Below are 65,494 nucleotides of genomic sequence, written 5' to 3'. Positions count from 1 at the left end.
CCTATTTGTGATCATCTTATTGTTTGACTCAAAGAGTAGCTCATCGGACCCCCCACCCCCAAGATGCTCCTAATTTCACATAAGAGTAAGCGCATGATAGGAGTTCTTTTCTACTAACTCCCAGGATTTCCCTATCCCAGTATGGAAATCTATTCCAACCCTTCAGTGGCAGTGTGATGAATGAAAAAGAATAGAATGCTATGTGACACAGACTCTCCTGCATTGTATCAAAAGCCGCAAATCCCATTCTCAGTTTTTTTTTCCTCTTGTGAATGAATCATAAATGAATCACGCGGGTAAGCAGTCAAATGTTGTACTACTAATTGTCGTATCGCCAAGCTCAGTCTGAACGAGGAGAGTTACTGAGTTTGTACACGTAAAGATATACCGTATGTAATGAGTTCCATATACATATATTGTGTGTGTTACTGTCTGGGTCATGCAGCTAACTTGGGAATCAAAAAGTGATAAACCTGGTGTCCACCCCAAAGTTCAGAGCAGACTTTTTTGACACGCCGTATTTTATTTTTATAGACTTGTTCGTATTATTCTATTGTACTCTACGTACCAATATTATTAGCCCTGAATAAGTAAGGTCTGATTGCACCGATTAATCTCCTTTTATGGGATTAATATATCCTTCCGTGGAAGAATGGAGTTCTTTTCAATGCAGCAAATAGCTTGTGGAAATCTCCAATTGGAGTCAGGAACACGTTAGTGAAACAGGTTGGTATTTGGAATGCAAACTCGTTCCAACACCGTGTTCCACTGACGTCATAGCTAGAGACTGGCTGACAGCGAGGAAGTGCCAAGCTGTCCTTTCCTCGGTCCCGGGATCCCCTGAGTCACGCAGTGTTTTTTTAATCTCCAGTCTACACGATACATTCATTTGATGGAAAGTCATTTATTAAAACGTTTGTGTTTTTCCCCTCACCTGATTTGAATGTTCAGTTATTAACTCTCCAATATGTCATCATACAAATAAAACACTAGGCTGCAGTTTGTGACAAAAATAGCAGGGAACAGGGGTGTTAAACATAAATTATATCGTCCTCTTCATCGGACTAGAATATGCCTCATTTAGGTGAACCGGAGTGTCTTATGATTTCTTTAAAATTCAAATGAACTTATGTTTTTCAGGACCACTTCAGCTCTTCGGGGGTGGCGCTTGATAATAGACTTGTGCATTTGGATTGGTACAAATTGCAAGTTTACCGAATTTTGGAAAACAAAGCCACAAAAACGAAGCCAGAACCCCCACATCTTCTTGTTCTGCATCTTCTCTCTTTTGTCTTCTATCTTCGTTCACATCTCCATGGACATAATCTGGCCTGAAATTCCGGTGACGCCCTCTCCCTAGATCCTCCACTGGATGAAAGAATGAAGGCAGAAGAGAGAAGATGAAAGAGAGAAGCGGGAAGAGAGAAGATAGAAGATGAAGAACAAGAAAATGCGGAAGTGGAAAAAGAAGTGGTCAGCAGAGACGGTAGGGAACCTTATGAGAATGTTAGCGTGAGTAAATGTGGGTGAATGTAGGCACCGGTAAACAAATTTCGTTCTCGAATTAAAAACGCTGCCTGATTTTCTTCCAAAACGAATGGGCAGGGAGAGCAATTCGTTGCCTGAAAATGAACGAGCTAAAAACGAACCAAAAACTTTGAATAATTTTTGTCTCACTCTCACATGTCCACTTGATCATTCTTTAAGACACTGAGCAGAAACTGCAAACTCACCTTCCAACCTCTGCTTTAATGAATACACACTTCTAACTTACTATGAACCTCTTAGATAATGCTGCTGCTCGGTGAGCTGGGGAGATCTCTGACCTGCCGAACTGGTCCTTTTACACTATGGAGGAACCCTGGCACAGCCTCCATAGCATGAGATAAAAGGCGCCCCACACCTTTAAAACACAGAGTGCAAAAGTGAGGTCAGCAGCGGATGAAGGGGTGGTGTCCTGGGCCACATTTTAGGCAGTACCCAAGGTAAATACATCACTGGTGGGCTCCAGCCCAGTGCTCAGAGCGCATGAGTTGGTTAAAATGGCTTCTCTCTTTTTTTATCTTTAGATCCTATTGACCTACTGCTCCAACCACTGACTGCCCGTGTCAAATTTTTATGATACCCAGGACAACAGCAAAGATCACACTGGCTAAAGGACCGCCCTGGAAAGTGCTGCTTGAGTTAAGAAGACATTGCTGTCTCACCTATACTCAAGCATGGTTACCCAGAATGCTTGTCCAATGTATCATAGATAAGGTTTGGGACTAGTTGAGTTAATATTGCTCTATGATAATCATAAACTCAATAATGTACAATGAAAATATTGCACGTGGTTTAGTACATCAAATACATTAAAATAGCAGAAACTATATCATTATTAGTACCTAGCTCCTTGACCCTAGGGATACTTTATTGTGAGTTATACATTTGAGCAGCAAAAAAAACCCTCCACTTGCTCCCTATTACCTTTAGAATTAAATTTAAAATCCTGGTACTCATATATAAGGCCATCCAAAACACTGCCCCCCAATTATACTCCCCCCATAACACTGCTCCTCCATACATTTCTGCCCTCATGAGCAAATACTCTCCTACTCGATCCCTACGTTCCTCCCATGGGCTAAGGCTCTCCTCCTCACTCATCACCTCTTCCTTTTACCGTCTACAAGATTTCATGTGAGCTGCCCCATATCTCTGGAATCTACTCCCAAGCAACCTTCAGCATTCACCCTCCCTCCCGACATTCAAGAAACATCTAAAAACCCACTTCTTCAGAGAAGCCGCGCCATCTTAGCTGCTAGAACTTCCCTGTCACTGATAACAACCACCGCACTACCTCTCACCCTTTCTCTGTGCCTTATGTTTGTCACCCCATTCCCTCCAGATTGTAAGCTTGCGAGCCGAGCTCTCTTTCCACCTAATGTATCGGTTTATCTTAGTCTGTCAATTCTCGTCTTGTCATATCCCTGAATATATGTATTGTATTAAGCTCTGCGTAAATTGTTGGTGCTATATAAATAAAAGATAATAACAATAATAATAATAATAATATAGACTTTGTTTAACAGAATTACTGCATTGCAGTGTGTTCTATCTACATGGCTTTTCTTTCCGGGTTCATTCTTGTTTCAAACTTCCAGTCCACGCTGATGCATTCTAAATTTAGAAGGAAAATCTGCCGGAGACCACACTCTCGCCGACATTTGGCCTCTTTATCAGAACCCATGCGAAAGGAAGAGTAAAATAAGAAAGTCTCCTATACAAATCGTCCTTTGGAAGCCTTAACATTCACAACATATAATGTATAGATTCTATAATGTTAGAGAAGTTGAAGCAGATCTGTCACTTCCCCCAACTGTTGCATTCTGTACATTAAATAAACGTTTATGTAATGTTTCTAGATTAAAGTAAGCAATATATATATATATTTTAATCTACCCTTTTGCAAATATTGTGGGATCAACTACTGTTTAATTACTGCCTTTGTTTTATTGGGTCAACATAGAAAAAGTTGTTCAAAAACTCATTGGTCTTTTTTCCGAATGGAATATGGCAAATTTCCATTTGTTTTGTTACGGGGAAGACAAGGGGAGATAATGTACGTACAGAAAACTAAGTGAAATGCTGCTTCTGCCACGTATTTGCATCCTTGCGTCTAAATGAAATATATCCAAAAACCAATTATAATAATCACAAAACACAAGTTTTAGGTAGTTTTCGTAAATTTAATGGAGCTAAAAGCTATGTTCCCCTTCACCACGAGTTGCGCAATTCCTTTGGGAGGAACGCAGTCATAAGAGAGACCTTCCCCTCCGGCGACGGGTTCTTGGGGTGTCCTGACACACGAGAACATCTGTCTGCTTAGTGGGTCCTGGCTCAACTCAGCCCCCATCTGTTTGGATCACCCGCAAAAATGTGAATGGAAACAGCAGGGAATGTATTTAGAAATTAAATTGCGTAATCCAATATTTTTCTTCCAAACTCTCATAAATAGATATCAGGAGTGATGTAATACGGCTTGGTAGAGCTCGGGACACACTTCTAACCATGCCCCATAGGGCAAAAGTGACCCACTTTGGACATTAAATGTTGGGTGGTATAGGACTGTTTTGATGAGCTTCTGTTGTGTCAGATCTACAGTACTGCTGGGTGCAGCCCACTGAGAAGACAATCCCGGCTGTAACAGCATGCCCCAGAACTCCATCTCATTCAATGTAAATCGCTAGAGTGAGAGGAGACCGATGCGCCCCGCTGTGTGCATTATGATGAGGATTCATTTTATTCATCAATTTCCACCATTTCTACCATAATCAGGCGTGAGATGAGTGTAAAGCCCCCGTGCGGAATTATCAGACGTATAGAGAATATATAACAGCAGCAACAGAACTAAACAACGATATTGCAGGTTCACACATCGCGTGGGGCTGGTGACATATTTTTATTTTACGTCACACAACCCGTATAGCATAACTCGGCCATCCCTGCATGTACGAGCCACCTACTCTGGGGCAACTGAATGGGAGGGTATAATACACTCTCTGGGGCAGTTAAACTTGCTGGCATGGGGTAAATTACCCCCTGGGGTAGTCCAGTTAGTGTTAGGGGGCACGTCCTGATATATTGTCCAGGGGGGGGGGTTATGAAGCGCTCCCCGCTCCAGACACTGGGAATGTATTGGGGACTCCCTGCTCCAGCCCCCCCCCCAACTTGCTGCCACTCACTGGGCGGAGGGAACCAAGGAATGCGCACAGGGGGGTTACATGTCCAGAGGGGAAAAATCCCCAGCGGGTAATACGGTGCTCTCCAGCTGCCCTCAGTCCACCCCACCCACTGTCCTCTGCGGTCTCCCCTCCCAATGCCAGACAAGGCCGCCGCAGCGCACGGAATGCGACCCGCTCCTCCCCGGTGAGCCCTTCTCTATTTTGGTGCCTCCCGCCCTCCTTCCCCCCTCAGTGCCGAGCCCATGACGTAATGGTTTATGTTAATTATTAGCATGTGGGAAGCCTGGGCTGGCGCTTCGCTGCCTCAGAGTCTGTGCGAGTGAGGGGGGCAGATGCTGCGACTCAACATGGCAAATCCCTGGAAGGGAGCGCAACAGCTCATATAGCTCCGGCAACCAGCGGCGGGGCGCGGGGGGCTCTGACAGGGGCCAGGTAGGGGCTACTTCTGTGTGGCGGGTAATTGAGGGGGCGCTCTGAGGCGGACTGCAGGACCCCAGCTTGAAGCCGGGGGGACAACTGGGCTGCGCTGTGTGTCCTGTCTGTCTGTCTGTCTGTACTGGCTTCGCTTCCCTACTGGAATGCAGACAGCTGCCTCATCCCTTACAGTGCATGAGTGTGTATAATGTTATATATATATATATATATATCATGTTAGAATATAATGTTATATATATATATATATATATATATCATGCTAGAATATAGTGTTTTATATAATCTTGTGTTATATGTTATATGTATATTATGTTAGAATATGTTGTATGTGTCATGTTAGAATATAATGTAATATATATATATATTGTGTTAGAATCGTATATATTTATATATGTTATGTTAGAATGTAATGTTTTATATATAATAAAAAAATATATGTATGCTATGTTTTTTATATATATATATATAATGCATAAGGATATATCTCTGAGAATACATAGATGTGTGTATGTATATATATATATAATGTATATATAGTGTGTGTGTATGTATGTATATATATAATGTGTATATATAGTGTGTGTGTGTGTGTATATTGTACATTGTGTACCGCACACTGTACGTGTTGCTTTCATTCTTCCTATGTGAAAGGTTTACATTGATTCATTCAGGGCTGTTCATGTTTTAGTATCAGCCACAGGAAGTGAACTTTTCCTTTGCAGGCGTTTAGGGGCGTTTAAACCGATCTGATCTGCATTAATAAATAGCACGGATTTCGAGTGACCTCAGCACCCGCCGCTTTATTAACTCATGCAGCGGCCCCCCAAATGAATCTGGTGTTGGCATTCAGCCAGCCCCTTGCATAGAGGTAATTCCCCAATAGATTGAAGTTGCCCCCTGTAAATCAGAAGGATATGGGGGGGACTGACCTTGTAATCTTGATTTATGTGTATTCTGTTCAGGAGGATCTGATTCTGTGTGATGCGGGTGCAGTCAGGTCTTCCACCTGCAAAAACACAGAGTTAAATCAGATTTCATCACTGCACCAAAAAGGAAGAAAAATAAGTTTCCCCCCCCCTGCTGTGTTACATTAATACACGGTTGCCCATCCACTCGCGCTTTCTCCCTGTATCCTTCGCCGTATGACTTGCAGTTGCTGCTTTGGTCCCTCTGCTTAATTAATAGGAATTGGGTGTTTATGTAGAGAGAATCCAGAATAGAATAATATCTCTGGTTTTGGTAAGGGTTGCATCGCGTTGTCACAGGGTTTCTGATGAAGTGTGTGTTACAGCAGTGTTTTATTTTTGCAGTTGTGAGCATTGCCTTGGAATGCGGGTGTGGAGGGTAAGAGAACAACCCAAGGGACCGGAGATCTGGAAAGGAGCCGTTCTGAATAATACCAGCGATCCTGCGAGAAGAGTATGCTCGCTCGGGGCGGAACTCGCTACATCACAATAATCCGTGCTGCTGTCATCTAGATTGAACGTTTGCTGACCGCAAAAATCTTCTTCCACCGAGACCGCTCTCTATCGTCAGTCTCCAAACTTTTTCAACGGATCCTGAAAACCTCCCCATAATCATGATGTTTCGCGATCAAGTGGGAATGCTTTCTGGATGGTTTAAAGGCTGGAATGAATGCGAACAGACTGTTGCTCTACTTTCTCTCCTCAAAAGGGTTAGCACAACCCAGGCTAGATTCCTTCAAATCTGCCTCGAGCATTCCTTAGTAGATTGTACAGAGCTGCACATGCTTGAAGGGGAAGCAAATAATCCAGGTAGGAGTTGTATAAATATATATGTTATTTTTCAGGAACTGCTTACATGCTGGGTTGTGTGCAGATTTTATTCCACAGGTGCAATTTAATGTTACAGAATGTTATATCTCAGATCCGCAGCCAGCATCTGTGCAGCCGGTGCAGAACACAGCGTCCACAAGGCTCCATTTACTGGCTGAGAATTGTGAGAGTTGGTGTCTATCAGCAGAAGGTCTAAAACTTTGTCCATCGGCATTTATACTTGTTGCGTTTCTCGCTCTTCTGGATCTTGTTTATTTTTTAATGTTTTGTTTTATAAAGAAATACATAATTGTGATGGAACTGCCCATTGGGAGAGACAATAGATTAGAACTTGGTATTGTGGCAAGTTTGTTTTCGTTGCTAGATGTTACTTACATCAGATTCCTGTGGGGGATTTCAAATCATTGTTCAGCTGACCACACGTAAGAATGAGAAGCAAGAAAAAAAAGAAGCACCCAGCATCATCACCATCCTCCTGCCAACTGGTATCTTTTATTGTTTGTGCAAAGCCTTCACTACTATCAGAATCCATTCACCATTTCAGCAACTGTTGTATGAATGATCCACTTCTCTCTCTCTCTCCTTCATGCAGTTCCCTGCAAAATAAGTCAGTCATATCACGTAAAGTCTGGGTGTTCTGAACATTTTTTGGCAGCGCGGCCGGTTTGTTTCAGGGAACATACAGCATCAACATATTATTAGCGCGCTGGGCTTTTTATAACATGAGCCCTGAACTATGGAATGCTTTAACCATTTCAGGTTTGGATAGGATACTCCGAGCTACCATAGGAAAAAAAAAAAAAAAAAAGGATCTCTTTTTTTTTTTTTTTTCCCATCATTGTTCAGAGAGCATAACATCCTTTGCATATTTTTTAATAATTATTTAGAGTTTCATTTCTTGCTGTCCTTTTAAAAGTCTTAATAGATCATATAATGTATAGAAGCTACATCTATAACAGCATAACATCAATAACATGTGGATGGTGCTTTTATTTTATGAGCATTGCTGTTATATTTGGAATGTACAGGTGTATGTGTTATAGCCCCAAATAACATACATAATGCATACCGTATGTGCATAGAGCGGCCAGTGTGGGGAGGAATAAGCTGTCACTTGCATTGTGACTGGTGGAATTGTTTAGGCCTGATTGCAGCAGGATATAGAACTGAGCCCCAGTGTTTGCTCTAAGAAAGGAACGCAGTCTCTGCTTCCAGCTGTTCTGTATTAGAGTACAGAGCCTGTGAGATTTGGCACCGGTCTTTGCTGCCATTAGATAAAACCAGGCGGCTTTAGGCCTGGGCTATACCTAAAATATGTGTTTATAAAGCCAATAAAATGTAAGGTTTTACGGCAAAACACTGCTATAAAAACTGCATTCGGCTGAGTGTTCTTTGTCAGAGTGCAGAAGGATTGCTGAGTATTATGTTATGAAGTTTAATTATGACTTCGGCATATGTGTTCTACTTTACTTTGATGCACGGCTGACCTGTTGGTCCCTACAGACAGCATAAAAAAACTACAAAAATCAACCTTTTAACTATTACTATTAATATGTAAGTTCTCTTGAAGAAGTTTGTGTCGCTGTACATTTAAGTGGCCTTAAAAATGACCTTAAACTTTTGAAGTAAAGCGTGTTCTTTGGGCTAATGTACTTTCACTTAAGCTTCATAGGCCCAGGTGAAGTCTAGAAGACTGGAGGGAGATCCGGTGGTCTTGGGCAAATGGGCTGGGAAATATTTGCCTCCAGTACAGGGGCAGCACTAAGATATTGGTGGTATTGCCAACTTACGTGATAAGTGGTCCCTGTATTCATACCCCTTTTTAGTTCTCTGGACTGTTTTCACCTGCAAGTATGAAATGTCCAACCAGTCACCGACCGCGCAAGAAAGCAGTATTGTTTTTTTGGGGAGTCCTTTTCACGTTGTGCTGCCATTCATGTAAAATCATAATGACCCCTTCGCCGTCTGTCCCAGTGACACACTATAGGGTACTTTTTAAACTCAAAGTTCACTTTTTTGGTGCAAAAAGTTATTGTGGCAAAAGCAACAATGGACCATCCGGTCTTAATTTCTCAGCAGGTAGTTAGACATAGACCCATATTTCTCTCCCTCTGCAAAAGACCAGCAAAAAGGCTGTTCTCTGGGTGTTTATCTAAAGAAGAGAATCTCTGATGTCTTCAAGGGGATATTATCGGCAAACGGTCATCCCAACGCCTCACCAAAAAGTCAAGTCTTCTGTGGGCCCGGCTCCTTTACAGCATTTTCACTACTAGTTGAGGTCCCTAAACAGTTTTATACGGCACCTGTGTTGAAGTAGCTCATCTCTCTCGCTCCTTACAGCCTCTTGACTAAAAGTTCACGGATATTTATTATTTTATAATTTATTGTTTTATATAGCGCCATCAAATTCCTTATCGCTGTACAATGGGTAGAGAAGACATAACAAGTAGTATGTAACATAACAAATTGACTAACAGAGACAACAGGAGGGCCCTGCTCAGAAGAGCTTACAGTCTAGAGGGATATATCATCCTTGCATTATATGTGAGGGACCCGCCGGTTACCCCTCAGTAATGTCATCCCTACACGCAGCCCCTGCCGGGTCAGGATGTGCTTTGGCATCACGGGTGGTCGCTGCTTGCATACGCCGCTGCGCTCGCAGTGCATACGCCGCTGGGAACTGGTTTTTCTCCTGAGGCTTTCTGCACGGAAATGGGGGAATTTTCTCCTCGCTCCTACCCTGACACCTTTACTAAAACATAACTTTACAAACTGTATATGAAGAATAACTTTGCCAGCTCTTTCAAGATAAATAAACCTCCGTCTTGTTAATAACTTGTCTTAAGTCATTTAACGTTTTAGATACTTTAATGAAATGAGCAACTTATTTAAACTGGTCTTTATTCTATGTAATTACTGACACAGAACCGCCTGCCGATGGAGGTTGTCATATTTAATCATTGTTACGGGCCTCAGAGTTATGATTCTGTGTATATGTTGGAGTGTATAAGAGACACGAGCACTATTCTGGTGTTGAGGGTTAATAGTTTACCAGCTCTATGCACTTCCAGCTGCCAATGTGTTCAGGGTCTTATTTAAATTTTTAGGCTCTTTAAGAGAAAAACCGTTTAGGGAACCCACCTTTAACACGAGCTATGGATTTAGTTTTATGCCAGTTAAAAAGCACGACATGTTCTTTGTTTAAAGAAGATGATAGTGATGTGACACTGTCTATCTTCGTCGCACTTTCATCATCTATTGATGGGTCCTCTTTAAATCACAGGAGCCCCAAAGAGCTGCTTTTTCTGTTTCATATAGCAGCGCAAACTCTTTGGACTTGTTAGTGGACCTGGGTTCTACCCATATATACATGTGTAATGGAGGTGTGTGTGTGTGTGTGTGTGTGTGTGTGTGTATATATATATATATATATTTTTTTTTTATATATATTATGTCTGGGGTGCAGAACCATGCTGTCTTGGCAGCCGTATTTGTAAATTCGGTAAGCGTTCATCCGTATATAGGCCTGTACAACTTATTAGTATAATATTAACTCAAGTTTTCTGACTTGCCATGTACCGGGGTTGCATAGCCCTGACTGGGGGTTATTTTTAAAAAGAAATTCTGGCACAGAAATTCAATAGTGGTTGCTAAGGTAACAAGACCAATAGAGTGGTCCAGTCAGCTGGCCTAGGTTTAGTTCCCTTCTGGCCTCTGTCTCGGCGCTGGTTGGCCAAAGCATCAATTTCAGAGTCACGTAAGGCCCTCGTTTTCTAGGAATGGGCTTGTGACTTTGTATCCCTATAACATTTCAATGTGGCTAATTTTGGCCAAGTACTTAAGTCTGTCGTATCTGTGATGCTCTCAGGGCTTTTCCTTACATATTATATATACCAGATATGCTTTGCTTGTTAAAGGTGGTTAGTAAGGGTAGATGTGACTTAGATTAAGAATATGCTAACTTGAAGGTAAATTTGGAATGGGTTAGTACGGGCCAATATAAAAGAAACGCGATGTCTTATAGCAGCGGTGGACCTGTTTCTAAGCTGGGTATTCCCATATCTAATGGTTAATTTGTATGTACTCAACATTATATATATATATATATATATAATTAGTGCCATCATATTCCACAGCGCTGTACAATGGGTGTAATCTAGCACTAGAATGGACACTACACAGTGCCAATTGCAGCCAGTACACCGGAGGAATGCTGCTGACTGGTGGAAGTGCTTTAGGGGGGAGTCTGAACTTGAGGTCCCTCCTGTCTGATTTTTCTTTTTTTGTACTAGAAATTCCAAAATAGGGAGAAAGGGATGTGTCTTAAATAAGGAGTTAGGGCTGGAGGAGCCCTCAAAAGCTTCTGAAGTGGATATGATTGGGGTATCAGCTGGGCAGGCAAGAGGAAGGGCCAAGTGTCTATAATATACGTTTATTTGTAGTAATGAAAGCTCGAGGTTATAGAAGAGTTATAGAAACTTATATGGAGTTTTAAAAGGAAATGTATCAATATCAGCTTAAAAGTGTAAGATTGTGTCGTTTCCGTAACGTTTGAATGGTCGGACCCTGCCCAGTACAACCAAGTCTTCTCCATTCGTATTTTTTGTGACTTGCATTCATGGAACTAGCCTGTAGTCATTGGGGCCAAACACAAGTAACTGGCCAAAATGCATCGTTGCCATAGCAACAGAGCAGTGCCCTTCTTTTTCATGAAACAACTGAAAAAAATGAGTTTCTTTACTCGGCGTCCTAGATCACTCCGTTAATATTTTAGTCTAGGTGGAACCGCACTGTAAGTCATGGAGAAAGATGGCCTTTCTTTCCAGTTCAGACGATACGTTGATAAAGCAGACACCGCGAGAGATACTGTTTGCTGAATTTACAGCATTTTCCTAGGGTTAGAACAAATTGCTTTTCATGGAAGTTTACACTGGACTGATTCAGAGGCTGAGCGCCGGTGAAAAATATCGGGAAAATAAAGAGCTGTCTATACCCGGCTTGCATGTTTTTTTCCCGCTTTTTATTATAACTCTTAAAGGGACATTAAGGCACAATAATAAACTGTATAGAAATAAGCGTCGCCTTGGATACTGATGTCCTCGTTCCTAACGCGTAAACCGAAAACATGCAATATTACGCTTAGAAAAAATATACTCTTCATTAATATCCTTTCCCAAAACATGTAAAACAAGCTTAAGATATATGAAGAATTAGGTACACGTGGAAGAGACCTGCCTGCTCCCCTTACCCGTGTCAAAACACACAATATATTGTTACTGCTGGAAAAGATTAATGGCGAAACAGTTACAGAAATAATAATTCCCCAAATCCTGTGTCCTGGCAGGAAAGCCAAATAGCTGGGTGCCAGGGAAGGAGAATAAATGCGTAGGAAGCACAATGATGATGAAACCCCAATGCGTTTATAGATCTGTGGTAACACCTGGCTGTTATATACCGTAAAGTTCACATGATGTCATAGCGTGCATCTTTACGTTCAATTAACCTATGGAACAGTCCGAACAATTACACAGAAGCCACGCGTGTACATGAAACTCGCCGTGTGTGTACGCTGGGAACCGCTGATGAAGTAGCCATCTGCTCGGCACGGGCCAAGGAAGCCTGAAGACGCCAAAGTCCCTAAAGATATCTATCCTTTTCTGCATTGAAACATTTATTTTCCCGTTGCTTTTTTCTTTCTCCTTATATATTTATACAGAAAAGTGTGATCTTACAGGCGCTAACATGAAACGCGTTAGTAACGGTAATTTTGTGTCTAGCTGTCCTTGAACGGGAAATAGCATTTCTGTAGGCTATTCACCGGCTTTTACTTCTGCGCTCGCCGCGTGGCACTCGCTTTACAAGAGGGATACAAGCGGAGGATCCGAGCCTCTTACCCGACTTGTTTTATTGATCTTGGATGGTATGATGAGCAGAGGTCACGATGTATCTAATAACATATTTATTGTGCTGGTGTTTCTAAACAAAAGCGTTGAACCAAAGATTGAGTTCGTTTTACACATGAATGAAAATATTATTTGTTGGGCTCTCTATCGTTGGTTCGTTCACAGCTTAGCGTGTCTGCTTCAACCAGAGCCTGGGGAGGAATAGGTATATACTTCTGATAAAAAGTTTGGGGCCACTGAGCTGTTTTCATGTTAAACAAGGACATTTCTAGCTGTCACGTAATTGCAAAAGAGTTTTCTAACAATCAGTTAGTTTTTTAAACTTAAACTGGGATTAACGAACACAGCGTGCCGTTGGAACACAGGAGTGATGGGAGTGATAAAGGGCCGTTGGAACACAGGAGTGATGGGAGTGATAAAGGGCCGTTGGAACACAGGAGTGATGGGAGTGATAAAGGGCCGTTGGAACACAGGAGTGATGGGAGTGATAAAGGGCCGTTGGAACACAGGAGTGATGGGAGTGATAAAGGGCCTCTGTACGCCTATGAAGATATTCCATTAAAAATCAGCCGTCTGCAGCTGCAATAGTCATTTACAACATAAACTCCGTCTGCGCTTTCTGATGCATTTCTTGTTTTATTGGACAAAATTATTTTTCTTTCAAACACAAGGACATTTCTAAGCGACCCCAAACTTTTGCACAGTAGTGTGCCGTATATCTAGCTTGAAGATGCAGTCTGAGGAGTGGAGTGCTGAACACCCAGCCGCATTACCACCATTTATAAAGTTTAAAAAGCAATGGCCCTTTTGATTGGATGAAGTCTGTTTATACCGGAGACGCGGACTCTGACAAGGTCAACGTTTCTTTCCCTCTTTCCCTTTTCTTCGCTGGTTATAAATAGCTCTGGGTGGGCCGGCAATTTAAAGTATCCGTCACCATTTGAAGCAGTTCTTCGGATCTGTCCTTTATTCTTCCTTCCTATGCCAAGACTTCTTCTCCCGAACGTTGTTCCGTGTTTTAGGATCTCTTTCTGTTTACACGGCACGTCTTGCATTTGACAAAAGACAGGCTATCTTTGGCCCGGCGGTGCCAGGTTCGGGATGTCTCGGCCCTGAACGGGGTTCTTAGGGTCGACGTTGAGTTTCTTTTTCATCACATTTTCGCTGGCTGGTTGTGTAGAGATGTTTGTGTGCTGGTGCTTGTGTACTGTAACCCTTCGCTGACCATTCTCTTGTTGCTAGGAGAGAGTCCTTATAAGCATCATTCTCTCATTTTAAGCAGGCATAAATTTGCAGGAAAGCACTCCTATTGAATCGGCGTAAACATGCGCAGGACTATCGCGTAAGCCACTCCCGGCTGGCGGGCAGTATACTGCGCATGCACAGTGGCAAACACATCTTCCGCAAGCCAAGGAGCTACGGGTGGTGGAAATGGATGGGAGCTTCTGCTGAACCCCTCCATGCCATAGAAAAACTCCTTAAAGGGGACAATTTACTATTGTGCACGCAGGATTGCTGAAGCAGCCCCTTTAAACCCAATTATCGCTTTATTTTAGTTAAGGTGACCGTTGACGTTCAGTGGTTTTGATTACTGCGTTCTCCTCGCAAGTAACTGTCCATCTGTCATCTTATTGTTGTAAAATAAAAGTGTTCATGCCGCTAGAATTAATCTCAAGATCATAAAGTATGTTTCTGTGCAATTCTCAGCCTACAATCAAGGCGAGGGATAGACTGGTCTTAAGAGACGTCACATGACCCTAGACGTAAGATATAGGCAGTGATGCTGCTCACAAGCGCTGCCGCCGCCAGATTCGTTATGTTCGCCTTTATTTGGTTTGGACTGAGTTGCTGTTATCTAATTTGAGACTTGGTGATATCAAAATAAATAAATAAAACCTGCTGCGATGATGGGGGACGCCATTACTGGTGCTGAAATCCAACAGGGGTAGCAGGATGGCGCTGTAGCCGCTCACCTGCTGATTCTGTTTGGTTTTATTGTTATTATTTGTTGCTAATACAAACTTCCATCGTTTGACAGAAATATAGGCTTGTGACTAAATTAGACTTGATGTATGAAAATAAGCCGTGCATTTATTATTATTATTTATTATGTTTTATATAGCGCACGTGTGCATGGAATCCTCACCTGCCAGCTCCACTGCACATGCAGGGAGTTCCCGGGGGTTTAATGAAACCCGCTGCTGCTGCGCATGTGCCGGATCCCCCATTGGAGTGTTGTTTTTTTTTTTTTGTTGGCCTTTACAGGAAAAGACTGTGTATGGGGGCTGTATGGGGTATTAGACGCCCCTCTCTGATGTAGCGTCTGTTTCATGCATTCACTCCTTTTCTTGTGAAGTTCCTTTTGACCTAAATTTAAGAAATCTGGGTGTTTGCTGGGGTTTCCAGCTGACTCGGCTGGTTTGTGTTGCAACGTCGTGGGCTGGATCTGCTGACGGTTGTAATATACCGGTAGTTATTAAAACACCTGATCCCCTCGTTATCTAATGGGGAACGAAGTGAATTAATTCCAAGCAACTGAAGAACAGACTAACCATGTGTCATAAAGCAACCAACCCAGTGATGGACTCCGTTTAAAAAGCACGTTTTACATACGGAATGAGTACTCGAATTAACGTATTTCTGTTTTAAATAAAAATACGTTTAGAAAAATCTGTTACCTGTTTTGTAGTTTGGAAAGAATGTTTTTTTTTCCTCCACGGATACTGGGGGGGGGGGTTGGTTGTGTACGCAGTTCTTGCGCATGCTCAGTCGGACTCCTGCTGAGGAGGAGGTCAATGAGACGGCTTCAAGAATGCCAACGCGTTTAACAGAAAACCGGCCCTGGGGCGCTCTTTTAAGCTTCCTATTTTGTTGTGAAAGTTATCCTTTAAATCCAGCAGAAAGAAAGTCTCTGTATGTATTCAGAGTATCCGGTGTCGCCTGCGAACACTTTCACAAGCAGCAGCTGTCTAAAGTTCTTCGGCGCTCCGTAGGAGGAACGGTCAGCTGGTACGGTTTTAGCAGCGCTCGCTCCTTGCGGTTTAAATCGAGCTGAATGGATGGGAAGTAACAGATGTGGACCCACGGAATAGTATAGCGCCTGTTGTAACTGCTCGGAACAATGCGTTGTTCCTGCGCCTTCGGAATGAAAGCGGCCGCTTCGGCTTTACTATTGGCAGTGATTGCATTCTTTGCGTAAATGTGTCGGACGACGCAGTCTGCTGTCGGTAACGTCTGACACACAGATGTACTGACATGTAGTCTTTACACGAACTTGTGGAACCTCATGTGATATAACCGGTGCGTTAAATGAAGGGATTGTCGGCTTCATGCTGGAGGAACTCGCCGGGGTCCTTCATTTCAGAGCAGCTTCCTGGAACTTGATGCTTATTGGACTCACCTCAGAATCGTCTGATATTTTATTAGGATATGTAAAATGTGTAGGGTCTTTGGACCGGTCATTCACCTCCATAAAAAACAAAAAAAAACAAACCCACAACGTGCCACGCTTGGAGGCGCATGTGTAGGTAGAAGGTTCCCCAGAGGCTGCGCTGGTTTGCTGCAGACCTCCGTATTGTAAATTTGCTGCTTCCGAGGGAGATCCGAGACCCCCGTGCTGTGACCAATTAAGCTGCTGCCCAGTGGCATGGGTGCTGCTGCCCCGCTGGACTCTTTGTCCTAGGCCTAGTGGCCCAGAAAGCCTCGCTGCTCCCCGACAGGCAGTGCATGTATGCACCTGACCCGTAATCCTGTTTTCAGAATTAAAAAGGGTTGGAAAAAGTTGTTGTTAAACAAGATGCCGATCGCCGTGCCTGGAGGTTCGTGTTCTAATTTACAAAACTTTTCTCAAATAGCAACAGCCTACAACCATCATTATTTAAAGCTGGTGCCCTGGCATTAAGCCAATAAACGTCGCTAAAGCTCCATCTTTGTGTCCTACATCATCCTTTTATAGCATGTTTTTCCCGCTGAAACGTGTTGGCCGTTTAGCGATGTCCTGGAGCCTCCGTTCTTCTTTGTATATTCTTTCGTGCGTTTTGTGTTTGTTTTTATTGTATCAAGGATAATAAGATACATGGGAAATGTTATTTTGTATGTGATGTTTATAACTGAGCCTTGGCTGCTGGCATTCCATGTTTTCTGTGAATGATCTGCTTTAATCCATTTCTATTTTAAAATACGACGTGACTTCGTTACCTGAGAACCGGGCCAAATCCCACTGACCTGCGGCGGTGGAAAATTCCTGGGATGGTAAATTATGCTACTTGGTATTTCCCAAGGAAACTTCCACTCCTCCTGTTAAGTTGCTAGAAGAACTCTCCCCTGCCAGATTAGCCCATATCCTAAAGGCCGTGTTTGGCTCTGTCCCGGTATATGTGGCCGAGATCGCTCTTCTTGGGTGTCTTGGAAGTTGTTTTTGTTATGTTGACCTGGAGCAGCGTTACACTCCGTTGTGGCAAAACAATAAACCAAAGAGAAATAATGCGACAGTTTACTGCCAAGAACAGCATGTCTCTTAAATTTTAGCCTCATTAGTAGGTAGACTACAGTGTATTTTTTTGGGGGGGGTGTTCATTGGCTGTGCTAAATTAAATCTTAATTAAACCGGCTCAGGCTACTCACAAGTGTAATTGCCTGATTTGCGCGGGTCCTCCGTGTTGTGTTTTTCCACTTATTTATAAACGTTGAGCTTTGCGAATGAATGTGATCGGTACAGTCTCTGTTTAACCTCCTGTAGGATGATACCCAGCGCTAATAACTGAAATACGTCAATAATGCTCTTAAAAAGAAAAAGGCTGGTATACTTAATGGGATACTGAACAGGTATTTAACCTTGTGGTCTTTAATGAGTGCTGAGATATGATCTGTTCTGAGGAACTGATGTGCATCAAACAGTCATCAGAAAAGTATCTGTTGGATACCCCGCTGCCTTTATTGAGGAATAGTGGCTGAAACATCTGCCCCGAAACAACCCCCCGCTAGGTCTAGACTTAGCCGATCTGCCCCAGAATAGGCTTACAGACCCAGAAAGTTCTTGTGGTTTAAGGCATAGATCGCGTTATGGGAATTCATATTTCATTGAAGCTTTGCAGGGACCCTTACTGAGCGGCGTTCTGTTTCTTCGTGTCGCCCTTACTGAGCGGCGTTCTGTTTCTTCGTGTCGCCCTTACTGAGCGGCGTTCTGTTTCTTCGTGTCGCCCTTACTGAGCGGCGTTCTGTTTCTTCGTGTCGCCCTTACTGAGCGGTGTTCTGTTTCTTCGTGTCGCCCATACTGAGCGGCGTTCTGTTTCTTCGTGTCGCCCTTACTGAGCGGCGTTCTGTTTCTTCGTGTCGCCCTTACTGAGCGGCGTTCTGTTTCTTCGTGTCGCCCTTACTGAGCGGCGTTCTGTTTCTTCGTGTCGCCCATACTGAGCGGCGTTCTGTTTCTTCGTGTCGCCCTTACTGAGCGGCGTTCTGTTTCTTCGTGTCGCTCTTACGTTTGTTGGTTTTAAATTGTGTTTGGTGTCTTTTGAACTTTGCATTGAGTGTCGTCCGCATTGTGCTCTCCTTCCGACTCCTCTGATCTTCAATTGAAATGTCAGAGCATCCGAAGATTATGTGGCATAAAGGAAATACGTTCTGTAATAATTTGCCGTTGTGCTTTTCCATACGAAAGCCAACAACTCTTCTTTACATGAGTTTTCTAAATCAGGGGAAATTTAGTGCCAACAAATCATACGGTGAGCAGGAAAAAGGCTTTTTTTTTTTTTTTTTTTTTTTTCTTTGTCATGGTGAATATGTGCGCAGGTTTGTAATTTTAGCGAACTCATTCATAAAGCAAACAAGAGGCTAATCTGTCGTTTGTTTTAGTAAGCGCGGCTCCTCGGTCGGAGAGGAAATGATTCACTCGCTTTCAGCCCGGCCAGAGCGATCAACGCTTCGCACAAAAAAAATGGCTGTTTATTCGCAAACCCCCTCTTTTCTAAATGATCAGCATTTTCCTAACGTGCTTAATGAACAGGTCCCCAGCCTGATATTATTAAATACCTGCGCTTTGTGTCGGCAAATTGAAACGGTCAACAATAAGATAATCGGGTTAATTAAATAATATTGCAGAATTGACCCCGGATCGCAGCATAGGCTCTATATAATATAATATATATATATATATATATGTGTGTGTGTATATATATCAACCCTGCCCCCCCCCCCAAACAATGTCAGGAGTGATAGCGACTTGTGGGATGTAATGAAAGAAGATTTTAAGTTTGACATCAAACATTCACGCGGACATATAATACATATGCAGGTAGAGATGTGTGTGAATGTATCGATTGGGATCTGTATTACATACACATTCATGCACCCAGCCATCGAGACATCTGCTTGTTATGTGTAAAGTACCAAGTATATAGTTTGGTGTAAATGGCTTGAAATACAAACAAAACTAACCATTTCGCTGTGGCTTTCCTCATTCCACCGACTCTATTCACACCTAAAGATGCATTTTTTATAAATCTTTATATGCTGATTTTTTTTTATTTAAATATCTGTTTTCTAGTAGACTTTTTTTTGCAAAAGCATTTTCGTCTCTAGCACTTATGTAGCTTCCATATAAACTGTGAAAGGGATTATTCATCCGCTGTACGCCTTTTAAAGGGAACAGGGCAGCCTTGTGTGCGTTACATGCCCGGTTACTGAAGCAGGGCTTTTACACAGCAAGGAAAATTCAAAAGCCCCCCTGATCCCCCCCCTTCACTTCAGAGAGTTCTGTGTGGAATCATGAATGGGAAAGTTAACTGGATCAGACGAAGTGTGGGGGCCGCAGCGGGCTCACAGGGTGAAGAAGAGTTCCGCGTGTACCGCAACAAATAGTGTAAGCTTACATTACAATCTAATCACCAGAGGAAGTGCCAGGCAGCATATATTACAATGTATGGGTATCTGGACACCAATTGGGTCAAAACGGAATTAACATTTTCTCTTGAAGGAACAGCAATGTTCTTCTTATAACTTTGTTGTACTGCCGCCGGTCACATGATCTATCGATGTAAGGATTGTAGGCCGCTATATCGCCGCAGGACCGGGTGCTCTCCCAAAACGTGTGTTTGCTCTCCATAGGTCTTTGGCGACGTAGGTCATGGGAACGTTTGTGTGTCTTTGTTGTGTTTGCGTGGACATTTAACAAGGTGGTGAGCTTGTAGGGAAGCTTTAGAGTGACACTAGCACATGATTTGCTGCTCATAGGTAATGGGGTTGAAATAGATTGCTGGATCCCTGCCATAGGACTCGTCGTTGACCTCTGGTTCAGTAGAGAACCGTAGCGCCGTTGTACTCTGCGTTACTCGGATGATTGATAAATGCTCCGCAGCCTGGATTTTGAGCAGCAGAGAAACAAAATGCTTTTTTTTTTTTTTTTTTTTTTTTTTTTTCTCTTTCCTTTCTGAATTAAACTAGAAAAGAGTGCTTATCTTTAAACATGCTGTAGATAATTGGATACAATTTAAAACGGGCCAAGGAAAATCGGTGGTGTTAGAGCCGGTGGAGTAGACTTGCAGAATGACTTCTAGAGTGACCATGCGATTATAGTTTTGCACTCTTTAAACCGGATTTATAGATAACTTTACATCCCCTCCAGCATCGATTAAGTGGCATTTGGCCTCGTGGTTGGCTAGGCTCCAGTTGCCGTTAAACGCTGCCAACTTTAACAGCTGAGCTGACCTTAGGACATTTTAGTGACTATCCAATGTGGTCATCATTTTTGTCCAATAATCACAGTGCCAACTGAGACCTGTTTTAAAAATAAAAAAATAAAAAAGCCCAATTTTTACTATTCTTCGCAAAAGATTTTTCATGTTTTGGTTTGCAAAGTTGTGAGTATCTCAGACTTATAAAAGCGGACAGCGTAGCCGGGATCCCCAGCTGTTAAGACATGTACATGCCAGGAAACATGGGGGGGGGTGAAAGTTCCAGCAGACAAGACAATTTAATGCCAATGGGTCACCTTTTTTTTGGTACCTCAAAGCCCAGAGCAATTTTGCCATTTTTGGGGTATGTCGGTTTAGCGATGATTCTCTTTTCCTGTGAATAGTGTACCCATATAAACTATATATTGTTTTTTCAAGGAGAGATAGAGCTTTCTTTTGATACCATAGTTGGATGATTAGCTGAAAATTTTAGAATGAGAAATTTAGTAAGAACTAGCAAAGATTAGAAAAATAAACTAATTTTTTTTTTACATTTTCCCTCTGAATCCTCACAAAATTAGGTGAAGTGATGGAAAATCCCCTCCAAGTTTATCAATTCAGGTGTCCTGATTTCAGAAATACCTAATTTATATAGATTTTCCAGACTTTCCCAGCACCAGGGAGCATACTATAAGGTGTACAATTTTGTATAATTTTTCTGCCTATGGCTTAACGGGTTTGGGGGTTGTGAACGGGGGCAGGAGGGTTATACTGGTTAGATGTTATGCTAGGGCAATGGGAAGTAAGGTTTTTTTAATAATTTTTTAATTATCTTTTTTTTTTTCTATATTTTTTTTTAATTTTATTTTTTATATATTATTTTTACACAGAAATGGTTAGAGGTCCTCCTAGGGACCTCCTGAACATGCCAGTGATGTCACAATGACATCACAGTTCACATTATATTTTTTTTTTAGTATTTATATTATTATTTTAACATTATTTACAGTGTGTTTGCTGACGCTGAATTCACAAATCTGTGGATAAAACGGTAGCTCATCCTGTGACTACACAAGTGTGTTACTCTAAAACCCTTCCCCGCCTGCCATGGAAACTTTGTACGATCGCCAGCTTGGTTCCACTGTGGGTACGACTGAGAGAAACTGGGAGAACTATGGCCCTTCTGTACCTGAACCACATCACAAATATTTTTGGAAAAGCAAATTTTAAATCTATTTTGGAAATGCGTGTCCCATTTTGCAGATGTGTTTTGGTTTATATGCAGTAGTCCTGTATTAACTATCTGAATGCCGGAGTCGGGGGCAGACCCGGCCCTATAAACACAGAATTAGATAACGGGTAGGAACCTTTCGACCCCATCTACTCTGCCCCCTTTTGCTGATCGTGTCTTAGATTCACGAATCCACATGCCTATCCCATGCATTTTGAAATTCCCTCAATGTATAAGCCTCTACCACTTCTGACGGGAGGCAGTTCCACTTATCTACCATCTTCTCAGTAAAGCAAAACTTGCTTACATTACATACTTTTTTTTTTTGCAAGTGGTATATTTCTGTATATACTTTTCCTGAAACATAACGTGGCCTTTGTGTGTAGTGTCCCCTAGAATACCATTCTGCTCCTGAATATTCTAACTTTTTGTAAGTAAATAGTAATTCTTCAAGAATATATATATATATATATATATATATATATATATATATATATATATATATATATATATGTGTGTGTGTGCAAGGTTTCTGAAGAACCCTACACTCCAGTAATTTATTATTATTACATGCAGATGCCTCCTGGCACCTTTTTTAGAATTCATCTCCCCAGGACACGACATACTCTTGTATCTTTCCTTTTTGATGTTATTCTTTCCTTTCGCCAGATCTGACTTGTGGAATATAGAAGATGTAAAGCTGGTATTTCCAGATGCTTTTAGCTGAGGTCACAGTCATTACCTGGGAACCGACCCTGAGTCCGTTTAATAGCCCATCATGTAGAGTCTATGTAGTTACTCTCCAAATGTGTTAATCAAATGCTTCGTATAGCGTTTTCAAGGGAACCTTGACTTCTAATTCTTTAAATGATCGAGTCGCCTGCATTCAGGTGTTACATATATAAAACTCTGTTACCAGAACCAAATATTGTGGTGGGCTCCCATAAAATGTTTCCATCCCTGGGTTGTCTCTTTAGAAAGCCCCCCCCTGATGATACTGTAGGGATAACTATAGTGAAATGTGCATAGGGTTAAATTACTTTAGATTCTTTTTTTTATTATTATTTGTCCCTCTTGATACATTAGACCTAAGTATAGAGACTAATTAGCAACTATTAGGAGTAAAATGATGCCTTATCCAGGTGGAGGTTACCAATAGACGAATTGTCTTTTGTTTTGTTTATTTTTTATGTGATTAACGTGTATCAATTTTTTATTTTAGTTGTCTCTTCTTAAATGTTACATTCTAACAGATAAGATTTCTCTACTCATACAGTCTGTCACTTTTCCCACATGATGCCCAGCCCTGCGGTACAGTTTAGCTTTTACAGTAATTACTAAATACTTTCTAATAGCAAAGGGCAGTTTGAGGGGGATGTAGGGGGAAACTAGTTTTCTCTTTATAGTTTGGGATTTTAACTTATTCAGCAGAAGTCAGAATAAGGACCGGTCTCTTGGTACGGTGATGCTGTTGCCATAGCAACCAATAGACTGTTCACGGTAGATGCTTCCCTTTAACCACTTTGCATCAGAAATGCTTCTAGAATGCTAAGTGTTCCCAGGTGCTTGGGAGGTTATTCACTAAACCAGGAGTTGTAATTCTAAACTTCTCAAATCCTGGCTTTTCTTTTCTAATTATGAGTTAACCATTCATTGGGTAGGTTAACTTGGCCCTTGCCAATGATACTTTCCATGGGGGCGTCCCTTAGTCATGCACTTTACTGGCCGTTTAGTGATTAAATCCCTAAGGGTTTTTTTTTTGTCTGAGCCATTACTTAAAGCTGATCGCTTTATCATTGCTGGTCCAATAAATAAAAAGGTATGTAACATTACATAAAGTTTCAGGACCTCAGAGGTGTTTTGTTTTGTTTGTTTGTAAGACTTCAGATATTTGAAAATACGCAAAGCAGGGTTAACCAAGATTAGCGCGTTGAGTTAGTAGCCCTCACAGGCTAGGGGAAAAGGAAAGCATAATCAGCAATCCAAACCAAGTCTAAAAATAGACGGCGTTAAACGGCAAAAGTTAACAAAGCCTATTTATAAATCCGGTGTATCATGTCCCAACCTTTTAAAGCGCAAAGAAAATAGGGAATGCAGCAGATCATTGAATAAACTGGAAGGAAAGTGAACCGGGCGCTAATGCAATCGTTACAGCCCCCCTATTCTCAATATTGTAGAAGTTGATTGGCTCTTGGTACCCTTTGTAAAGAGAAGGCAGAGGACGTGAGGGTGGAAATTGATGTGCCACTTCTGCCACCTTTAGCCACGGTTCACTTCCCGGAGCTAAAATAGTTGCGAGTTTTAGAACAAGTATCTCCAAATCAATGTGTATTAGAAACCCCAAGTTTCCTGTAAATGGGTTTAATCCGCTGAAACTGTGTAGATGTAATTATCCTTCATCCCATGTTTTAGAAAATAATTGAAGTCACTCTTTACTCATTGAGGGTTAATCACAGCACTTACTCGCCCCCTCCTGCATCTGACCCCCACACCCCCGCGCACACCCGTCCAACACAGGTGTCTCTATTTAGACAGCTGAAGTGTTGCCCCCCCCCAAGCATGCAGTAGAGCATCTACCCCTTAGAGACAGCCACAGGGAGGAAGAAAGGTCTTATTTTAAAGGAGAACGCACATGTTTTTGGTCGCAACGTAGTCATTTAGTCAGTAGGTACCTGATCATGTGGGCTTTTTAGGGAGTTGTTAGGTGAAACTGTGTGCCCCCCCCCTTAAAGATGGTGGGAGTTCCCCTTTAAGAAAACACCCAAAACGTCCTACTTTAAGACCACATGGGACACATCCAGGGGTAGCAGACATCACTCAATTCTATTTTAGGCTTTTTTTGTGTTTTTTATTTTAACTTTTTGGTAATTGGGGTCAATATACTCTGTGGCGCAGTCGTACAGTTTGATTTAATTTTGTTACCTGCACATCTGCGGAGAGGTGGCATTTGGTTGCTATGACAACACGATTCACGGAAAATGCCAAGGAGGAGCATCACTTAGCAACAGGGATGCTCGGCACTGCAGCTGGGAAGGTGTGTGTACGCAGAAGCCGGTTTATGCGCTTGCTCATCGATGCAAATGTTTCCTAAATGCGACGAGTGGGGGGGGCACAGAGGTGTGTGTAATTTGTAATAAACTACCTTTTAGTATTGTCATCCTGTTTCTGTGTGGTGCAGGTATTAAGTCAAGCCTATAGCCAGCAATTTCTCCTGTACAGGATCCTTTGTCCCTATCTCTTTATACCCCTCTCATATAGTATAAATATATCTGGCCTGGTTTTTTAACACTGTTACTTTGGTACATACAATCGTCCTGCTAGGATTGTTCAATGCCACCAGCCTACCCAACCCTATTTAAAGACGATTAGTCTAATCTCAGGGGTAACTCGGGGCAGGCTATTTAAAACTCACCAGTGCCAAGAGTGGGAGTGCTCTTTGAAATCGTGAATTTCTCGAATCGCTCGATGCCGTCTCGCGTACGGCCTGTCTTGGTATTGTATGAAGACTAAGATCATGGCTCACACCAACTCCGCATGTATACTTCAGGACTTCTGCTTACTGGGTCTGGTATATTTCCAGCGATAAAGAGAAATCAAATAACCTGTAGGGTGGCTAGAGGGGTTGCTTTTCTGTCCAGGCACTCAGCTGGTTTAACGTTACTTTTGCTTTCTTTCTGAATATCCCACTATCGGCGGATGACGGCTGTCCCAGAACAATGACCTCTCCCGTTTCCGCCCAATCTCGCTTATAATTAGAGTTGTGATCTAAAATCGCAGGAATGCGAGTGACCGGCATCGTTTGGGATCCTGTCAGGCAGTATGGAAACTCCACATTCTTTGGGCCGCCTGTTGGTTTGCCAGCAGATTCCTATGCCGTGAGATAGGACCCGAGAGAATACAAGCCGAGAGAGCCTTATTTTTTTTTTTTTTTGTAAAAACTTTTTCTTTTCTTCCTGTCATTTCCATTGAGGATGTTACTAGTGGAAACTGATGATTCATACATTTTTGTGCAGTGAATTAAGAATAACATAAGAAGAAATCTGTCATTTTCCTGTTAGTATGGTGGATGCCCCTTCATCCCCTGCTGTGCATCTCCCTTTAAGCCTTTAATGTTTGGGGAGAAGAATTGAGAAACAATTGACTTTAGTTGACTTTTTTTTTTTTCTTCAGTGATAATTTTGTTGATTTTTTTTTCCAAAGTTACGAAATCCCATCAAATCTGATTGTTAAAATGCGTTGGTCTGATGTGAGATTCCAATCCAGGTTATGTGGAGGTTAGAACTTGGGTCCCTGGCAACGCTCTTCATTGTTTTGTTTCCTTAATCATCGTATTTACAGAGTCTCCAGGTGTGAAGAGCTGCTTCCCCGGGTCTTGTTTAGTTGATATCTGAGCATGGGGGTGATGTCTGGTTCTACCCATTCCTGCCCCGGTCCTTCCTACTCCCTGCCCCTCCAAAGTTTAACCGGGGCTAGCCCTGCCTGTTAAATGTGGCCCCTGCCCCAGGAGAAGATGGACTCCTGGCAGCCAATCCACAAGAACTTCCACGTACGATCATATCTCATCATTATAGGAGGTTCGGTATAAATAGCCTAACGCCCTAGATCTTGGGTAATTAATGTATTTTTTGGGTTTAATGGAATAGAATTTGTCTGTTTAAAGGCTACGAAGGTTGGCAGACGAAGGTTATAAAATCTATAACATCCTGTGATGTCAATATAAAGTGATACTCTCTCTCGCTTTGGACCGTGTCACACGGAGGAGATATATTTGGAATGCCCATCATGTGCTCGCTAAATCCAGCGCTGTGGTGATGTTCCCCTCATCCAGTTACAGGGATGTGCTTTTCTTTTAGATGCGATTCTAGCGAAGTCATGCCGAGGGTTTTGGTGGCATTGGGCAGTCACTGCACGCTTCTCCCGCAATGTTTCCTGTCCTAGAAGGAAGGAGCCATTAAACATGATACGTTATCAAACCCATGTGCTTGTCCCGTGTAGGACCCTTCGCACAACACGCACCAGACATCGTTTTAAAGGGACAGTCGTGCCCCATATTGTTAATCTGAAGCTTTTGGAGCTCCCTCTAACTCTATCCCTTGTCTTTCCACACCCCATCCTCCTAGATCATCATGATGATGATGATAAAGTAATGAACAAGTGCAGTTGTGAGATTGAAGTAGAAATCACAAGCTTGCAGGCTCGCCGGCCTATGGGTTCCTCAAAACGAGACCAGCTGTATACGCAGTCTATGCGCTCGTCGCCAGATTTTCTAGCCATTCCAGGGACACTTTGCCGCAGTGTCGTTACATCTGCCTCTGGTTATCCATGCTGTTGTCATGCGGAAATACTACTCCTTTAGCCTGATCCTTCACTGCGTGGCTCACAATTGGCTTTTAGATCTGCGGCTCTTTAGTCTGTCCTGAAGCCGGGATTCCGCGTCTCTTTAAACGGTGACGCACAAGGCCGTTATTACACGGCCTCTAATGAAAACCGGGCCTGTTCTCCGGCGACTCGTTGAGGCTTTCCTCTGTCACTCGGCTCCCTGATTTTCCCTGTTTTTGTTCTCGTCTCTGGGTGTTTTTCCGTCCTGCCGCTGCCCTCACCAATAAGAAAACACCAGGAAACAAAATGCAACTGTAGCAGAGTTTGAGTTGGCGGGTGAGACAGAGTATTCTGGCCTCAAAGCTGCCTCTGTGTACCTCTGCGGAGCAGCCGAGGCCAAATAAAGCGGAATCTGATTTAGCCGCGGTTATTAGTTTGTGGAGCGGTTACCGGATCAGCCATTAATATGGAAGTCATGTGATTTCTGAGAGACCTGTTGGGCGCGCGTGAAAGGGGTATATTTCTGCGATGAGTCAGGTGACTGTTGGGCATGATTGTTTAAAGGATTTTTTTTTTCAATGTTCAAGCTTTATTTGTTCAGACAGTTTAAATGTTATAAAGATCACATGTAACTTGTGGTTATTGTGGTTTTCTCTGCGTTTATAGAAACCCCTTTACTACTCGTTTTGTTTGGCTCGTTGACGTTTGATCGATCACGTGGTAGCCGGTCTATCAGGCTAAGCGACAGATCTCAGCTGGGTTCAAAACGCATCGGGCAGGCAGCAGCCAGTAAGGATAGTTAGCATGGCTGGTTTCACCGAAAGGTAGGCAGGGGTGCGGGAGTTTATCGTCACTAGGAATTTGGGTGTTTTAGAACCCGTGGGGCGGCAGTGCCAACTCTACACGGTACACGTTTTCATATAAAAACAGAGCGGTTCGGCTTCTTTATTCAGAGATTTGGAATTCTTTTTTGGGGTTACCCAGAGAAATGCGTTTTTGGTTTTTTTAAGCTCTCCTGTGCAGATTCTATATTTGTATTTTCTTCATCTTCTATTTTTATTCCGAGTTATTTGTACTGCATGCGGTGGTTTGAAGCAATTTCCCTTTATAAACATTTTTCTTTTTACAAGTCATGGCATAGTTTGGGAACCCAGCCGGTTTTAACTCTTCCAGTGCCGATTGTTTAAAACGGGTAGCAAGGCAGCCCTGCGGCTTGTATGTTTTCAAAACCATTCTTTATTTGTTTTGTCAAAATTGCAAACAAAAATAACATTTGTTTTAGATATGGTTGTTTTTGTTTTGAATAAATTTTAAACATTTCATTCGTTGATTTCATCTGTATTGGTAAGTGTCTTGTATTAGGATGTGTATTATGGCCTCGATGTTGTCTCGCTGTCTTAACTCCTTAACCCCTTCATCGGAATATGAGTTTCTCTAAAAGCGCCCTGCTTCGGTAAAGGTGTATTTGGTTGGGTGAGCGGGAGAATGTCCTTTTTGGAGACGGTTTAAAACTATTTTATGTGTAGACTGTGTGTTTATTATCTAAACTTTATTTGTTTTTATAGAGTTGGGTTTAGTGGAATACGGTCTAGATGACAATCCTAGGAGAAAGGTATAGGTCTCCAGGCCACTAATGTATACATATTGCTGGATATTATGCCAGCCATCTTTGTTTTGCTGGACAAATAAATGAAGAATCCAGTAATTACCGTATTTGCTCGATTATAAGACGACCCTGATTATAAGACGACCCCCCAAATCTGAATATTAATTTAGGAAAAAAAAGAAAGCCTGAATATAAGACTACCGGTACGGGGAACTCTGATCTCTGACAGTCGGGGAAGGTCTGCGCGATGGACGCAGACAACCCCCGCTGCTAGCCACACCTCCTTCCGGCTGCAGCGGAAGTTGTCTACGCGAATCGCGTAGACATCTACACACCGGGGACTCAGAAGTACCGGTAAGTGGGGCGGGGGGGGGGGGGAGACAGGAGGATCCAGGTCCCCTGCAGCTGCGGGGGATCTGGATCTTAGTCGTCTCATAGTCAGACCTATTTGAGGTCTGATTATAAGACGACCCCGATTATAAGACGAGGGGTATTTTTCAGAGCATTTGCTCTGAAAAAAAACCTCGTCTTATAATTGAGCAAATACGGTATTATTATTGCTATTTATTGTTTTATATAGCGCCGTCAAATTCAGTAGCGCTGTACAATGGGTGATGGCTGGGAACAAAGCAAACATATTGGCACAAAAGTATAGCGTTACTAAAGCGATGAATAGAACTGATGAGTGATCTTTGTTATTTGTATGCCTAGGCGTGTGTATAATTAATATTAACATTAATATCTGAGCACAGATACATCCAGAAGGAGGCAAGTGGCGAGGATTCCTTAAAAAAACTACTCTTGGCTCCTCTGTTTTTCTCTGTTGTATATGAATCGCTGGCTATGCGTCATTTTTGGGCTCTCGAAACTATTTGCACGGCTGTTAAATGTTCTAAAAGCATCCAGCTAGGACTTATTTACAGCGGACTGAATTGGATCATGCCCAATACCGCCAAGCCATCGCTAACAGATCTGGACCGGGGTTGTAACGTGCTTCAATCCCCCTTTCTTCTTTAGACTTTAGTTTCTCAGCGTTCCAGATCTGTAGGTACGTTGCGGCGGGATCTCTCGATTATATCACCATCTGTCCGTCGGCGCTTTTGCCGGAGCAAGCGTTGTGGGTGTTCGCCTGACATGTTGTGCATGTTCGGTGCATCAATATTTATCTCTTGTAACTTCTGCTGTGGGAATCTGCTACGAATTCCCCGGGCTTCTCTTTGGGGTGTATTTGCCGTGTTCGGCGTCTGGACTGCCCACGTGCGGCCCTGCGGTGAAGAGTCGCTTCTTTTCTGTGTGTGGGCTGAAGCGACTCTGGATGGCAAATGAAACGTAAAGCAGATTTTTTTTTTGTCCAAATTTGCTTTAATCTGCAGCTTTACAAAACAATCGTATATTTTGGGTTTGTAAACTAGTTCAGGAGACGCTCCAAAAGCTTTCTTCCTTCTCGTTTACATCCCGCTTATAAGGATTATTTTATTATATAAGTTTTATAATTGATATATGATTCCTCGGCACTTTGGGGCTTATTAAGTTATTGTATAGCAGAGTTGCTGAAATTTGCCTGCGGATTCGGACGCGCCAGCACTTTGAACCGGGCCCCGGCAGTTATGCTTCTATATGTAGGATATCAGTGGTGAATTAAATCTTACGGGATATATTTTAAATCGTTTATTGTTAATGAATGTCGCCTTTAATGATTATTATAAAGTCATGTCTTACGTGTTTTTTCCACATACTGTTGTGTGTTTTAGGTCCGTTATTTTCTGTGGGATAGCTTAACGCGATGGGGGCAGGGGGAGCAAGCAAAGTGTCCGCTTCTATTTATGTATTTTTCCGTATTTTTTCTTCCAGCAATCATTAACCAGTGGCAGCATGAATCCAAGGACAAAGTGATTTCTCAGCTATTAACCCACTTGCCTTTACTGAAACCTGGAAACATGGATGCGAAAGTGGAGTACATGAAGCTGTTGCCAAAAATACTGGCTCATTCGATCGAACACAACCAGCATATAGAAGAGAGCCGCCAGTTACTGTCGTACGCGTTGATACACCCGGCCACGTCTCTGGATGACAGGAGCGCGTTGGCCATGTGGCTGAACCACCTGGAGGACCGCACGTCGGGTAATTTTGGCCCCCAAAGCAGGTGTCGCTCAGACTCCTTAGACTACGGACAGATGCATTATTACCACCAAAGACAGAACTCCGACGACAAGCTGAACGGCTGGCCGAGTTCTCGAGACTCGGGAATCTGTGTCAGTTCCTCCAGCTGGCAGGACAAGAACGTGGGCTGTGAGAATGGACATTTGACGCTTTATTCTTCCTCCTCCGTCCCCTCCACGATCAATGCTGTTGGAACAAATACAAGCACAAGTAAGTCGTCTCCAACCTTCCCGTACAGGAGCTCTGAGAGCTCTGAGTTTTTTTTCTTTATAACGGGTGGATGGAAACTTTTAAGAAACAAAGCTTTGCCAGGTACTCTCCGAGGTCCGGTGGTACCTTATGTCGTAGCCAAAACTACCAGAGGGTTCGACGGGATTTGCCACCATGTTTTAAAAAGCTAATATTTGTGACTAGTGTAAATTGCTGACGTTAGGATAGGTTTTCCAGAAAAGAGCCACCTGGACTGATTTATTTTAAGATTGCAGGGACAGCCTTATCCAGCATCCAAGACCCCTCAGAATTAAACCGAGACCTCTGGGCTGCGGCCCCAAATACTACTTGTCCTGCTGAGCTGCACCACTGTCCTGAAAAGCGGGACGTAGTTAGAGTTCCGCGGGAATGTTGGGAGACATGATTGTCATGATTACATGTGATGGAGGAGAGGTCTTTGTGCCTACGAGTGCCCGACATGTTAAATGAGGGAGATTTTCTAAAGTATGTGCCTTCGGGTATTTTGGAGATAAGGTGCAGCCGCTTAATCTTTTCATTCTTTTTTTTTATTTTTTTTTCCCCAAACATAAAAATAAAGACACGGGTTTGGTGTCGGTGTGTTATACAGACGCGTAAAGTTTTATGATTCAATGTCATAATGATGAACCTCAGTAGTTACTCCTGTTTAACGGACTCTGAGAAATCTATGCAGCCGACTCTCTCCTCTCAGATGTTTTATTGTTTTTTGCAGGTAGTGTTTAACCCTTTAGACCCTGACCGGTCTGTAATACACGTTATCGGGGCAGGACTGGCGATGGCACGTCGGTCCTCTCGCTTTAAGGCTCGCAGCAGGGCGTATGTAGCCAGCGGCCCACGGGCCTTTGCACTTTGCTAGATGGTCAGTCCGGACCCTGCGTGTTATCCCCATATTAAGCATAAATTTAATTTCTGGAAATTGCATTATGTTTATTTTAACCCCTGACCGGCCAATCGTCAATATACTGCTTCTGCTTCCACTGCGTTTTTGGTGCTTATTTTTGAAAACCATTCCTTATCTAGTAATGAGAAATCTGTCATCTGACAGCCTTTAGGCCCCCAGTTTTGGGAAGTGTGGCGGTACATTACATTACATTTATTTATAAAGCGCCGCCAGATTCCGCAGCGTGTGTCCGCCTTTATCCAGAAGTTTTATTGTTGCTTGGTGGGCATCCCTGCCATTTCAGTAGGATTTTCTCACATTAAAAATCGCCAAAGAGAGGGCTGGGATCCTGGACCGTCCTGAGAATTTGTGACCTATTTATGTAATTGAGCAGGGTGTTTAGAAATTGTGTAGACACTTTAATTTCTAAACACATCTATTCACTAAAAGGAAGAGTTGTGGTTTCAGCTCCTTGACTTTTTATACACTATTAAAGGCAAATCTCAGTGCGTTTCTGCTTTAGAAAGAGTCTGGCTGACCCTGTCATGTGTGTAGTTGAATATGTAAGATGTCTTCATATTCTCTTCAACCTTTAAACTATAAAGGACCCGCTCAGCCTTTCTTGCAAGAGAAACATATAGCCATGTTGGCTCTTAATAATGAATAGTGAAGTGGGTGATTTGAAACTGTTTCAATTTACTAAAAAGGGAATTGTGACATTTTAGGGCTGCACCCCATGATACAATTATACCCATCAAACGTTCTCAGTGTCTAGAAAAGGAGCCTCAGAAGAGGAAAAAGGTCACAATTGTCAGATATTTTATGCTAGAAAACATGTATTCTATATATTCTGTATTTTACATGAGCACAAAATGGAGTCAGAGCCATTTTATTTTATTTAATCATATAACGGTTATTTCTGTGTGTCTTTGTTCCCTCAATAATTGAGAACAAAGAAGTATTCAGTATATATGATCCAATTAATGTTATCTTCCATGAGAAAGTTAAGGAGTAGACACTGCATATCCTTAGGAATGTAAATTGGAATGGGGGATACGTCGTAAGACCACCAAAACCTAATTTACTACCTAGGAGGCAACGTCTGGAGATATGAGTGACTACAAAGACCTGATTTACTATATAGGAGGTAACATCTAAAGATAAGGTGACCAAGGATAAATTCCTAACACATATGTAATGGTCTTAAGTTATTTCTTAGACCAGAGCGTCTCTCGCAGGTAAATTAAGAAATTACAACGATGTAAATACGAGTAAAAGTCCTAATTATAATGGGTAAAACCCACCATTATGATTGGAGAATTCCAATCAAGAGGTGGAGGCTATGATAATAAGCCCTGTCTTTAAAAGCTTATGTTTTTAATAATTAAAGGGGGCTGACCTTAAAAAAAAGAGACGGACCTGAAACAGACAGACCCTGACGGACTCATTTAAATTTACCCCAGAGAATTGGAATCTTAAGATCCTGGCACCATAATTTTACTCTTAGAATTACTTTGAGTCCCAATCTGTATAACTTTTAGTAAGTTATATTTCTTGCCACTGAACCTGGATTAACTTCTACAAGGACCAGTTGGACAACAGCAACAAGTGGTGGTAAATATAATTGTTTTATTATTCTCACTAGAGGTGAATTTTGTCTTCTTCGTATAGAATTCCCTGTTTCTGGGAAATAGTATATTGCATTATTGTATATGACGGCTTGTGAGACTGCAGCTTATGACCCGTGATAATAACAATAATGAAAAGGTACTTTTACCTGTAGATGAAGTTTGACATTATTTGCATCTATTAGGAATGTCACTGAATACTCTTGGACATTATTAAATTATTTTAAATTGTCATATTAGTTAAACTAATATAATAGAGTTAGTGATCTTTTTATTACCGCCCTGATTATCATTTTTGGTTGCTGAGTGGGATGGAAATTAATGCTGTGTTAGACTCATAAAGTACTAATTCATATTGATAACTTTCGATAATATACCGTATTTGGATATACTGCAATTTGACATGTTTTAAGAACTTTGTGTTTATATTATGCACTGTTTGACTCATATATAGATTTTATAAATTGTATTCACAATAAATAAATATTTTTGATTGATTATTATTGTGATATATATCTGATTTGAATTATAATTTTCGGCGATCTGAAAGGATTTAGGATCGGAGATAAAATATAGGGTATCTCCTTAAATTAATATTGTGGATGTGGTACTACAATCTTTGGTAGCGTCGTTATTTTGCGTGTGTGATAAAATATTGGTTTTACCTATTTTGTCTCATTAATATCCCTAACACAATGGATTTGGGTACCAAAAAACGGGGATAATTGGGTTTTAAGAGATATTTCTTCTTAATTGCACCAGAGTTTTTGGTTTTGAACTATGCTCCATCTTGCTTAGTGGCCCCTTACATGTGCCGCCTAGCTTCTTGACCCCTTGCTGAAGGTTGCTAATCATGATGATACTTTTGTATCTTTTTTTTTTTTTTCTTTCTACCGCCTCAAATTTGTCCAACCGTCCACGTATTAACTGCACGTCTCTCCCCATCAGCTCTACGGCTGCTTGGACCCTCCTTTGCTTCCCCCAAAACACAAAGTTTTGCTGAAGTTCCAGGGGTAGGTAGAAGTTATCCGTCCGGCTGTTTTGGAACTGCAACCCCCTGAGGGCTGGGTAGCCCCCTTTTATTAGGATGCTATTTGAGCCCGACTGGCTGGAGATGGCCCACCTCGGCGGTGGACTCCATTGTAGCCGGCATCGCTTTGGTCTGGGACTTCAAGGGGACACATTTTGGCTTCTATGTGTATGCGTGTTAATGTATGCAGATGTACGCTTCGTAACATTTCCCCTGTTCAGTGATACTCTTACGTTCCTTACCCCCTGCGACTGAGTTAAATGTCATCCTAATACTTCAAGGTGGTTAATGGCCTCTTGGTCTGGCAACACACAGCGCTTTCAAATTAAATAAAAGTTTGGGAAGCATCATAAATAAAATTTTCCATAAAGCAATGGAGATGCCGTCATGGTGGTTTTTCCTCCTCGGTAACTGAAAGTAAACTACACTTTGGCTCCGGTTTGTAGATACATATTTCATGCGTATCATTAATTAGAAAGCCTGGAATATATTACAGCTCTCTAGACAACAGGGTTGGACTGTTCCGTGGTCCAAGTTCTCTGCCCATTTGGCTTTACATATCAAGCCGGCATTTTTAGTCCCTTTTTATGTCTAAGCATGCCATCAAGACGAGAAATGCTCTGAGTACAAGTATAGTGTATGTTTAGAGTCTAACGTCTGTAGTTTTATATGAAGATAGATTTATTAACCAACGTTATTTTAAGAGTTTTGTATATATCCTTGAATGGCAGCTCTGGCTAATAAACTCTACATGGCAGGGACCCTGCAGTCATCACAATTGTTGGGGTGTTTTATTTGCAAATGCTTTTGCCCCCTCCTCAGCTAATTTCCCTGCACTTGAGATAGTGGCGGCCAGTCGGAGCCCGGTGTGCATGCCTGGAAAGGGTTCCCATTGATTTCAGTGAGAGCACTTTCCTGCCACCAAGCGGCTGCTTCAAGTTGCCAATCAGTAGCAACGTCTGTCAGAGCAAAGTGCAGGGCCGCTGCCTTAGGCAAGCATTTTTTTTTTTTAATTTTATTTTAATCGGCATTCTTCAGTAGTGAGGCTGTTGGGTAAGTAAATGGCCCCTTTATAGGACAAAGTTGACTTGTATATACTGTAGCAAAAGTATTGATCAAACCAGTGGCGTAATTAGAAGGGTCACTGAGATGGAGGCGTGTGGAGAAATGCATATCTTCCATTTACTTCTCCTCTTTACAAATGCTGTTCACAAATCTATTATTCTGGTTATGCTGGTTTATCGAGGCTAGGGGCAGTTACAGGCGGTATTTACAAATGCACCTCTTTATTCTTGAGTGCTGTGTGTGTGTGTATATGTGTGTGTATATATATATATATATATAACATATGTGTGTGTGTATATATGTGTATATATATATATATATATATATATATATATATATAGTGTATATATGTGTGTGTGTATATATATGTATATATATATAGTGTGTGTATATGGTCAGTAAAAAAAACAATCTACAAGAAAATAAAGGACATTTAATTTTAGAATCGCCGAGAGCTACATTTTAGCGTTTGGAGGGTGTCATAAATTTGGCGTATTTTTGCCAGTTTGCCAGCCAGCCAACTGCTGACATTAATTGCTGGAATATAATTCGGAATTAGAATGATTGACATGTTTCCATAGCTATAGAAGACGCATATGGTCCGTATATAGCATGTAATGAACTGGTTATGTCTGCCTGGGCTGTGTATTAAGTAAAAGCTGGAACTTCCCCTTATATTCTCTCGTAATACACAGCGTTTGTGAATATACGCCGTAAAACACTTCACAGAGCGAGCAGCTGCGCCCCGTATGTATTTATCTAATCTATAGTCAGACGATTAAGTATATCGGCAATAAGTATTCCAGCAGGTGTCTGGCTGAGAAACCCAGCCGCAGCGGCCCTTTAGTTAGCTTGTGCTTCACATTCTCTGGAGTCCATCGCTTATTCCAAACAGGTTACAATATAATCTGTATTCTTAGATATTCTTCCCTACTGGTTTATGAAAGCTTGTTGCGATGAACTAGACAATACTGGTGTCTCGGTCTCATGTGCCTAATAAATGTATGCGTTAAGGTAAGTCCATTGTATGTCTGTCTTTAAGCAATCGCCAAGTGATGGTATAGACGGTGGATATCCTAACATAAGAGCCTATGCGTTATGGACCGCGTTGGGCAGAGATTAACTATATCCCGCTAAATCCCTGGATTCTGTATTAAAAAGACATTTAAAAGGCAATATATATTATCTCCCAATAAGCAGCCATATAGGTATTTCTATAAGCAATCACGCAGCTCTTTGCTTAAATTCAAAGTTATTGAAAATAAAGTTTGGGAACACTTCCAGCTTTAGTGCTCCGAGTGTTATCTCTGCCTAAATATTAAATATATTTTTCCATTCCATTGATATTCCACAAAAGTCTTGTCTGCTTTTTAGATTAAACTGAATTTCAACAGCTTATCTCTCAAAATCAGAAATATTTTTTTTTAATTCAAAGATGAACCTCGTTTAATAAGATGTGATTTTCTGCCCCACTTTGGTAATATTGCTGAATCCAAATGTGATTTTCGTTTTGAATAATTTAGCAATCAAATTAAAATGTCAGCGCCGGTGAACTACTGGAAATGCAAACAGGAGCATCTGCACTTTAATCTAGATTCACAGCTTGCGTTTTACATTATTTACAACGTCTAATTCTTCTCAACCTTCTGAAAAGGGGTAAAGTCCATGTGCTCTCATGGAATGGTATGGTCCATAGCTCCTCGGCCAGGAAGGAGGAGGAATCTGTTTAACGCAGAGAGGTAGATCGTAACTCAAATTAAACCAAAATTCAACTATTTAAAGAGAAGGTCCAATTAAGAAAATGTATAGTCATGTTTTTAGTTGTGATATTTTGGTTCCACCTCTGATCTTTATGGCAGAGCTTACCTTGTTTAGTTTAACCCTCTTACCAATGGACCCTCACAGTTAATTTTTAAGTGGTCTTAAGCAGTTCAGAAGTACTACGACGCTATTGCTGGTTATGTTTAAATATCCCTGTTTAATTTCTCCAATGAGCAGTCATCCTACCCATGGCTTATGTAACTATGTCTACTGTCTGGATCCACTGACCTGTTCATAATAAATAGAAGCAAGAATCCCATTTTTAGTCTACGTTAATGTCATCCCTGCTGTAATATGCACTTCCGTTGTTTTCTGTACTAGGCATGTTTCTGCTCGGCTGCAGGGCTTTTCAGAATAATGTTGTACGTGTATCTAATTTTTTCTTTAAATGTGTTATTTCCAGTGCTCTCAGGCCAGACGCATCACAGCCCTTTGAAAAGATCTGTGTCCCTTACCCCACCCATGAATGTGCCAAACCAGCCTTTAGGACACGGATGGATGTCTCACGAGGATTTACGAGCCAGAGGATCCCAGGGTGTTCCATCGGATCATGCCCCCCTGTCTCCACAAAGCAGCGTGGCTTCTTCGGGGAGCGGTGGGAGCGAACACTTAGAAGATCAGTCTGCACGCAATACATTCCAAGACGAAGGTAGCGGTATGAAAGGTGAGTGACGTGTGGCCCACCTAGCAATCGTAGTCCAGGAGAAAACGGCCCGTAACGTTTATATTTGCCACTTACGTTAGACGTTCCATGGATTCTAAGAAAAATAGTCTTGGCTTCTGTGCTCCTAATCTCAAGAACACCGCAGGATCAGACCAGCCGCCCCATATTTTCACTGTTATTAAAAAGATGAGGTTCTTGTTGTATGTAGTAGGCTACAATATTAAGATTTCCTATTAGCAGATAATGTAGGCATAGCAAAAGTGATGTTTTCATGACGGCCTTTAAAAGTAATCAGCGGTCTGGTATCCCTCAAAAAATACTTTAGCTCCAAAATGGCTCCTATTCCGCTTCAGCTCCAACCTCTGGTCCAAAAGAAAATAATTGTAGCGTGGCAGTTCTTACGGAAGAGCCACATTTTCTCATTACCAAAGTGAACGTACGTGTTTTGGATGGGGAAGAAGAGAACGCGAACACGGTGTGTGCCGTGTGCTTCCATGATGAAGCTGTCCCTTTTCATTTACTGTCTGAAGCTGCATATCTGTAGCGTTTTAATTGCTAGTATTAAAGATACTTTTTCATGTCGTAAAACTTTTATATAATAACTCATTCCCTTCACTCCTCCTACTGGAGCTTCCATCAAAAGGATGACATAAAGTGATGAGAGCGGTACTAGTGCAGAGAGGCTTCTGGAAAAGTCACATGGAATGACCATCCCGCTTCTGTAGCAGGCTTGCTGAGACTTGTAATATCAGAATTATAGAATTGAAAGAATACATTTCCCCAAATAAGCAGCAGGTGCACAGAACAGTTTAAATGGACAATAATCCTTAAGGCAGCCCTGTCTGCTATGAAATAGTCCAGAACCCACCCCCCCCCATACTCCTTATAACACTTACATGAAATATAACTACCCCCAGATATATTCTAAAGTTAGCGTGTTATCCCTTTAAGTGCCCGTGGGCTCATTAACCAGATTACTGTATTGTTTACTGAAAACCAACCTGGAGCAGAATGTCTGAAACAGCTGATCGGGGCTTCCGGTTTCCAGACTCCCTGTAGAAATAAAACGTACTTGTTTGCTTTATTATTCACAACTGAAACGACTACAACCGACCTTTTTATTTTTAGATGTTCCTGCCTGGCTTAAGAGTCTTCGTCTGCACAAGTACGCAGCTCTCTTCTCCCAGATGACGTATGAAGAAATGATGTCGCTCAACGAATGTCAGTTAGAGGCGCAGGTACGTTTTGTCTGTGATCTGTACTGTTACGTTCAGCAGCCGGGATGCTCGTCGGGCAGCAGATCTCAGGGGTTTGCAGATATACTTATTGACATCACATGTCGAGTCAGTTGTTTCGAGCATTTGATGGCCCGCCATGTGTTGCGTGACAAAATGTTTTCTTGACCTCTTTAATTTTCCCAAATATCACATGTCATAAATTTCATTTGTGTGCCTGTTAGGGTAAATGAGTAACTGCAACATGATCGTTGTATAAGTGGATGATAAGTATGTTTGTTTTGATGAACTTGTATGAACTGAAGAATTGCAATACACGATGACATTGGTCACTCCAAAAAAAAATATCACTTTATTTTAAGTCTAATTGTTCCAGAATCAAGTGTGTGTTCACTAACAGATGCCGGACCCCTCCATTTGTGGAAGATTATTTCAGCACCTCTTACAGTGAATGGCTAATATGTGTACTGCGCGGTTCATATCTGATGTGGGAGATTACAGGGGTGTGAGGGAGCAGAGGCGTTCGGTTCCTCTGAAAACTCACATTTTAGTGAATATGCTCCATACAGTGATGGAAAGATAATACCTTTATAGGAAGAGCCCTTAATATATCATGTTACTAAAATCTAACATGAATATTTTATTGGCTTGTAATAATATAAAATGTCTCAATGTTCACTGTACACACTGTTTTCATAGGTTTTTGTGCTATTAGGTTTAATTTATGTTTTTTTTAAATGATATTTTTGTTTAACTCTGCTTTGTGTTTTCCAGAATGTCACCAAAGGTGCAAGGCACAAAATAGTCATCAGCATCCAAAAGCTAAAAGAGAGACACAATCTCCTGAAGTCTCTAGAAAGGGTAGGTTTACAGATATATTTTTTCATAGACATAATCTTTAGTAGTTTGTGAAAAGGTAACCGCAGGTTAGGCGATTGGTAAAATGACATTCCTTGTGCAGCCATTATATTTTCTGTTAAGGATTATCTTATTTCCTCCCTTCTATTAAATTGCGAATATGTTAATGATGGCATAAAAATTAATTAATCTGGCTGCTTAACAAAATGGGGAAAAGTATATATTTGTTCCGGGACTTTCTCTATAATACTGTGCTTCCAGAGTCATATTTTTTCCTTTACATGACACTTGACTCTTACTGTAATAAAAAAAAAATACTTTTGAAAGTTCTAAATATATCCCTCAAATATTTTACAAATTGAGTGTAACTGAAACTTTTTAAGAAAATGTTAAGCGTAAGAATTGCTTCCTTAAGCGTATAGAGGGGGGAAACAACCTTTACCTTCCATCTCCCATCTTGTCACTGGTCTTCAATGCACAAGCCGGCACAAATGCAAACAAATTCACACATTTATATATTCTATTTAATGGCAAGAACATCAGCAGTGGCTTTTTACCTCATATTGCAGTATATGATCTCCAAATGTCCCACAAAAATTAGTTCTTCTTGGAAGCTTCCATTAATTGTTGCGTACTCCTTCTCCTTTCGTGTGCCAGTCATAGGAAGCCGGTTTATTTCTGTATTTTAGAGAGATTGTATTAAACAAACTGGGCAAAAACAAGGGGTTCATTTTCTTCTGTTATTTTTCCTTTAATCTTTGCTTTCTGCGCCTCTCACCCACCAGGACATCCTAGATGGAGGAAATCTACGAGGTCCTTTACAGGAGCTGCAGCAAATGATACTCACGCCCATTAAAGCTTACTCCTTGCAAAGCTCCTGCCCCGAGGATCGGAACCGGGCGCCCGATTCCCAGACTTCATTAATGAGCACAGAGAGTCAAGGATCGGAGAGCAAGGACTCTGCGTCCGGAGGGTTACAGCAGCACCATCTGGGGAACTGCGAGGTGGAGAGCGGTGCCGTCCCGTTACCCGAAGGTGACCTGCCTGGGCAGTTCACAAGAGTTATGGGTAAAGGTGAGTAGGATCGGAACGTATGTTTAATATCACCTGGGGCAGAAATATTGCTGAATACGCAGCTTTCTTAAATTCCACCAAATTCATTTAGCAAGCCATAAAGCATACACATGGTTAAATACAGTTAGTTTAGTCTCCTTGTCTCATTACCATGTTAAAGAACATGGGAAAACATATTTTTTCCCTTAATTCCACAATTACACATTGTCATTCACACCGCTGTTGAACTCTGTTTGTCACCCAATGTCTGAGCAGCTAATCATTTTATTTTTTATTTTTTTTCCCAATTGCAACTAGTCTTCATTTGGGTCCTCGGCCCGGGATATGTTTAATTTGTAGACCTATTGCATGGTACCCAGGTGCTTGATGAGTATTATTTGACGTTGGTGTGCTCTCGCTGCGCACTGCCATCATCCATGAGCAGATAATAAGCTTAATGCTGAAAAAGTGCTACCTAATATTGCTTATTTCCAATTAATAAAATGATAGAAGATGTTTTGGAATTAATGCATTCTCCTAGATATACAAATAGAGAACAAATACGTATATTAACCGCCCTCCTAACATATCTGTGGCTAATTATTAAAATGTTGGCAAAGGATCTTGGGTTCATATTTCAGCAACAGCTGGGTGGCTACCATTTGGCTAGCCTTCCTGTAAATCGGCCCACCTGGATAATGAAGTCTCTTCGTAATGCTTGGTGAATTCAGGGTTTCATGCCCCCTTATTTCACCTGGAAGATTACTTTAGTGAATGAACCTCTATATGTGTCATCCAATTAGCTTAGTGGGCGACTTACAATAGGTCACAAAATGCTTCTACATAAAATTAATTATTGTTTCCTTGCAGTCTGTACTCAGCTCTTAGTTTCCCGACCTGATGAAGAAAATATCAGTTCTTATTTACAACTGATTGACAAATGCCTCATACATGACGTAAGTAATATTTTAATTCTATTTCAGTCGTTTTTAGAAGACGCTGTGTGCCCCCCTAAGTATATTCATGGCTGTGTAGACCCCCTTCCGCCCTTGGCCAGCAGCACCTGTGTTTTTTTTTTGTTTTTTTTTTTGTTTTTTTTTTTTTACAAAAGACCGCATGACAAGATCGTTCCCTATCTTCAGGCATCCAAGATCATTAACTTTTGCAAGTTAGGCCAGTTATGCCAGTGACAATGGCTTTTTAGTCAACGCAGAAAGACGTATCGTCACGTAAGATGTAACATCACAAAAACTCGTCTCCTCTGTGTTGGCCCAATAGTATCAATTTTGACTAAATATTCCATCATCTCTTGGACCTATATGTCTAGATCATTTTTCCAAGCAGTAGTTCTAACGCTAATAGATTTTGTGTGTCCTCGTTGCCCTTTTATAATTCCATGTGGTCTGTAAATTGGGTGGGCTTGTGTCTAATTGCTATACAGGACTGTGTAAACGTAATACAAAGATCTCTTCTTGCGGTTCTAGTGCAAGGAAAAGCAGAACAGTTCCCACTAAGTGAACACGAAGACCGCGTCCATAACTTCTGCTGTTCCGTACGCTGGAACGCAACTCCGCGGGCCAGAATTTCCCTTTTAACGGTGCAGAAAGCATTAAAACCTTCGCATCCCTGAACTTTGTACCCTAGAGTAACATATAACGGCCTATAGGGTATTAACAGATAAATGGCTGACGGCCTGAGTGCATCTTGAAAGATGCGCAAGGCTTGTCTCTGCTGTGTCAGTATTAAAAATGCCCCATTTTGCCATAAATTACCATATAAATACAGCTGATTCAATCAACATTTTATTCTGTAAAGGTAAAGATAAATGTGTAGCCCAAGCGTAGCCTGTTGCAAAAAAATAAGAGGGGGGTTTTGTTTCAAAATCATATTGCCTCTGAATTTTTTATGGTTTCGATATATTTCTTACACAGATAGTTACATGCATTATATTTGCTTAGGCATTTACAGAGACGCAGAAGAAGAGATTGTTGTCATGGAAACAGCAAGTGCAGAAACTCTACAGGTCTTTCCCTCGGAAATCCCTCTTGGACGTCGCTGGGTACCGCCAGCCAAGAAAGTAGGTTGTGTTGCGATATTCCTGTGTTACCTTAGCGACTGGATTTCGTCTTCAGCTCAGGAAATCCTGACTCTTATTTTATCTGCAGTTTGCTGCTTTTTATATCGTTGTGTTGTATCGTTAGGCAGCCTGGTGTTCGTATGCATTATGTACAGATTGGGGTCCGATCGAACCCTTTCTATGTAACTGGGTGGCCAGCGGGAATCTAAAGAGACAGCCAGGATGACGTGCTGTGATCCGAGTTATTTTTCAATGTAGGGAACCCCAAACTGTGATTATTCAGTAAGTGGTTTTGACAGAAAGCTCGTAAAATACGAGATATCATCAAACAATTAGATTGTGGAGGGACAATGTGCAGAGTGTGCCCGCACCCCTGAGGACCACCACTAAACACTGTCAACGTAAAGCAGTCGGCAGCAAAAGTCTTTGTGGTGGACGTTTCAGTAAAAATTCCCGCAGGCAGCGATGGTACAAGCGGATTCTTTTACTGAAAGATGGTATGGTTGGGTGGAATCGTGATTAAATTACAAACAAGCGTATCATGTTATTGCCTTGTACAGAAAATACAGTTTTCAGTATACATATACTTATCTTAGAGGGCCACCCCAGCCGTTATATGCACTATAATGCCTGTGTTTTGCAAGTGCACGAGGGGGGATTCTGCGGAATCGGCCCCATACGCATTTTCCCCGTTCCGCATCTCGCAGCTGAATTCGGGGGGGGGGGGGGGGTTATGTTCAGCAAAGACATCTCGCTAAACATGATACTGTCTCGTCCAGTCGGCTCCATGTCTCGGTGTGTGTCTATTCAGACCCCGGTGCGCATGTATGAAAAGTGCACTTTTCTGCCCCTGATTGAAAGTTAAAGCAAGTGCTGATAAGCAATTAATAAACACATGCAAGTATATATTTTATTTTACTGCAGGTAAGCGCTGATCAGTATGTGGGAGGCCTAATAGAAAAACAGAGCTCGTGAAAATGGAGTTAATATAATCGAGCTGTGAGAAGCATGTTACATTGTAGTGAGAGGTTGTCAGTTACATATTTCTCATATATTCATGCCATTAGCTCTATTACTTTCACTGTTGCTTTCTATATTGGCTACTTTCTTTGCTCTGATTTTCATTATGTTAAACTTGTTCATTGCGGAACTATAAAGGGTTAACTGGACTAGTTTTGATGTGTTGATTGGCAGTCGAGGCTTCGGACAGTCCAACTCCTTACCGACAGCTGGATCTGTGGGTGCAGGAATAGCCAGAAGAAATCCCCGGCAGTTCCAGATTCCATCCCGAAATCTTCCAAGTGCTCGTCTCGGTGTACTGGGTCCCAGCAGCCTTCTGGGGGCAGCACAGCGAACAACGGCCAGCAACCCTTCAATACTGAAGCAAGGGAGGCAGGTTGGTACAATGTTTTTTTTTTACTCTCTCGATCTTTAATGTACATTGATTTATTTGTCCTTCTCACTTTCACCATCTATGTATGGGAGGCGCATTTTGTGTGATGTGCAGAGCGTGTATGCAGCGGCGTATAGAGGGTGACAATTGTTTATGGTCTTCTAGAGCTGGGTAAAGCTTGAGCCCAGGATCAACCTGGCCCGGCTTGTCAACAGGGGAGAAGGGTGAACTGGGAAGGCATAAGATAATATGCCTCCTTCCTATTAATCTTAAGGTCCTTGCTTGTTTCCTTCTGGATCGCCTATATCAGACAAGTGGGTTGAGCTCAGGCTGGCCCCAGTATCTGGCCCGTGCCTTGCCCCAGTATCTGGCCCGTGCCGTGCCCCAGTATCTGGCCCGTGCCGTGCCCCAGTATCTGGCCCGTGCCGTGCCCCAGTATCTGGCCCGTGCCGTGCCCCAGTATCTGGCCCGTGCCGTGCCCCAGTATCTGGCCCGTGCCGTGCCCCAGTATCTGGCCCGTGCCTTGCCCCAGTATCTGGCCCGTGCCTTGCCCCAGTATCTGGCCCGTGCCGTGCCCAAGTATCTGGCCCGTGCCTTGCCCGCTTTTTTTTTTTTTTATTTAAAAAGATGCATCCCGCACCACTTTTCCAGTGGTCCTTCCATTCTGCCTGCTTTAGGGGCAGTGAACATAGCGGTCTTCTACTGAGACGCTCATTTCAAATTGTTGTTAAGCCAAACTGGACCACAAATATCAGTGTGTTAACGTTCTAATGCATTTACTTTGTTAGAGCGTCTGTAAGTATGTTCTTGTGTGCCGTGTACTTTTTCTGCCATGGGAGCGTCAAATAGCGTTCTTTGAATGAAAAACAATATTTTGCTTTGCAGCGAGTGGGTGTAAGCCGTTTCCCCGTCAGCTGAACCATGTATGTGCTTACTCTGGGCTGAACCAAATGTCTGGTATCTGGATAACTCATAACTTCCATGATGTCATTCCTGGTATGTGAACTGCAGGGCCTCGCTGTGTGTTTGGAATTGGGCTTGACCGCTTCTGCATACCGGAAGTGATGTCACGGCAAAGGAAGCAATGTCTCGATGATGAGCTAGACATAGAGCTTCCTCCAGACTGCCGTTCTCGCTCCAGCATACACATATCTGGGCTGTATTAGAAATGAACTCGTTTGCTGAATTCTTCCCAATTAAAGAATGAGCGGTGGACACCCAAGTAGGAATCTCAGGAAATTAACAAAGATGGAAATCTCCAAATACAGCCAACGCAGAGACCCTTAATATGATTAACCCAATGATTGCTTCCACACATAAAGACTTAACTGTGTACCTTGCTCAAGCAGAATGTGATTCACCGAGATCAAGTATTGTCTTGGAAAATCCAACATCAGGTCACTAACAGCGAGCTTCCAGAAAATCTGGGAATTGCCCAGTAAAGATAGTTTAACCCACTGAGTGCCAGGGCACTGAGTGGCTGTGTTACAGTTGCCAGAAAACATATCTAACACCTACGCAGTGGCGCTGCACACCGTACTGCAACCAAAGGCATTCTTGGGGACGGGGCAGTGTCCCTACATTATAATGTGTACACTGTGTTTAAAAAGTAGCTCCGAAAAGAATCGTCAGTAGAATTTAGAGTTTAAAAAGAATGTGGCTAACTCAGCCAGTCTGTACAAAGTCTAACAATAATGCACATTAACTGCCTGCCAAGATCCTACTCTGCTTACTTTCTTCTTTTTCTTTTAAAATCTTGAAGGCCGGGAAATGATTAAGGACTTAAGAATGGCCACGTTTCAGACCAGATTGTTATCATAACACAAACATATATATATTTATCTGTTACTATGAAAAGGGAAACAGTGTCTTTTTGTTTTTTGAATTGTATATTTTGACATAAACATCTCCATCTCATGATCTTATTAGTAAACATAAGTTATTCCAAAGGCTACTGTGAAAAAGAGAATAAGTTGATGAGGGGTGATTATGAAGCACCAGAGTTGTTGTTCTCAGCGCCACCGTGGGGGGTAATCACCTGTACTTGTAAAGCAGACCTTGCAGGAACCCATCAGACGAGGTTCCATGTATCTTCTAAGCTTCTTTTTGCGTCCCAAGTCCCTCTGTTTCTCAGACAGATGGCCCTCTGTCCCGCAGAATGGAGCGAATGTAAACTGTACGGATCGCAAACCCTCTGCCACGCACACAGTTAATATGACATGGGCTGCACTTGGCGTGTAATACCCCTGACCAGATGCCGTTGGAGGTTGTGTAAGGATTACGGGAGTTTTACTTTAGCTTTACTGTTTATTCGTTCTTTTGCCAACACTTTGTTTCTATGGACGTTTGCGTTGGATTTTCACTGTGCTTTTTCATGTGGCTGTCCCTTTGGAATCTGCGGCATCAGAAAACTCTCCTTATGTGCAGTTCAGGGGTGATAATGAATTTTAGAAGCCGCTGACCAGTGTTGATTCTGGAGCGGTCGGCTGGTCCCATGCAGCGTGCTGCATATCGGTGTCCTTTTTTTCCCTCAAGTCTGGATCCTTTTAAAGAAAGAAAATATTCCAGCAGCGAGAGCCGTCTGCAGGCATTTCCTGTTTTTTAGTCTCTGTCGAGAGGTACTAAAAGGGTTAGCGAGAGTCACTAGTGAGAGAATGGGGAGGCCCGGTGCGCTCCCACTCACAGCATTCGCCACTCCGTTACCCACAATATAACGTCATTCTCTCCCTCATAGACCGAGCAAGAGGGAGAACAATCGCATTTAATGGACATGAATATGAAGTTACAGCTGCTTTCAACCCCTAGACCTTTTTTTTTAGTATAAAGAGCAAGTTTCTGGTACAGGTGACGTTGTTGGTAAATGTGGTGCAATCTCCATAGTAACCATTTAGCACCAGAATTGCACTTTTATATATAACTTCCATTGTGTCTCACTTTAGGTAAGGTTAAATATATTATTATGGATATGTTAAACTACTGAACCATTATAAGAAATGTATGTCGCCATCATAAAACAGGTTCGCGTTAACATGCTGTGAATCAGTAACGCCGCTCCGCCTGTGTTAATGATCAGGATGTTATTATATGGAAACAGGGTTTATGTATGAATTTACGTTGATTCTTATTGCCATGTTTGTTTGTGGGTCAAGTAAATTTCTACCATTTCTATAGAAGCAGCTGCCGTACTTAACATCGGTGTTTTGCTGGGGAATAGGGCTTGGCTGTAGCCACCAGTTTGATTCAGATCTTTCAAATCTGGATTGTGTTTAATACACCACAGCCATGGCTTTTCAGTGTGTGTTGTATGTGTTTGTCGGATATGGTTGACCGGAGTACATTACGGTGTGTTGGGCAGCAGCGTTCCTGGGCTAGTTGTCTGTTGTCATGAATTAATCGACCGGTCCATAATACGTTGCACTGGCCGTCTATTAGCAAATGTGTAATATTTATCCCACGAAGAAGGTTAACTACAAACATTAATGTCCTATGCGTATCCCCTGTGCCCTGAATAAACACACGTTGCGTCGCGTGTAAGAGTCGGGAAATGTTATGGGCCGGCTCAGCCAAACTGGCAGCACGACAATAAAACATTCCCCCGCAGCGAAGTCATGTGTTGGGCCCTATCATCCGTGTGTTTGTGGTGGAAAGGTCCACTAGTTGATGATAAGTTGTGTTATTTGCCAAGTTTTGTACGAGATTAATTGTTATTTTAAGTCGGATAATTAAATGTATTAATTATGTGTCAATTTTTTTATGTAGAATCTGTGGTTTGCAAACCCCGGGGGGAGTAACAGCATGCCAAGCCGAAGTCACAGCTCCGTGCAGAGGACCCGGTCGTTACCTGTCCATACATCACCGCAGACCATGCTTATGTTTCAGCAACCAGGTATTGCACACGCTAAGCTTACAGATAGCAACGCATGCATCATTACATATACGTGTGTGTCTGTGAATATGTATTATAAAACTAGCCGGCCTGTCATCCGCTTAACAATATGCAAAAGGGCCGGTCTCCTAGTGGTCTGCCTGGGGGGGCTCCCTGCCTCTAGTGGTTCAAATCTCTCTTCTTCCGCCCTTAAGTTGAGAGAGACACGGGCAGAGCATGGTTATGACATCCATGACCCAGTTCTCCCAGTGTATCTGGGAGCCTGGCACGTAAATTCCGGTAAATGTTTATTTTTATTTATATTTGTGCGAATGATTTTGCTCGCACAAACTGGCTCATTCACTGATGTTTGAGTTTAGATGAGATGAAACATTTAATTACTCGCCAACATGGGCTCTTGGTGGGTTTCTCGTGTAAAGCTCTCATGACATTGTATAGTTAAATTGAATAGACGTCCTCTAACTATTTATCTGTTTTACTTGCTCTAAACAAAAACCCTGTTCAATGCAGTGTAAATACCCAAGTGCTTCAGTGATCACCTCCTGTGGAACATAGACACTAAGTATGAAAGTCTCCGTCAGTGAACCTCATGTCCTCAGCTCATTGTCACAGAATATTAAGGGGATGTTAAAATAGGCTTTAAGGAACTTTCCTTCAGGTCCGTTCTGCAGAGTGAACTCAGCTCACGATTGTTGAACAAAGTCAAGCTAAAAGCTACCTTCAGTTTTAATTACAGTTTGTCCAGTTCTGGGTAAACACACCTTCGGAATTGAGCTGAAGCCATTTTTTGGGTTCTGCCACCTCTTTTTGTGTATAAACAGGTTCTCATGCTTTCTGTTATTGTAGTTTAATCTAGTTGGTTTAACATCTTTTTGAGTTTCCAATTGTGTTGGCTTTGATGACCCTAAATGCAGCAAATTTCAGATTATCTTATAATTGAGTTAATTGACGAACTGCAGACGTTTTTCGGCTCAGTCTTTCGTCAGCAGACTTCTGTGTCACTAATATAATGTTTGTGTAATGTAATAACAGCTCACACCGGTGATTTAAAGGTAAGGCTGATGGGCGAAGCGGCTTTACTTTTCAACTCTTTGAGGTTGTTGCCTTCAGACCTCAGGAAACTTGGTCTGCCTGAGCGGTTATGAACCAAATGCACAGCATAAGCCAGTAATTAAGCCATCTGTGCTCGTTGCAAGAATATCCCTTAAATGTATTCATTTTATGGCCTTTGAAGACTGCAGTTGGGCGCCCGTGTATTATATACTTGTGTAGTCAGATGTGAATATAGAAACCATGGACACGTGCCAGAATATGCAGCGTCTGTTGCAACCTGACCAGGATATTTTTTTGAGGCCTCGGCAGGTTACCAAATTGTTTAAACACGCGAGGCACTAGAGGAGTTTGGCCCTAAATATAACAGGTTGCCCGTAACACAAATAATCAGACTGCTATGGAGCGCAGGGAGTCATAAATGGACCCAGAAGTCATAAAAAGCCACATAGATGTACCTGTGATTCTTATTATAATAGTGATTAAAATAACATTTATAAAGGGACAGTAACAGATAACAGTAAGTGCTTATATTAAAATACACTGTTGGTACATATAATATATAAAAATAATCCAAGCATTCCTGGGGAAACGGACCATTTCAAGCACCGTTGGCAGTGGCTTCTGCTTATACCTAAAATCATTTGAGTCTCCGATAGAATAATTTGTGGTTGAAGACCTTGGGGAAGCGGCCGTACCTGGCTTACCCCCTAAACACAAATACTGTTCACCTGTATATAGACAACACCATAATCTACGCTAAAGAACGAGATTCTGGAGCAAGACACACATTACTTAAACAACCCCCAAGAACAAACTCAAGTCATAAACTGACCCCATTTAATGTTTAGACGGTGCCTTGCAAAAGTATTCACCCCCTTGGCGGTTTTCATATTGTTGCATTACAACCTGGAATTAAAATGGATTTTTATTTGGATTTCATGTGATATACATACACAAAATAGTCCAAATGGGTGAAGTGAAATTTAGAAAATAAATAATTCAAACAAATCAATAAAAAAAACGGAAAAGTATATGCGCGTTTATGTATCAACCCCCTTAATAAGATCTGTACCAACCAGTTATCTTCAGAAGTCACATAATTAGTCCTCCTGTGTGTCTCATGATCTGATTGCACTTACAAAAAATGTTTTTTGTTTTTGTTTGCCAAAATGTGATTAATCCACTAAACATTAAAAATGGGTTTCCTTTTCAGATTTCCAGGTCCCCGTTACAGAGCCAGACATCAATAACAGGCTGGAATCGCTGTGTCTGAGTATGACGGAGCACGCTCTCGGCGGTAAGAATACACGTTCTGGAAATACCTGGAGACTTTCTGTGGTCGGAGTGTCTGACTGATGCATGACACGTACAAAAGTCTATTTCTGGTTTGGGTTGTGCATCCATAAAATGAAACCTGTGCTCAGTATGCCGCAGAAGCCTGGATTATTTTTACTGCCGTCGCCGGAATCCCACGCTTTGGGCAGAACGTTTTTAGAATGTCGCTTTGTCTGCCAAAGCCAGTAGCCCGGTGGGCTGTGGTATGTGTGGTTGTTACTCACTGGCTCGTGGGTGAAGTAATGAAAGTGATATGATCCATACTCGTGTGTTCCACTGAGCCCAACTAATTACTTACTTAAGCTACAAGTAGTATTCTTTTCTTACTACTCTTTTGGTTTTTGACCCAAGTGCTAAACTAGGATTGTAACCCTTATAACATATATATGGGAGTTGGGCACCATGTTGGTGAGCTTTGGCTCCCATTAGCCTAACCGCTGCATAAAAAAAATGTTTACACATGAGGATGTGCCAGGCCTTTTACGGATAACATTGCTAATTAAGATGAGTGTCTTCTTTTCAAATATCTGTCAAAGCTCCCATCCGTAGAGCATGTCTACGTAAAATACTTCACTAGCCGCTTGGCCTGTTTGGCAGACTGGCCTACAGAATATGATGTGAAAGCTGTGAAAAGGTCACCATTAAATCATTAAACTCCTTGGACCGAAGTGCAAATTATTGTAAACCCCTGCACCTCCTGTGGTACCTTGTTTAAAAATGTGACTGCCTAGACGGATGCCTAGTTTCCATTATGAAGAATTCAGCTCCATAGAGATAGACGAGACGGCATAAACCAGGCTAAACCTGCTGTCCAAGTGAACAGGTTTTTGGAAGCGCCCTTCCAAACATGCGCTAGGACCCACAAATATAATGTGGCCGGAGAAATTGTTGGCCAGCTCGGCTCCAGCTTGCACCTTTTTCTCTTACCTATACGCCAAACCATTTGTTGGCCTCGAGTCGATGGTAACTGGTCTTGGAACGTCTGCACCTCTCACTGCATCCTACAATGTCTTGATATGATTTACGTACGGAGTTTCTCTTGTGTCTTCTGGAAATATGTTCCATTATATCTACTTTCTTTCACAGATGGTGTCGATAGAACTTCTACCATCTAGAAGCAGGAAGGTACTTTGTGACCGCGCTGGGCGTGACACAGAGAACTGCTGGTCCGGTGTCGGGAATCGGAGACCCTCTTTTCCGGATACGCCAAACAAGAATCTGCCTTTTTATTTTATTTTTTATTTTAAAAGAAAACAAAATTGTGAAGGCATAAGCTGCGCTTGCAGGCAGATCACATGGTGTTCATTATTTTTCTTGAAAAATATATTTTAGATGGCTTTGGTTTCCTGAATGAAAAGCAATCTGTTATGAACAAGGAAACTTTCACAATGTGATTATTGAAAATCATTTTTGGTTTGAAGGCCAGAGACACATCTGACCCTTTCTAAGTGGGCTCAGTATGTGTGACCAAAGGCTTTAAAGGGGGTGCTGCTTGTATTGCTTATTATACTTACTTACGTTGTCTTGGGTTTGTTTGGCATTCAGATTAGGAAAATTGGTTCCCCGCCCCCCCCAATAAATATCACTTATGTTTACATAAAAGCGATTTATTAAGGGTACACAGATTCTTTCAGGTATTTGCTTACCTGAAGTATTGTAGATGTTTGCTTCATTCTAGCAATTTGTTTCTTGAAAAGCAGCTGGTTTGCGTTTGGTAGCAGTTATGGAATTCTTCGGATGGAGGACGGGAAGGAGGGATCCGTCACACAGCCGCAGTGAGGTTGCGTTCGTCACCGACTGAGGTCAAAGCGATTACCTTTAGTCCGTTGAGTGCTTGAAAGGGTTGGAGCAATGGATTGCAGAGCAATGCGCTTCTCGCCTTCCGGCTCTCAAAGGTCAAATAATCTGCTTTCCTTCAAAAGGGAAGTAAGATGTGCAATAGCGTCGTGGCTCTTGGATACCCATTTAATGTGGAAGAACATTTACAGGTGCTGAAAGGTGTTTAAAGGGACGTCAGAGAAAGGAAGCAGCAAGTGAACACTTTTTCCCCCCCATTTATTTTAAATGTTTTTTTTGTATATTTCCCCCTTTATTTTTACCTGCCCAATAAGTAGCCCTTTTTAACATAGTGGCTGACAGCGGGTATTGCTGGACATTTGGCAGCAAAATTGGTCTGAAGATGACTGCATGTTCCATCCACATCCACCTTTATACCCTGACAATGGTGGGCTTTCCAGCCAACGGTCTGTGTGGTTTTATGTAAATTACAATTTCCAGTTTTTATGTTTAATGATGTGGATTTTTTATGTTACTTTTCTTCCTTTTTTTTTTCTCTTTTTCCTAAGAACTGTTTGAAGGTGTTAAATGGAAAACACCCGACAATCAAAAAACGCTTGTTATGTGAAAAAGGCCTTTTTACTGAATCTGCCGAGCGTAGATTTCAGAAAGCGTTTGTAACGCACTTCACATCAATGTCTCTGGCTGTTTTGCCAGGATGGGTTCTTGAAGCTTATGGGGGTCGTCCTGTTTATAAAACCAGATGTTATATTTAAGTTTATTTTAAATTTCCCGTCCTCCGCTTGTTCCTGTAGCGCTGGGTAGTGTTTCCGTGAGAAGCGCTGTGTAGTATTGCTAGGTCCCTCCCCAGCAGACATCAGCCCTCTTGGCATGCTCGGCAGACCACCATCCAGGTCCGGTGCTAAACCCACGCGGGACAGCGGCTAAATGGATGCAGGCACGCTCATCTGGCGCTCATGACTGACTTGGGGTCATTTGTCGAGCCCGTAATATCAGGAGGCAGCTGGGTGGGAAGTTACGGAGCAGAGACTGTAAAGCGAACGTTGGCTGCTTCACTGACGGCTGAGCAGAAGCAGGCTTGACGGCACCGTCTAGAGATGGTGTAACGCTGCGCCGTATAGGTTACCGTGGGTAGCTTTCTATAGTTGGAATAAAAGCCTAATAAGTCTGTCGGAAGTTTAGAGCTCTACTGTACCGGCCTCTTAACAAGAAACGGGGTCTTTTCACTTCCATATCCCTGAGCAAGCGATACGTCGGTTAAAGGGTTACACGGCCTCTTTCACATAATAATGAACTTTTGAGCACTGGTGTCTCTTTTTAAAAATAAATCTAAAAAAAGCATCTGCCGTCTAGAACTTGGATACTCCTGTTAACCTCTGTGTGGCCATACGGCTGAAGGCACTTATTACCCTTGTCTGGCATTGTTAACCCTTTGTTGTTCGGAATCTCAAAAATCCTACTATTTTTATAGCGTTTATCTTTGGACAGGAGGAATTTCTATTCTGAAGTAGAGAGAGGGAATGCATTAGAAACAAATTAAGCTGTTTTAAAAAGAGCTTTCCAGTCTTGCTGGTAGTTCTGCAGCTTTTGCAAAACAAAGAGAATTTAAGGCACTGAGATGTAAATTGCTGCTGTTTTTGTACCAAGTGTGCAAATAATCACATAAACTGACGTTTTAGATCTAAAAACAATCTCCAGAGCCGTACTGCTTATTCCAAAGTGTGTCGGTTTTGTAAACTTTGGATAATTGAATGTTCCCTCATATGACGAAACTGCTTGATCTGCTTAAAAATATATATTATTTTTTTTTGTTCTTTAAGCATTAAAGTTTTCTGCTTAACCACACCATGGGGCTTGTTGTTAAATAGCAGTCTGGGTCTTATTGCCATGGCAACCAACTGAATTATATAAAGGAAATTCTATTGGTCAGGAGATATATATATATATATATATATATATATATATATATATATATACCGTATTGGCTCGGATATAGGCCACCCCCGTATATAGGCCGCACCCTAAAAGTTTGGTGCTTTTTTAAAGAAAAAGTTTTTTTCTTTAAAAAAGCACCAAAAAAACATGCTGCCACTCTGCCCCCCCCCCCCCGAGATATGCTGCCACTGTCCGCACGATGCGCTTAGACAACCTCCCCGTGGGAAGTGCTGGCAGGGGAGGCTATCTGAGCGTATCGGGGAGTAGGATACGGGTCCCCTGCACCGCTGCGGGGGATCTGTATCCTAACCCCGCTGCCTGCCCGGCGCCCGTCGGGCGCTAGACCCCGAATATAGGCTGCACTCCCACTTTAAGTCTTTAAGTGCGGCCTATATTCGAGCCAATACGGTGTATATATATGTGTATATATAATATACTGATAGGTATGTGTGTATACATATACACAAATATTATTTTTTTTCCGGTAAACCTAATAATTCTAGGCTTTGCACAGCGGGCGTTGTAGTCTAGCCGTTTCCTATATCTTTTATAAATAAATAAAAAAAGTACTTATTTTGTATTTGAAAATACCGACGTTATGTCGTAGTGCCACTATGCCATACTGCTCCCAACTTGCCTTTTTACCCTGAGGTGCCCAGCCCCAGGGGCCAAGAATTATATTATGCCCCGTTCATGTTGAATTCACTTTAACCATTTCATAAATACCTTTGTGACCTGGGAATTACCCAAATGGCCACTTTTTTTCCACATCAGTGCCAAGCAATGACAGCCCTTGTGACACTAGAGAGATTAAATAAAAGATAATTTGTTATAAATGGTCAGTAACTGTAAAATGCGTTTATTTTCTTCGATGCTTCACATCTTTTAAGTGCAGGGGAAATTGTGCAAAAGGCAGACGCTGGGGTTGAATACGTTAACAAAAAGAATTCTGTGTTTGGGGGAAAAACCTCCGTTTTGGAGATGTACCAAAATAGTATGTAAAACGGGCAGCAAATGGTTCTGGGAAAATTATATTCCCTAATCTCATAATAGTTAAAACGTATGTATTTATTCATTAATGCTTATAGTAGCAGAGATAATCTGATCATAAATCTATTATTTTTGTGTATGTTGCATAATAATTTGCTATGGCTGGTAACCATAAATATCTTCTCCTTAACTACCATATAATTATAATTTTTTTTAATTTAAATATAAACAATATTATTGGTATTTTTGTAGATATACTTCTGTTTCTATCCGTCAGTATTAAAATAATAAAAAAAAGAAAAAAACACCTTCCAATTTTAACCCCTTTTTGCTGACTGCAAAATGAGTTAACTTTGCAGTGCCCATCTACCCTGTATTGATTGCAGGTTAAGATATAAAAAAGGTGATTTTATTTATAAAGGAAACATGTAATATAGTTGTGTGCAGGCTATGAAGTTATATTTAAAGCGGCAGTGCCTTTCTTTGCCTCTTTTCCTTCTTGTATAAAAGAACTACTATATATATATATATATATATATATATATATATATATATATATATATATATATATATATATAATATACGTGTGTGTGTAAAACTCATTGTTCCTCCCCAGTCTCACATTTGCTTGCTGTTCTTGATATTTGTTTAAACAATTGCTTTACCTCTGGTGCTTTCAGTCTCTTGTGGTTTATACGATTGTGGATCTGTGTTCAGACGTACCAAAAATCGAGATTTTGCTGCTTTAAGTGTCTGTTACCTGGCGTTTCATTGAATGGCCTCGGTGTGAAGAGAACACCAGCTGTCTGTGTTTATTTGTTGAGTTTTCTATGTTTTCTTTTTCTTGTTTTTCCTCTAAGACATTGCCGTCTGTGTGCCTGGGATAAGAGCCACCCTTTGCCTATAGGGTCCACAACCTGCTGCATTTCCAGATGTCACCTGTAGCTATTATGACTATTCTATACAGTATTAACAGTTATTAGTCGGTTTGTTGGAATTGTTCTAGTCCTCAGTAACAGATCTTGAGTTTTTTGCAGCTAGTGTCCAGTATGTTAATCATTCTCAGGCTAAAGGGAAGAGCAGGGTCCTATAAGTTTTCCCGGTCATAGTATGATGATAAATCAAGACTGCAGCACTCCGCCAGTCAATGTGGAATTCAGAAACCTGACAAGAGCCGCTGGGCAGTATTCGAGTGTTCCTTAGGTTGGGCCACCAGCCGAGGCTGCCTGTTCCAGAAGAGTAGCTATCACAGGCTGCACATGCGTGGGTAACCTCGGGTCTATTCTCTATCCCTGCAGCTGCTGGAGGTCTAATGCACCCGCAGTCCAACACATGGAGGCATGCTTACCAGCCCTGGCATTATAAGGGTGCCGTTTGTTTAGGAAACAATTATTGTGTTTCATAAAGCGAAGAAAGATGTAACTGTGGAACAATCCGCAGAGGAATTCCATTTGTTCCTGCAGCGATTTGTCCTTCATTGTGAGCCTGGTTACGTTGCAGTGCTTTACGTTTATTGATATAGCGCCAGCAGATTCCGTAGCGCTGTTACAAAAGGAGGAAGTCGTTCCAGTGCTATGGTTGTTTTTACATATTCCACCTGAAAAGTGCCCTTGTCTAGGTAATCAGAGGCCTTTCTGGCCGGATGGAAACACTCGGACACTTTCCATACTGTGTAGCAAACCTTCTTTAACAGAGTTCACCACCAATCCGTTACGTTTGAAGGTTTGCCTTTTGTCAATCAAATGCTGCAGTCTTAGGACAGGGTTAACTCATCCCCAGATAGTGGTGAAATAACCCTTTGTGTGCCAGATGCAACATATTTCTGATTTCCCTTCCCTGGCATGCAGTGGTTTACGTTTGCTATGTCTGATATGGTACATAAACTGCAAGGAACAAAAATCTGTATTTTTGGTTTTTTTTTCTTTTTCTTTGAATGTGCCTGACAAAGTATACGTCATGCAAAAAATAAAAAAAATAGCACACACAGCTCTATCAACACTAAAGTTAATTTTATAAAGTTCATTAGAGTTTGCAAAGCGGAATTGTATTTTTTGTATTTCTTTACTTGACCCAGTTGTTGCCAGAGCCAGGCAGGTGTGTTTGTGTTACCCCTCGGGCTACAAAGGGGTTAACATGAGTAGGTATTCCTCTGGGAGGAATAAGGGGGGAAAAATGCAAAATATTAGTAGCTTAAATACTTTCTTCCTCATTAACCCTTTGAGAGCCAACGAGTGAGCAGTGTGTAGCCTTGCCATTCGCCACTCTGGCACTCAAAGGGTTAATACAGTTTGTGTATTCATGCCTATTCTAAGCCTCCTTTAAGAAAAAACGAAAAGGCTTTGAATGCCCTTGTTACTTCTTTTTTTTTTTTTTTTTTTTTCTTTCTTTGCATGCAAAATCCATGCTTACCTCTGTTAATGCATGCAAGGTCTGTTTTTTTCTTTCTGTATAAAGCGAGTGCACAGAGAAATATTTTTGGCTAGTAAATGTTGCAATGCAATGCATATTTTTTAAGAAAAAAAAAACCTGTCTTTTATGAAAATTAGCACGTTTGTTACATGTATTTAAGCTAACAAATATATAAGAAGAAAAACTGAAAAAAAATAAAGCGATGTTTGGAAATGCTGGTCTTTTTGTTAGTGTACAGTTTCAGATGTCGTTAAGGTGAATTCACCCTTGTGATTTCAAATTGCTGCATTGTATTTATTACGCATTTCCTCCCGTGTAACTAGAAGTCATGGCTATATTTCATATCATATTCTATTGAAAGTGAAGGGAGATGATTAATACAAGTTTTTGTAACAGTGTTGTGTGTTTGTCCTTTTTTCTTTGTATGTTATTTGATACATTGTCATATTGCATTTGTGTATCAGAGGATGGTTGCAACACATACTTACACTTACTCATTCTCAACACACACTCATGCTAACACACAAGCTTATACATACATTCTCATTCTAAAATACATACATATTCCCTCCTTCCATCATCCTCTCACCTCACACGCTCTCCAACCAGCCTCGGTAATCCTAGAGGTCATGTAACCTCAGAGCTGTTCCAATCTGATTACATTTCTGAGGTTCTGAAAGACTAAATCTACATTTCTACTTTTTCTATGTTGGCCCAATAAAATCTCCTTTTGGCCATACCCTCAACGTTTCAGGTGTACAAACCCAGACACCTCTGTTGGGGGGCAGCAAAAGGCAGGAAGAGGTAGAGTTGGAAGTCTGTGGGTCTAGAGGCATCGCCACCCATCTTACCCAAAGACCTACCTCTCTGCACTCATCTTAAAAGGGCCATGATGATGGAGGTGTAACGGCCCATTCATTTTACAGCTCCCTGGGCTGGTCAGGAGAGATCTGAAGGTATCCCTAACATATACATGATCCCTGCTGCCTGCAAAATCGGGACTGTTGGGAGGTATGACTTTCAGTAAAAACTCCATCTTTACTTTGATCACATTTCAGAAAATCCATAATCCAAATTGCTACATATATATATCTGAAACAATACAGATGCGTGAGAACTTGTTTGGGGTGACCGAGAAACTCAATCTTCTCTTCTAATGGAAAATGGTGGGGCAGCTTGAAATGCCCTGATCATGCCGCTGGTGGAGATAGATATGATGCTGGATGTGGAACACATAAACCTGAACGACCATTTACATGGTAATAACGTGATATCATCCTCTGAAAAGCACATTTTACATAACTTTGTAGAAATAGTATTGGGGTTAATTATGCCCATGACAGTACTGGATATAAATTTTTATATATGCTGCAAAAGGGAGGGCTCAATGCCTTCAGCGGCAGATTATTACATCGAGGATCTGACACAAGAACTGTGTGTGTGGAGTATTGAGAAACAGTGATGGCCACCATTGGAGTTAACAAGATGGGGCAGTCTTGCACATTAAAGTGTATCGTAAAGTCGATGTTATGGTAACTCGTTATGACCAAGGAATAATTAACCTGCCATAATAATGTACCCCAAGTGGGTCATTCCTGCTGTCACCTGATGATATGTATGGTTCGTCCAGGAGCATAATGCGCACACTAAACATGTGCACACCAGCACATAACATACTCGTAGACAAGCTGTATGCACACTTCACTGACATGCCCCTTCCGCCATGGCGTTGCCCCTTGTCCCTGAATTGCAAATATTAAATGTTCTTACCCTAGTGCCAACTCCTAGGAGTGGAGGGGGTGGGGTAGCATTTTAAAAGCATGGGCACTGTTCCTCTTTCCTGGCTAAACTATTACGTCTAGGTGCCTTGTAGTCATTTAGCTACCGGGACTTTAATTGCCAAATGCTTGACCGTGATAAAGGTTAAAAGCTGGAATATTTTATCTGTGGCAAAGAAGACATCATCCGATATGTTTTCCTGGAATTTGGGAGAGAGGGAGGATTCCTGTATTTTTCAGATTCTTTAGCTGCAAGCTTAAAAAAATGTAAAGACGTTATTCTTGTATTGTTTCAGTAACATTTTCCATGGTGTAAGTTTTGTCCAATAGCTACAAAAATGTAACTCGATGAATCACTTACGAAGAATTTGTCTGGTTACTAATCTTTTCTCTCTGATTACTCCATACTTGATCCAACGCCAGCGCTTTAGGCCTCTCCTCAATGAATTTGAACTTCCTTACGAGGCATTGTCTTTCTTAAAATAAATACATTCCTGTGGAGGGTTTTAGAGAGTGTTAGCGAGGAATTGGTGTAATTTCCGTTTTACAAACAAGCGGAATTCCACAAGAGTAATGACTTTATTTCTAGGGCGTTATAGGCCAAAGTATTTTAACGAGTACAAGATTTGTTTTCTGAATTGCTTTTGTATTTTGAGCTCCAAAAAGGAAAGTTAAGGTACCCTTGGGCTGATAACATAGGGGTTATTGTACAAACATATAGCACGTTAAAATATATATATATTATTAACCTAGCAGCATGAAAGGCTGACGGTTGATGGATCTTCATACTGCGGGGGGGGGCAATCAAACCGTCAGGGGACATCTAGACACATGGCCCAGTAATAAAGCCATAACGCATTTGGCTTATACCATGCTCAAGGGAGATTATATATAAGAAGCCATTCTGCTTATGAAATGTTTTTTATCACCATAGTAACCAATGAAACATTCCTACAGATTGGGCTAGATTGGTTGCCATGGTGATAAAAATGCCTTTTTTTCTTTCTATCTAACTTTTTTCAACAGGCATGTGCTTCATGGACTGGAAACCCATAATAGAAGCATATAAAGAATCCAGTTATGTAAAGGTCACCCAACGTTGCCCTGGTGGCGAAATAAATAACTGCAAGTATACTTAAAGTTAAGCAGGCAATGCATCAGATAAATCAAGCTGGGTGCTGGGTCTCTGGTCAGACCTCACCTAGTATTGTGTACAGTTCTAGAGACCCCATCTCCAGAAGAATGCTGACGTTCGGGAGAGAGTTCAGAGAGGGGCTACAGAAAATGTTTGCACTGCATAAAAAGACAATCTCAATACGTACGGCTTGTAGGAGCGAAGACAGAGGAGATGCAATAGAACTCTCTTTACTGAGAGGGTGATGGATAAGTTGAACGGCCTCCCTGTAGAAGTGGTAGAGGTTAACATAGGGATCGGTGACATATGCAAGCCGAGGATGCCTAGGGCTATGTAACCAATACACTGCCTTTTAGGCATTAGCACTGTTACCGTTCTAATATTAGGACACTCTTAGGGTATGTTAATGAAAATGAAGTTTTGATTTATTTTTGTTGTCTCTTTTTGAGACAGTATTTTGTTGTTTGTGGATTTAGTTCCTAGTTCTAATTGATGGTCCTAGTTTAGCGTAGAGACACATGTTCAAAGTCCGCACACATTTCCAAAAATAAAGGGGCTGAGTCACCTTAATCTTTATTGTCACTTAGGTTTGAGAAGACCTTTATTCCTGCTTACTGTACCCCGCTCCAAGGTGTGTGACGTCACGGGTCCTCTGCGAGGTCTGGTGCACTTTGAGAGGCGCTCGCGAACCTCGGCCATGTCACATCATCAGCATGACCCTGCGGAAAGGGACCGGGGATGCCTTTAAAAGATGTAGTCCTCTGTATTGTCATCTCTGATCTTATGTAAATGTCTATATCTCTAGACGGCTTGTTCTGGACCGTGCTATGACGCGGTAATATTATAGGCAGTCAGCAGTCGTTGACAATTGCAGAACTGGTGTAAATGGATGCTGGCAATATGTTGCGTTTTACAGTCAATGGGTTCGTTCAGCGGTATTTTCCATTAAGTTCTGTGGTTCCATAGCCCAGCTCTCTGCATTGTTCAATCATTGTACTGTTCCATTAGCATTAGGAGTACAAGAGCGTCCTCTACTGCCAAGTCTGGATATGGCTATACACAAGAATAGTAAATTTCCCTGGATGTTATGCACAGACAGAGTTGTCCTAGCAACAATAAGGGTTGTCTGGAAGAATCTAGAAATAAACTTCTAGGACAGGTCTGGGGCTGACATACGAGAAAATATATACTGTGCAGCTTACAAAAAAATAGCTTTAAAGGAACACATGTATTTTTTAAAATCAAATATAAGTCCAGCGTGTCTGTCGCTGGGAGTGCGTCTGTGTGATGTTTTCCGTGGAGCTGCTTGGTTAGGGTGCTGCTGGCACAGACTGCTGCCGGCGGCGTTTAATGCTGGATGCTTCTTCTAAGGTGAAACACCAAAACCAGTATATTTGCCCCTTGAAGTAATTCTTGAGCAATCCTTATTTCTACCAAGTCCGTTTAAAGGCTTTGCATTCCTAGTACTGTTGAGGGCCCAAGGCTTCCTGAAAGAGTCGTTAATCATGAAAACCCCATTAATAATTTTTGGCATTAACAATTGTCGTCATACCTGGGAACTCTCTGGGTGGCCAGAGCTGCGTCCCGCTATATGCCCATTTCGCAGGTCAACAATGTCAGCAGGAACACCTGCGACGTCTGCGGACCACCCAATGACATCAGAGCGGCTTCCTGTCCGCACATCCCGTGAGGGGGGTCTCCAAGTAGCCAGAGCCATGAAGTTCCCCGGTATGCTTGTCGTATGACAGCAAAGCACAAACTGACAGGTTGTTGCCATGAAAAATGGTTGACTAAGGGGGCTGATACCCCCCAAATGTTTAGGTGGGCAGCCTCACATATGGATACTGAGGCTGATGTAAACTCCAGTCTTGAGTCTCTGGAGCTGCCACTAATTTCTCCTTCAGCCCTCTTTCTGGGCCTGTCCTCCCACCTGTCCCGTACCCAGATGCTCCAGTAATGGAGAATCCCAGCAGGATCGTATAACAGACCTAATGTGCGCACCACGGCAGAGCAGGGAGTGCTGAAAGGTAAGTGAAGTACAAAGGGGGGGGGTAGGGTAGATAATAGGGAGGGAGGGGGGTAGATAATGAGCTGGGGGGGGGGGCGGCATTTCAAACTTCACCCCAGGCGGCATTATGTCTTGGGCCGGCCCTGGTTAGCGGCACCTGGGAGAGGGGATCAAAAGGAGAGATGTCGAGGGTGTGTGCTCACATGTGTGTGTATGTGTATGCGGTATAGTGTATATGTATGGTGTTAGAGTGAATTGCTGTTGGAATGAGTAGACTAAACCCAGCCACAGTTGGCCCTACCATATAGGGGAACCAAGGGCAGTATGTAAAGGGATTATTTTTAATTTCTTCTTCCAGTTCCACAGGATACCACAGAGATAGGGACCTCTAAGTACTCCTGCAGGCAGCGCATGGTTCAAGAGGCATCGGTTCGAAGAGGGAAGCCTCAAGGAACCAAGTAAGTTGAAAAGCAACTAGGTAAATGTGTATTATTATTATTATAATTTTTCTTCTATTTTTATTATAGTTGGCTTCATTTTTACATGAATATATCAACAAGAGGGGCGCATGGACATGTGGAGAAAAATAACAATACAATAGTGTAATAAGTTCAGAAATTGTGTCTGTGGTGAATAAATATTGCACTCACAAGGATAATACCTATTATATATACCTATTATCCTTGAGTGCAATATTTATTCACCACACAGACACAATTTCTGAACTTATTACACTATTGTATTGTTGTTTTTCTCCACATGTCCATGCGCCCCTCTTGTTGATATATTACTGTAATACACTTGTGAGGAGTGTTGTTGTGGGAGCTGCAGAACCTGTGGGCAGTATATTTATTATTACTTTATTATTTTTCACTTTTAATTCACGTGAGGGTGTTTTCCTTGTATTATTTTCATTTTTACATGAAAAATATTAATGTAACATTTATTAAATAATATGTACTATTACATGCTTATATACAAAAATAAATAGAAAATAATATATGCGTACGGTATCGCACAAAAGTGAATACACCCTTCACATTTTTGTAAATATTTTATTATATCTTTTCATGTGACAACACTGAAGAAATTACACTTTGCTACAATGTAAAGTAGTGCGTGTACAGCCTGTGAATGTGGAGCAGGTGTGTTAAATTTGGCGTTATCGCTCTTACACTCTCTCATATTGGTCACTGGAAGTTCAACATGGCACCTCATGGCATGGGCGTAGGAACCGGGCTGGGCCGGGGGGCAGGGGGGGCAATTGCCCCCCAGGCCACCCTAAATCTGGGCCGGTGGGCCGGACGGACGACCGGCAGACGAGCATTCAATGCGGCTGCGGCCGCAAAGTTAAAAACTAAGCGGCCGCGAGCAGGATTGAATGCGGCCGTCATGCATACCTGGCGGGGGGGGGGCGGTCCGCCCCGGCTGCCGCTCATCTGAGGGGTGCCACCATGCCGGCACGCCTTCAGAAACGATGCGCGCGGCAACTGTGGCTGTGCGCCGGGACTTGATGTGAAATCCCGGCGCACAACACTGAAGCCACGCCCACCGTCTTCCGCGCTCAGTGCACCGGAAGGACAGGAAGAAGAAGAAGAAGAAGAAGAAGAAGAAGTAGAAGAAAAAGAGGAGGAGGAGGAAAAGTGAGAGTGAAAGAAGAAAAGGTAGGAGAGAGTGGATTAGTAAGTGTGTGAGAGTGATGGGTGTTATGCTGAATGTAAGTGTGTAAGAGTGATGGGTGTTATGCTGAATGTAAGTGTGTGAGAGTGATGGGTGTTATGCTGAATGGAAGTGTGTGAGAGTGATGGGTGTTATGCTGAATGTTTGTGAATGAGGGTTTCAGATAGCATGGATGTGTAAGTGTTGGGGGATAGCTTGGCATAGGGAGTCCGTAATCACATTCCTTTCATGCCCAGATTCCAGCATGTAGTGGCTGCCTAGGCATGATAGGAGTGTGATTGCTGTTATAAATTATTTTTTGGTCCAACTTCGGTGTGTTAACACTTTTATTGGACAGAATAATTCAATGACGGTATTAATATATATATATATATATATATATATATATATATATAATATATATTTGCAAACAGCAATCACTCCTATCATGCTAAGTCAGCCAGCACATGCTAGAACCTGGGCATGATAGGATTGTGATTGTTGTTATATATATGTGTGTATATATATATATATATATATATATATATATATATATATATATATATATGTTAATATTGTTGTTGATTTTTTTGTCTAATTTTGGTGTTACTTTTAATAAAGTATTTTAAAGGGTTTTTTTGGTTTTTTTTTCAGTTTTGGCCAAGTGAATGCTGAATTTTTAGTTTCAGTCCAGAATTTTCATTTCGGTGCATCC

The 65,494-nt window shown here is 41.8% G+C and overlaps 1 protein-coding gene across 5 annotated transcripts; it reads left to right on the top strand.

Moving 5' to 3' along the window:
- Positions 1-6,738: 6,738 nt before the first annotated feature.
- LOC149279471 (protein Smaug homolog 1) lies at positions 6,739-52,183 on the top strand. 5 transcript variants are annotated; one of them, XM_089501148.1, is made up of 13 exons: positions 6,739-6,934; positions 30,533-31,055; positions 37,555-37,562; positions 37,927-38,178; positions 39,307-39,416; positions 40,188-40,274; positions 41,057-41,345; positions 42,195-42,280; positions 43,283-43,401; positions 44,596-44,797; positions 48,554-48,680; positions 50,947-51,030; positions 52,155-52,183. In XM_089501148.1, the coding sequence occupies exons 1-13, from the start codon at positions 6,739-6,741 to the stop codon at positions 52,181-52,183; spliced, it is 2,112 nt and encodes a 703-aa protein (XP_089357274.1). The 5 variants fall into 5 exon arrangements, with proteins under 5 accessions (XP_089357274.1, XP_089357276.1, XP_089357275.1 ...); XM_089501150.1 differs by lacking the exon at positions 37,555-37,562 and adding an exon at positions 37,356-37,360; XM_089501149.1 differs by lacking the exon at positions 37,555-37,562 and having other exon boundaries at positions 30,533-31,051; positions 37,918-38,178.
- The last annotated feature ends 13,311 nt before the right edge of the window (positions 52,184-65,494 follow it).

The sequence above is a fragment of the Sceloporus occidentalis genome, unplaced genomic scaffold (genome assembly GCF_023333645.1).
Source record: "Sceloporus occidentalis isolate IW3139 unplaced genomic scaffold, rSceOcc1.0.p SCAF_165, whole genome shotgun sequence".
In the NCBI taxonomy this organism is placed as follows: Eukaryota; Metazoa; Chordata; class Lepidosauria; order Squamata; family Phrynosomatidae; genus Sceloporus; species Sceloporus occidentalis.
This window is presented reverse-complemented; position numbering and strand designations above follow the sequence as displayed.

Excerpts from the sequence above, each read along its gene's own strand:
- LOC149279471 (XM_089501148.1), top strand. The coding sequence starts at position 6,739 with ATGATGTTTCGCGATCAAGTGGGAATGCTTTCTGGATGGTTTAAAGGC. Across the intron at positions 43,402-44,595 it reads GGGTACCGCCAGCCAAGAAA|TCGAGGCTTCGGACAGTCCA; the intron begins GTAGGTTGTGTT and ends GTTGATTGGCAG. Across the intron at positions 44,798-48,553 it reads TACTGAAGCAAGGGAGGCAG|AATCTGTGGTTTGCAAACCC; the intron begins GTTGGTACAATG and ends TTTTTTATGTAG.